A 54145-nucleotide genomic window follows, 5' to 3' on the forward strand; every position below is an offset into this window, starting at 1 on the left:
CAGGCTTTGTAAGCGCTTTATGTTTCTTTGTCCTTCGCAGTATCAACTCAATGAAGCATACTGCTTACGGAGGAGAAAACAGATACAGAGAAGGAACTTGCCCAAGATCAAGTTGTTCCCCAGAGCCTGTTGCCTTTCCTGCTCTGCTATGGTGCTAAGAATATAAAGAAAGAGGGGAGGCCCTGAGAGGGCCGCTGGAGATTTAAGTTCACAAAGCAAGGGAGTGATAAACAACCTAGAAATCTGGAACCCCTTATTCACAGGAGCAGCATAGAGCTGTCCAGTGGTGTGCAAAAGGTCTCAGAGTGAGAATGGCAGGGCTGGCGGTGGAGGTCATTTCTCTGTTGAACACAGCTCCCATTTACATGGATAAGCCAACACACACACACACACACACACACACAGACACACACAGACACACACACACACACACACACACACACATACACACACTGTTCTTGATAGCCTTTCAAATCTTTCAAAGACAGCTCTGTCTTGGGCGTCTTAGCTTCTGCAGGCCAAGTCCAGTCTGGGTCAGACCTCACTTCTGCAATGAGGGGTAGTCTGCCTGTATGCTTTTCTGTGTGCTTGGAAGGCAGTGATGAGGACCTGGGTCTCCCTGCTACCTAAGAGGTCATTTTCTGCCCCAGCTTCACTTTCTCCTGTGGAGCAGGTCATCAAGGGATCTGGATAACATCATAGAAGATCAAAATGTAAGTTGCTTTAGAGAGAAGCATCTTGGCAAAGCCACTGCAGTTTTGTAGGCTAAATGGAAGGGGCAATACCCGGTCAAGGGGATGGCACTAAAAGCCTGAGACTGCATGAACTTAGTTAATATCTCTTAAATTTGGGTGAAGAGTGATGAGCAGACAGAATTATGAACTAGGCGTGGAAAAATGAATCTCCCCAAATATTTCTGTGTGCCAGAAACCCTCTGTGACTTGGCAAATGAGATGCACAAAAATGCCCAATATTAATGAAGTTCATCTGGCCTGTCTTCACCATTGACTAAGGTGTCTCTGAGGGTTTGGCTTAAAGAAGGAATCTTTGGGAGGAGAGCTTCCACTGGGGAAGGACAGGATTCCACTAGGTCAGGGGTTCAAGCCAGTTTTGTTCCTTAGGTTGTGTGACTCTGGAACAGTCAATTCACCTCTCCAGGCCTTGGCCATCACTCATTAACTTGGCCATTCAATAAACATTTGTTGACTCCTTCTGTGAGTCTGAGGGATGGGACATTTCTGACAACAAGCCCCTGCTGTGGAAGAAATCACAGCCTCAGGGAGGGGGTGGGGTACTATCAAACATAGGGACAGAGAAGTACAGGACGGTGAGAAGATATTAGACTGTGCTGGGGTCTGAACAAAGACCTCCCACTGGGACCAGAGTTAGCCCTTTGGGAGTCTTTGTGAATATTTTAAAAGTCACCCCTCTTTCTGCACTGACTGTAACCCTCAAGGCCCAGTTTAACAAGCTGAGCAGAGACAGATTGTTCATCCCTAGGTTTTCCCCTAGGAAACCAGCTGATCATTCCTGCCTGGTGAACAGACTCTAGTCATGAATGTCAAAATAAGATACAGGGGCTGGAGAGATGGCTCACTGGTTAAGAGTACTGACTGTTCTGGCAGATGACTAGGTTTGGTTCCCAGCACGTGGCTGCTAACATCCATCTGTAACTCCCTTTTCTGGCCTCCTCAGGCATTGCGTGCACATGGTACACTTACACGCAGGCAAAACACTCATACACATAAAATAAACAAAAATTTTTAAAAGATTAAGTTATAAAGGGACAACGCAAGGCCAAATGGGAGGAGCCCACCTCTGGAAGCCGGAAGGGCATGTACTAGCCTCACAGGTTTGGACAAGTGCTTCTTCCACATGAGCACCTAGGTTTCATCCAATGTGACCAGAAGGCAGACTGAGTGTATTAAGGATACAGTGGTTTGAATGTGGCCCCCAAGGATTCATTGTTGGAAACGATCCACAAATTCAGGTTAATAGTTAGAAGCTGAGGACTTTGAGGTATCATTAGGATTTGATGAAGTCTTGAGGGAGAGGCCCTGCGATGGCTTGTGTGACTTTATAAGAAGAGCAGAGCCCTGAGCTGGCAGGCTCAGCCTGTCTCACATTAGATCCCCTCTGTCATGGTAAGATGCAACATGAAACCTTCACCAGATGCCAGGCAGATGCTAGTGGCAGCTCTCTGGACTTCCCAGCACCAGCTCAATGAGCCCAACATTGTTTTATTCTTTAGAAAGTACCCAGTCTTCAGTATTTATTGATAGCAATCAAAATCAGATGAAGAGAGACAAGGTTGGGGCAATTGGTAGAGACCAATTTTTGCTCACTCATTAAACAAGAATTTACTAGGCATCATTCCAAGTCAGGTACTGTAAACAACAGGGACTCCTAGGGAACCAAACTGACAAAATTCCCTTCCCTTGAGGAGGTCTCCTTCTAGTAAGATCCTGATGAGTCTCCAGTATCCTGTTAATCTATCAGAAAAACGTGTCATTTCTGACCTACCTTCTTTCTGGCATTGCTTGAGTCTGTACAAGAGCATGTATGCGAAAGCCCTGTGGGAACTGGGACTATCTGCTTTATTCTGGTATCACTTCAATCTTCATCTGAGTGACCAACACTAGTGCCCAGGAATTTGGATCCCATTCCTGCCACCAGTACCTGCCTGACCCTTCTTGCTGGCGCTGAAAAGCCTGTGGTGGGGCCCAGTTAGGAGCCCATCACTTCACCCCCAGGCTGTGGTGCACTGTGGGCCAAGGAGCCTCTGGCGAAGTATGAGTGGATAGAAGAGAGTCACCTAAAGCCATGACTCAAATGGGTCCCAACCAGAAGCTAGATCTGGCCAGATCAGCAAGTCTGATGTAACGACAGGGGCTGAGCCTTAGGCTTGAGGAACTTTCTGCCCCTTCATGCTATGACTTCAGGCATATCCCCTTCCTGGACCTGTGTTCCTTCCTCTGTTAAGCAGGAGGTTGAGACTAGTCAATGTCAATAGCAGAGCTCTTTACCCTCTCCCCAGCCTGTAAAGCCAATCAAGGCACTGCTGTGGTAGAGAGGAGCATGACACAGGTGCTGCTTATTCCCTTTGTCCTCTGACTCTGACTCTGCTCTGGAGGCAGGGGGAATTCAGTTTGGAATGACTGCATTTGATGATATTTTCTTCAACTTCGGGTTCAGAGCAGGGGTTAGGAAACTTAACAATTCAGCGACAACTTGTTTATGCTTATGTTGAAATGATTGCTGACCCCTCTCCCCATTGAACATGAACATAATCTAGATTTTCTAATCAACTCTCATCTCCTCACCCCATCACAAGATTTCAGTGGTTCCGTATGTGTTGTGCACATACCTGTAGCAACACCATGGAAACACATAGAGTGTGAGCATTAAATTTTCCATGTGATGTGCTTTCCAAATTAGAAAATCTGTGATTTTTTTTCCTTAAAAGAAGTTCATTTTTAAAATTTTTATTTATTATTTTTATTTTATGTGTATGTTTTTGAGTGTATTGCCTGCACGTGTGCAAGTGCACCCATGTCATGCAATGCTTTAGAGGTCAGACGAGGGCATCAGAATCCCCTGGAACTGGAGTTAAGGATGCTTCTTAGCTGCCATGTGGGTGCTGGGACTTGAACCCAGGTCTTTTGCAAGAGCAATCAGTGCTCTTAACTGCTGAGCCATCTCTCCAACCCAAAGAGGTTCATCTTTTAAGAAGACATAAGCAAGACAGGGATTTATTTCTTATCAGCTCTGGTGGACCGTAGCTGAGATGATGACTCTACAATTTTCTAGACCTCAGCACTGTTATGCTCATTTCCATCTTGTGATCCAAGATGGAAGCTCCAGCTCTGGCCGTCAAGCCTGCATTCTAACCATCAGGAAGGGGGGCAGGGAGGACTCCACCATTTTCTTTTAAGTTAGGGACAGAAGTGTCACACATCATTTGGTTTCACATCCTATAATTTGGTCATACAACCACAACTAGCCATAAGGAAGACTCCCTCCTTTCCGGAAGAAAGTAAGAAAGAAAGAAGGAAGGAAGGGAGGGAGGGAGGGGGAAGGGAAGGAAAGGGAAGGCTAGGGAGAAAGGAAGGAAGAAAGAAAATGGAAAGGGAAAACAGGAAAGATTATCTTCAAAAAGGTAGACCACCTCATCCGGGCCTGGTGGGGCACGCCTTTAATCCCAGCACTCGGAAGCAGAGGCAGGCAGATCTCTGTGGGTTCAAAGCCAGCCTGGTCTACATAGTGAGTTCCAGGCCAGCTGGGGCTACAGGGAGACGCTGTTTCAAAAAGACCCCCCCCCCGGAAGGAAGGAAGGAAGGAAGGAAGGAAGGAAGAGAAAAGGAAAAAAAATCTAGTGGCACAATCTTGTGACCAGTTAAAAATTCTATTTGAGCATAAAAAAGGAATCCTGCAGAAATTCTACCACAAACGCAGGCTTGGGAAACATGCTTTCACTCCAGGTAGGAAATTGTGTGATGTGAGTAGAATCCAAGAATTTCAAGCCAAATAGCAGCCCAGAAGTTGAGATAATCCAGTTTCCTTTACATGATGAAGTTACTATGGGCTCATTTTGCAGGTAAGGCAGTTGGGCACCTGGAGAGGTCAGGTGCCTGATGTGTGGAAACCTCAGCAGCAGTAACAGAAGTTAATCTTGTGCAGATAATCTCAGTGTTGGGACTCACTGGACCCCTAGAAGGATCCTTGGCTCCTTGGTTTCATGCCTGACCCATGATGCCTGTCTGCTGTTCTACACAGTCTACCTTGTCATTATGTCACTTTTTAGGGATCCAGTGGTGTCCTCCCTGGTGATGAGCATAGCCTGAAGCTTTGGAATCAGACACCACTGCATGTGGGTCCTGCTGCTGCGTCCTATTCTGTGTCTTTTCACGTGTTTCATCCTTTGGGTAGTTTCCAAGGGGTTAAAAAGGAGATATGTCATTCTAAAGAGCACCTTCCCATCCTTCTTCCTCCCTTTCCCTTCTTCCTTTGCCCCTTCCTCCTTGCCTGCCTCTCCTCTGCTCGCTCCTCTCTGCATCCTGCCTGCTTCCTGTCCCCTTTCTCTCCTCTCCCCCCCTTTTCTTCATTCATGGAATAATCTCTGAAGGAAGCTAGAATAGGGCTTGGAAGTCAAAACCAGAGGTCGTTTCCTCCAGTTCTCCCTACATATTTCTCTCTCTCTCCCTGCTTTCTGTCCCTCCCTCCCTCCCTCCTTCCCTCCCTCTTTTCCTCCCTCCCTCCCTTCTTCCCCCCTCCCTCCCTTCTTCCCTCCCTCCCTCCTTCCCTCCCTCCTTTCCTCCCTTCTACCATTCCTTGATAATCTCTCTTTCTCTCTCTCCCTCTCTCTTTCTCTCCAATTTCTTATGATACAACATTTTTCCTTACCAAGCTTTCTGTTCCCAACACCTAGAGGACTGAGTAAATTAGTAGTTAGTACCTAACGGAGATTCTTCAGTGAGCATAATTGCCAGAAATACTTTGCGTTGACTGAACTTCTACTTCCTTTTAACATTTTTGCTTGTTTTAATCAGACAAGAACTAGAGCACATCTTGGGTTTCCCCTCTGACTCTGTCATTGCTGGACCCTGACATGGCTACAGCCCTTCTCTTTCTGACTTCCAAACTCTTTAAGCATTTACATATATTTTATGCTTACTACGGGTGCTTTCCCCCCTTGCCTTCACTACAGATTTCTGCAGGTCCCTTGAGGAGAGGGCATGCCCATCTGTGTATCAGGCATTATGGTTGAGGCTGAGAAGTGCTCAGTAGTGTGTACTGAATACTGACCACAAGCATCTGTAATGGCAGAGGAATTAACAGGTGGGGAGAAACTGATGTAACTGGAGAAATATATTCCCCACCTCCCCATTTTATAGATGAGAAGACTGAGGCCCATTTGGAGATTAACTTCCTTTGAGCAAGAGTCATTTGCTATGCTTCTTTGCATTTGTCACGTTTCCTATTTAGGGTGTAGGAAGAAAGGAGGAAGGGAGGAAGGGAGGGAGGGAGGGAGGGAGGGAGGAAAGGAGGGAGGGAAGGAGTACTTATGTGAAAAGGTCAGTGGATTTCTGGAATACTGTTCTAGTTGGCCTTCATTTGCTCTGATGAAAACTGACCAAAACCAATGTGGGGAAGAAAGGGTTTATTTGACTTACTGGCCCATGCTCAGACTACTTTCTTATACAATACAGGACCTGCCCAGGGGTGGCACCATCCATCTACAGGGGAGGGAGGGAGGGAAGGAGGGAGGGAAGGAAGGAAGGAAGGAAGGAAGGAAGGAAGGAAGGAAGGAGTGAGGGAGGGAGAAACTAACATTTATTAAACACTAAAGCAGCAGTTTCAGATCAGTGCTGTCTCACTTCATCTTGGGGACACACCGAAATGTAAATGTCATCATCGCATCCCGTGAAGGGTAGAATTGCGACTGAGCAAAGTGAAATCCCTATTCACATGGCATATAGTAAGTGGAATTTGAAACTGGTGGAGCCTCTGCCGAACCCTGAGTCAGTCAATCATTGACATGGTCAAGGGTGAGAATTTAATGCACTGTGTAGGAAGCTAGGCCAATCTAAGAGATTCCTTTTAATAATAAAGTTAAGATCATAGGAAAATTCCTCCAAGCCTTGGTTTCCTCGTTAGTAAATATAAGATGAATTCTGAGTGCAAAGCTCCTCCTAGTCCTACAGGGCCGGGTAGCAGCCTGACTCTTTCTTGAATTCTTGGGCCTCAGTGTGAGCCACTTAAAAAATGATAGATTCTTTCAAGAGGAGTGATGTCTCTTGGATTGCCAAGGTCAGGCCAAGCAAACTTATTTGGGATTTGTGATGGAGTCTCTCTTAATTGATTGAGGTGAACAGTTCAAGCTAAGTTGGAGGACTGGCTTTTTAGCCCTAAGTTGGAAGCCACTCTGATATGATTTGGGATTGTCTGGTGACAGCATCACTCTTAATCAGCTGATGAGAGGCCTTCTTCAGAATCCAGCAACTCCCCATTCCCTGGAGAAGAAGGGAGGACTGAGCAGTGGATAAATATGCTGTCTTGGTCACCTAGAAATTCTGTCAAATTTCTGGGGCTTTCCTATGTTTTACTCTGCTGACTGCCAGAGGGTTTCAGTGTGTGTGTGTGTGTGTGTGTATGTGTGTGTGTGTCTGTGTGTGTGTGTGTGTCTTCTTCTAAAGATATTTTATTGTTCTTTATTTTAAAACATTTAGGAATATAGGAAATTTTGAATTGCTTTGCACTTCAGAGGGTAGCTAACGATTATTATAATGTTAAAAAAAATCTCTTCTGGCCTCTGTGTTTTCTTTCTCTTTCTTACTCTTTTGGCAAAGATTCATTCTGGAAGTGCAGACCCACCTTGGAGTCCATCCTTTCACTCCTAGGAAGCACTGTTCTTCCCATCCACAGATTACGGAGTGCCAATCATGAAGCCCTATCTTGGCCACCACGATGTCGGCACCTCGTAAGGCAAAGCCTCTCTTTTCACTGGCTTCACATTGCAATGTGGAGAACAGATAAGCCAGAAGCCAGCACTGACTACATGCCCAGGTAATCTGATGACATCTTGAAAACATCTATAACCCCGAAAGCAGGTTATCATGATCCCAGAAATCCTGAGGTACAGATGTCAAAGCTGTCTGCCTAAAGTGAGATGGGAAATTGGATTCTGACTCATTCTGCAAACACCCAAGCTTTTATTGTGTTATATCTTTACTGATCCTGTCACTGTGAAAGGTGGGGCTCCAGTGCTGTCAGATGATGCCAGTAACTCAAGAGACTGAGTGACAGAAGAAAGAACTGGCAACAGCAGGCAGGAGGGAGATGGAGAATGTTCACCCCGACTCCATCTTGCCAGGGTCACAGCACAAAGCTTATCTGGGGTTTCTAGGGAGTCAGTTTTAGCCATAGCCAGGTGGGCACTGGAACGGTCATTCATTTTCAGTGATCAATTCTTTTGATGTGGTTTCAGTGTTGGCTACAGTGCCTGGGAGTTTCCAGGTGTTTCTGGCTCCTGCAAACCTAGAGAAAGAGTGTTCATTACCAGGGAATATGACTAGTATTGTTCTCTGATGCTTTCCCTTATTCTTCTTTTCAGGCAAGACTGACTTTATTGGTTAATTATTTAGAGTGAAGAAAAACAGAAACAATGGAAAATGGATTGCTAGTGCCAGGGGAGAATCAACCCATTTATCAGCTTCAAGACCATTGTGAGGCTTTGAAGCTTAAACTCCAGGACCCCTCACTTGAATGAGCTCCTTATTTCTAAATTCATTTCACTCTTAATTTTTAAGCCTTTTCCTAATGAAGGCCTACCATACTTTATAATCTTGGGGGTCTCACAAAACCTGGACCAGTCCTTAGTGAACTTGGGGGTCAGAGACATCTGAGGTCCTTCAGAAACCAGTGGGAGAAATGACATGAAAATAAATAATCTTGGGGCTAGAGAGATGGCTCAGTGGTTAAGACCAGTGGCTGTTCTTACAGAAGACCTAGGTTCGAATCTCAGCACCCTCATGTTCCAGGGGATCTGACACCCTCTTCTGTCTTCCACGGGCCATCCCTGCATGACACAGGTGCACTTACATACATGTAGGCATAACACTCATACACATAAAATAAATTTTTTTCCAAAAAAAGGAAAATAAATCATCTTAATACAGAGATTCAGAGCCAAGATGGAGGATTTGTGGCTTAATCCTCCCACCCCACCTCTGCCCCAATTCACAATGCAATGATATTTGGCAGTAGAGTTTTTAGAGAGTTAAAATTAAGTGAGGTTTGAAAAATGGGCCCTAATCCCACAGAAAGAAAATGAAGAAGCAGTTCTAGATGAAGTCCCGAGATGGAAGGCCACACCAGGACGTAGGGCAAAGCCAGAAATGAACTCCGACAAGAACCAATTTGCAATCATGGGCTTGTACTAGAACCTTGAGAAAATAATTATCAAATTTTAAATCACCCCATACTCTGGCAGTTTATTATTGAAGCTCAAGTAGGCTAATGCAAGAGGGATGTAGAGGGCACATGGATTTTAGGATGTCATTCCTGTTGGAGTAAACAGCCCCAGTAAAGGTAGGTGAACTTGAGGGGCTGTGAATAATAGTAGCGAGTCCTTGTAGAGTGTGAGTGCCTGAGGATCAGCAATGACAGGCAGGGGAGGGAAATAGAAAATGGTGTGGTAAGTTGGGGTGAAGAGTCTAGGCTTTATCTGGTAGATATAGGGGGCCCTGAGCTGTCAAGGGAAGTTGGAGGTAGGGAAGGGGACAGAGGACTAATGCAGTGTCCAGGTGAGAAGGGATATAGCTCTGAAATAGGCCAAGGTAGAGAGAAGGACATGATTTGGGGCTGGAATGAGAGGAGGGCAGAGAGGCAGAGGAAATAGTTACATGTGGGTTGTTTATTGGTCTCTGGGGATCAATGGTGCTTGGAATATTCTGGCTAAGTCTAAAGCAACTTGAACACGTTCATGTGTTTAATCTACTTTGAGGAAAAGTACTTGGAACAGTTGTATTTCAAAGAGATATCAGATGGAGGCACACTGCATAGCCCTGGGTCCCGGGATTGCCAACTGCACGGACTGGTTTAGTAGCCAGCCAGGTGGGAACAGGGTGGCCACAGTCAGGGGAAGATCTGCCCAAAGCTTGTTTTATCAGCATCACCTTCCATTTGAAGATGCAGATTCTGCCTCCTACTTCCTTTTGTTTGTAAGCCTGAAGCTTAGGCCTTTAAAGCCTTGAAGGTTACAATGTCTCCTCTGAGGATGTCATGGCCAAACTTGTTAACTACGTGGCTTGGAGAAAGAATATGTTTTGTTTGGTTTTGGTTGAGACAGAGTCTCACTTATGTAGCCCTGTCTGGCCTACAACTTGCTAGGTTGACTATGCTGGCCTGGAACTTTGCTTCTGAGTACCTCTGCTTCCTGAGTGCTGGAATTAAAGGCATGGACCACCAGGACCGGGGAGTAAGGAACATTTCAGTCTTGACTTTAGTTTGGGTCCTAGGTTGACTTGTTGTATTTCTTTATAATTTACTTTCTTCCTGAGCCTCAGCTTCAGCTTCTGGAAAATGAATCACTTGGATTAAATAGACCTTTAAATACTATTGTTTTATGTATTGGTATTTGACTAGTGTAAAAAAATTATAGAAATCAAGAGTTGGGGAAAGACTAAGGTCTCATTTCCAGGGATGACGTCTAGTTTAGTCCTGAAAGAACTGCCCTTGTTCACCAATTATTTCATCTCTTAGAATCATAGACTCATGGATGTCTCTGTAGGGAAGTGCATATCTGGAGAATATCCAGTCTATCTTCTTTATCCTTCACTTGAGGACTGAGAGATGTGAAGAGCACGGTCCAACATCATACAGCTAGTTAACAGCAGACCCAGAAATTGAACCCAGGACTCCTGACAAGGGCCATAAAGGACATATGGTTCAAGAATGTGTCCAAAGACACTCAGGTCAGTGGTTCCCCTGGCATCTCTCCAACATGCCTCACAGTCTGTGTCAGATGGTGTTGACTGTCGCTCCCAGACTCTGATACCCGATGGACTTCTACTGATTCTTTGGAACTGCAGATGTCAGTGCGTGGTAACATGCTCTTCTTTCTGTGCACACCTCTCAAGTTCTATTTCCTTAGCATATCACAAAGGAAGGCTTATCTGCCCATTAGCGGGGACCCTATCTTATTGACCTTTATACACCTAGCTCAGGTTCTCAGTTAGTAACCCCAGAATGGATGAATGAGATGGTTAAGTGGAGATGAATATAAATCCAGTCCTGGAGGATATAGGCTCAGACACAAAGGGCCTAGGAAGCATTGTCCCAAGAGGTGTGAGATGAGGCTTTTCCCCTCATCTGGTTATTTCTTGGAGTTAGAGGTTGTCGCCCTCACTGGACAGCTCTCCTAAACTGTGAACAGGAAATAACTCCGTATCAGGTCCAGTGGCCCACATTGAAGACATAATCCTTTGGCCTATGACTCATCAATGGATTCCAGAAGGCACAGTGTGGGTGGCCTTCCTCTATCAATCAATGGTTGGGCGTCCCTGCTTGTGATTGGAGTGCCTTCTTGCCACCCAAGCTTATAGGTCTCTCAGATGGATCCTGTATGGAGACCTCCGGCCATTGAGCCTACTCAGTTTCTAACCACCCACCAGGAGACTCAGGAAGCATCCATAAAACTTGCTTTCATGGTCACTGACACCCTCTTGAACATGGTCATTATGATTATTTAGTATTTATGAGACACCCTTCGTGCAATGGGGGCAAGGGAAAAGCAATTTGGCAGCTTCAACACAAACGGATGTTTCCATATAACCCTCCAAAGGTGCTCCCTCCCAATGAGATGAGTTCATTTGCAACCTCCTTCAGGAGCTTACACAGGCCAGGACCACAGTCCTTCCTATAGCCTGTGTAATGTTAACTTAGCACCTCCAAAGGAAATTCACTTAGCCAAAACTCAGCAAAGGAGACCCTTCCATTAATGAGCTTGTGAGTTTTATGCTTGTATTGACTCATGGTCTGAGTAATGCTGGTATGCAACGTCCTTCATTCTTTGTCACCCAGTAAAATAGACTTTTGACTTGATGCTAGTCCCTGTATCTGGTCTTAACGTTGTAGAGGTTAGTAAGACCTTTGCCCCCAGAGAATTCAGATTTTGGGGGAGGATAGACATGGGGACAAAAATTGAGACTTATGATGTGCTGAGCCAAGTTCACGGCAGCGTGGAGGCCTAGGGGCCTAGAGGAGAAAGCAGCCAGCTCACTCTGCAGGCAAGAGCAGGGTAGGAAGGTTTTGTGGGAGGGAAAGCTCATGATACCATTGAATAGATGATGAGAATTTTGGAGAGCCCGAGTGAGGACCTAAAAAACAGAGGGAGTGGCTGAGCAAAGGTACGGGAGGGTGAAATGGTGTGGACTAGTCAGAGGAGGCCTATGGACAGGCTGGCACCTGCTGAGGGCAGACAGGGGTTGTGTGCCAAAGGCCTTTGTCCACTCTCAGGAAGGGCGGCTGTGACTATTGCTTTGGGAAACACCATCACTTTCTCAGAATTCACTGTATCCTGGTGAGGTTGACACTGCCTGTGGGAACCGATCCTTTCTGGGTGTTTCTCTCTGTTATTCACATAGGATTGTCCTGTGTCCAACTTTTCCTCAGCTGCCTGCCACTGTTTCCTCACTTCAGACTCTGTCTCTGATGTTTTCCTACTATGGATTCCCCAAATGACATTCCATCAGGAACTCATCTCCATTCTTGTATACACAGGGCCCCGAAGCATCGTGGCTGTCTCTACTGTTTAAGGCAGCCACCTACTCCCTGAACCTTTACTAATTATACATTTGCTATGCTTACAAAAAGACATTTACATCTAGCCTCTCACTATCTGCCAAACCTGAAGTATACTAAGCTCCTTACTCTCCCTCCAAAGCCAATCAAGACACACCAAGTATTCATTCGTTCATTTGATGTTTATTCAATTCTTCTTCTCTTGCTGGGCTTTGGCTAACAGTTAGATGCAGAAGGTGAGTGAGACAGTCCTGAGAAGAAAGACACATTCACAGGTGACTGCCACTCTGTGCCATGCAGCGATAGAGAGCTATGGGAGCATGGAGAAGGATGGGTTGAGGGGAGGTCCCACGAAGCTTCTGATGGGAGATAGTGAAGGAAGGGGCAATTTCAGAAGCAGGAAGAAACATGAGAGAATGAACAGGCTGATCAATAGCTGCACTGTGCAGTTGAACTACAAACCCTCAGAGCAGCTGCAGAGAAAAATAGAAGACAGAAAGTGGGTTATCCAGGGCTTGTGTTCCTTGAAGAGAATTTGGACAGGTCCCAAAGGACAAGGCAGCCAACAGAGCCGTAGGCTGACATAACCAGGTTAGTGTGCAGAAAGATCATGTCTACAGGTAGAGTAGGTAGGCTGGAGAGAGCATGGGACCACAACGAGAAGGCCAAGAGGGAGGTGAAAAGGAGTTGCTTCAGGGATGGAGCGCAAGTGGCTCTGGAGAGGCCTTCCTCAGCACAGTCAGTTGCCTTCGATTATCATTTGTACCTGTGTATTAGTTACTATTTTGTTGTTGTAATAAAACACCATGACCAGGGAACTTACAGGAAGAAGATTTTATTTGAGCTTACTGTTCTAGGTTCCCAGAGGCATTAGATAGAGTCCATCATGGCGGGGCAGCATGGTGAGGTGGCTGGAGCAGGAGCAGGAGCAGAAAGCTAAGCACTCACATCTTCAAGCAGGCACAGGAGGCAGAGAGCTACTCAAAATTCAGCAAGGCTTAAGAATGCCTTAAGCCCACCCCAGTGACGTGCTTCCTCCAGCAAGGCCATACCTTCTCAGACCTCCTAAAACAGTGTAACCAACCCTATGGAGGGCATTCTCCTTCAAACCACCACAACCTGGAAATGATGTAGAGACAGAATGAGGACACTGAGTTTTTTCCTAGCTGAATGATGGGTGATTATTATAAACATTTACTGAGAACACGGCAGTGGAAGCAGGCTTAGGAAGTTAGGTAGGTGCCTTCAATTTTAGATCAGTTTTGTCTGTTTTTTGAGACAGAGTCTCAGATATCTCAGACTAGCCTTGAACTCTGTATGTAGCCAAGGATAACCTTGAACTTCTGGATCCTCCTCTGTCCACCTCCTGAATGCTAGGATTTACAGGTGTATGTCACCACACCCAATTCTATGCTGTGCTAGGGATCAAACTCAAGACTTTATTCATGCTACATAAACACTCTACCAAGTGAGTCGCACACCTAGCACTTAGATCTGGTTTGAGGTATAATACCCCAGAATGCTTTATAAACATGAACGACTGATTCTTTTTTTCATGTCACTCCTGGATAGGACCTTGAGCTCTGGGCTGAATTCATAGCCCAGGAGTGGGCACAGAGGCCCAGGACAGAACAGTGGCTCATTAAGCAATGTGGGCTGTGGGAATGAAGGCAGGACAAATATCAGGTTGTAGCTTCTCACAGGAGGCCTTTGTTATCTTTCCTGACCTGCATCTGCTAGCTGTGGCAGGACTTTTGCTATCTGCCACCTCTGCCTAGGAATGCTGGGCTGTTTGAGATATGCCACAAATCCCCTTGCACACCAGAAGGGGGCGGAACTTCTTGAACTCTGCCCACCCCATTCCCCTCCACCTCCACGTGTTTCTCATTAAAGAACTAATGGAAGGGGCTGCTGTGCTTGGTAGATTTATCATCATTCTGTCCTCCTCCAACTTAGAAAAGTTTGTGGCTTAAAGGGAAAGCAGCTTTGAAGAAGAAAACACAGTTCTCGGGAAAGAAAAAAAACAATGTATTTTAAGGCTATGTCTACATATTGTTTGCCTGATGTCTTTTCTTTTTGCTTGTCTTTAGAGGCATATATGTTCTGCTCTGTGGGGACAACAGTATCTCTTGCATGTCTCTGGAGCAGTTAAAGTGGGCTGGGTATGAGGTAGTGACCTCCGTGATCTCAATCCTGATCCACCCCTTCCTTGTCTATAGAGAATGACAGCTGCTGGGTTTTCATTTTTACTGGTTGTTAGGTAGATGGCTTGATATCCTTGTGGTAGAACCTTTTTCTTCTGGTAGATTCTGTTCATACCTGTCACAGTTTCAACCGACTCCTATTTATGGAGGGCTGTGTGTATATCAACTTATTCAGCAGGTCCTTGAGGCTCCTGTCTTGTAGGAAACTTTTGAAACTGGTCATTTTCCCTTTTTATTTCAACAATAGACTGCCTTCTGCCCTCTGATAAGCAGTTTATCATTCATGACTGAAATCAGGGACAGGTTGGTGGAGGTTCCGGAATGTTCTGGAACATTTCCTTTAGGGTCATAAGCACTGAGACATAATTTCTGATGAATCAACTCTTGTGATACAGTATCAACAAGGTAACAGAACATAAATAGCAAAAGGAAACTAAGATTAATGTGGATATGTCCCTGAGATAATCAGGGTAGGACGAAGTCAAGGGGCTCTTTGGAGGTCGAGGTCAAGAATGATAAACTAACAGTAGGTGAAAGGGGGTGCTCTGGTGTTGACTGCCTGACATGAACTTAGCCTCTGTGGGAACCAACTAACTGTGGGATTTGAAGCAATTCATCCTCTCATTGTGAATCTCAGTTCCCCCAGCTCAAGGGGTGGTGGTGGGGTAATATGAACCATGTTACTGAGAATGTGAGAGAGAACACAGGGTGTTTAGCATAGAGCCTGACATTTAGAAGAACTCAGTACATGGTGCCATAATAATAATTGATCACAGAAACTGCCTGCTCACAAGGGACAAGGATTATTCTAAGTGGCTTATCCCATGAGGTCAGTGTGATCTTAAAACTCATTTTGCAGTTGAAGAAACAGAACAAAGTTATATAGCAACTTAGCGGTTAAGCTGAGATTCAAACTTAAGCAATAGTCTGCCTTAAAAGCTTGCAGTTTTTACTATTCTACTATGTAATTATAAACATAATTATAGTTGATCTTAATATGTTTTAGTTATAACGTAAAATATTAGGGAGTTTTCAAATATGAAAGGAAAAATAAACAACGAAAGTTATCTAAAAGTTCTCGGGTACCAGGGGACAAAACACTTAGAATATTTAATTAACTCTCATGTTTGGCCTGGAAAGAATATGTTGTTACTTGTGTGCTAGGAGCAAGGAAACCAATATGGTACAGCTAATTGCAATATTGCAAAGTTTATCCTCTCGCCATATCGTGCTGCCTCCAGGAAATTCACTCGAGGCCAAGCTGTAGGGGCCCTAAGAGATCTCAGAGCCCTGTCATCAGGCATGACTAAAGCCCTGGGATGCTTATCCTGGTTTGCGTCAGGGAAGAAGGACATGAACAAGTTCACAAGACAGCGAGTCCAAAATGATAACAAATCAGACTCCCAAAGGAAGTCATGAGGGCAATAAGAAAAGTACTGCTGGTCCATGAAGCACAAAGGAAATCAGAGAACAGGGAAGATGGATGGGAGGGCCTATATTTAAAGCTGGCTCAAGGTAGGGAAGGAAGCCATCAGCTTAATTTTAGAAAGCCCCAGACGCCAAGGCTCCAAGGTAAGAGATTCGGAAACCTGGGTGAGGATTATTTATCATTTATCACTCCCTGGCCTCCAGAGAAGAAGCTAGGGCTGAGTCAGCTGGAAGGTTTCCTCAGCAGAATAGAGAAAGAGTGAGCTTTGAAGTCAGAGATGGAGAGCTGAGTGACCTATTTCAACACAGCCCAGATTTCCTCACCTATCAAAGGAGGCAATGACATCTGCCCCTCAGGTTTTATTAAAGGAGAGACCTGGGGTGGTGGTGAATGTCTTTAAACCCAGCACTGGGGAGGCAGAGGCAAGTGGATTTCTGTGAGTTTGAGGCCAGCCTGGTCTACACAGCATGTTCCAGACCAGCTACAGGGAGACTGTGTCTCTACAATGAATACCTTGAGCTGGCCCTGCACGTTAGATGACCTGTGTAGGCATGCCTGCCTTTGACATTCACTGAAGGACTCTTCAGGAGGGGTAAAATGTTTGTAAAGCTGAGCATACTATCAGCTCACTCAAATTTCCTTATGTCTAAAAGGACGTTCTCTTGTCTGCTGGGCTTGGCCCTTCCCCTACTCATTGCCTACCACACCCAGAAGATTCAAAGCAGTTGGACAGCTATGGGCCTCTACATTTGTACACTCAGATATCTTTGCTAATTATACGATGTGCTTTGAAGTTTACGTCATAGGACTTTAGCACCACTGTCTCTTTTTGCTTTAAAATGAAGATACCGTTTTTGGCCTGGGCTCTCAGGAGGCAGAGACAGATCTCTGTGAGTTGCAGGGTTGGAGGCCAGCCTAGTCTACATAGCCAAGGCCAGCAAGAGCCAACCTAGCTCAAAAAAAGCTTTCCTTATTTTTCCTTCTGATTTTTTTAAACAGGCAAGTTTTTAAAAAATATTTTATTTATTATTTTTATTTTATATGTACCAGTGTACTGCCTTCATGTATGTGAGTGCACCTGTGTCATGCAATGCCATGGAGGTCAGAAGAGAGCTTCAGATTCCCCTGGAATTGGAGTTAAGGACGGTTCGTAGCCACCATGTGGGTGTTGGGAATTGAGCCCAGGTCCTCTGTAAGAGCAGTCAATGCTCTTAACCACAGAGCCATCTCTCCAGCCCCTTTTCTTCTGATTTTTAAGACAATACAAATTAATTGTAAATTCCCTTCTTTATTTCATTCTTTCTTTTGAGACAAGCTTTTTTGGTGTCGTTTGAGCTAGCCTCAAACTCTGGGCTCTCCTACCTCCGTTTTCTCTATGCCCAGCATCAGTGGGAATAAACTTTAAAAAAAAATAGATTTATTTATTTTTATTTCATATGTGTACATGTGTGCTTATATGTATAAATGTGTACTATGTGCATACCTGGTGCCCATGGAGGCCAGAGGAGGTTGCCAGATACCCAACACTGGAGTTATAGGCAACTGTGAGCTGCCTTGTGGGTGCTGGGAACTGAACTCAGGTCGTCTAGAAGAGGACACTCAACTGCATCTCTCCAGCCCCTAACTGGAATAACTATGAATCCACTATGCTATGCAGTAGAAAGTAAAAGAATACCCTCCAGTGTCACTTCTTAGACATAGCTGTTTTTAAAATATTTTATTGTTATTTTTAAATATTTTATTTATTATTTTTATTTTATGTGTATATGTGTATTGCTTGAATGTAGGTTAGTGCACCCATGTTGTGCAATGCCCATGGAGGACAGAGGAGGCTGTCAGATCCCCTTGAACTGGAGTTATGGACAGTTGTTAGGCTGCCATGTGGGTTCTGGGATTTGAACCTGGGTCTTCTGGAAGAACAGCTAGTGTTCTTAACTACTGAGGCATCTCTCCAGCCCTCTATTTTTATTTTATGTGTGCTAGTGTATTGCCTGCATGTGTGTAAGTGCACCCAAGCAATACCTGCAGAGGTCAGAAAAGACTGTTGGATCCTGGAGTTACAGAAGGTTGTTAGCCACGACATGGGTGCTAGGATTCAAACCTGGGTCCTCTGCAAGAACAGCTAGTGCTCTTAACCACTGAGCCATCTCTCCAGCCTCAGACATAACTATTTTTATATGCATAGAATTCTAGACTTTATTATTTAATCACATATAAACATATAGTATACTCTTTAGGTAGAATACAGAAATCTATTGTGAGCTGCTTCTAGGCATAAGCAATAACATCATATATATATATATATCAATACCCATCGTCTAGATAAAGAAATAGAAGCCTCCATCATCCCACCGCATTACGCTGTGTATCTCACCCCAGTGCATCTGTCTACCCTCCTCATCAGCCTTGAATGTCTTCTGCCCTTTCAAACAACAGTTGTGATGATGGAGATTAACAACCCGAGTCCTGCTTGCCAAAGGAGTGTAATTCACACAGCTTCAGTGCCCGGGGGTTGAACTTGATGGGGACAGGGGTTCAAGTATGTCATTAGAACTCTCTCCCTATTACTCAGGTCCCTTTCCTCCATTCTGACCTCCTAAGTCTCCATGTGGTGGCAAGATGGTGCCCACCAAACCTATGCTTTCCCAGCTCACATACAGCAGAAATAAATGGTACACCTCCGCAGTAGCTCCTGCTCAAGACCTTTGATTAAATTAACCAGTGACAGGTCAATCCTGAACAAACCTAACTTTGACTATAGATTGTCATCTGGAATCTATCAACACCATTCTGACACTTAAGAGTTCTTGCCCGTATTAGACCCCAGGACTGTGCTCTCTTTTGTCTAATGTAGTCCCTGGCACTGGGCAGTACAAAGATAACTTCTGCTGACATGTACCAAGCACTGTGATGTACTGGACTCCTTAGTTCATTCAGTCGTCCTAACATATTTCTGTGAGGTGGGTATGGCATATATTTTATGCCTGAGGAAACAGGCTCGGAGAAGGGAAATGGCATGTGTGTGCTGGGACTGGGTTCCACTTCTAGGCTCACCTCACTGTCACGAAGGAAACACCTTTATCTGGTCAAGTAGCCCCACAGCCAGGCCATAAGCCTCTCCTTCAGGCATGAATTCATACCTCACCAGGCTGCTGTCAAATGTAACTTGAAAACATCTGTGGACTGAAGCAATTCGCAAGTCTAGTTCACTGAACCCACTATCGTGTCGCAAACATACCTCTGTCAAGCTCCCAAGGGAGAGGAGTGGATTGGATGCTGGCTTGGCCACTCTGAGGAAAACAGATTACGTAAGGAATGAAGGGGACAAGTTATTCTCTGAACTATTTTTATTTTTTAATTTTATTTAGTTTTTAAACCAACAAATTTGTTTACCCAATAGACTGTAGAATCTTTAAGGGAGGAACTATTTCCTAGCCATTTAAAAATATTTTATTGATTATTTTTACTTTATGTGTATGATTGTATTTCCTGCATGTCCATAAGTGCATCCATGTCATGCAATGCCTGCAGACATCAGAAGAGGTTGTCAGATCCCCTGGTACTGGAGTTATGGATGGCTGTTAGCCACTGTGTGAGCACTGGGACTTGAACCAGGGTCCTCTGCAAGAGCAGTCATCAGTGCTCTTAACCACTGAGGCATCTCTCCGGCCCACTATTTTTATTTTTATTTCTACAGATACATTTTTGAATATACATCTACAGTTGTACAGAATTGTTTTGTTATTTTTATATTTATTTGTGTATTTATTTTTTTATGTGTGTGTGGGTGTATGTCTGTCATGGTGTGGGTATGGAATTCAGACAACTTGGGGTGTGAGTTTTCTCTTTTGAACATACGGGTTTGGGGAACTGAACTCAGGTCATCGGGCTTGGTGGCAAGTGACATTACCAGCTGAGCTATCTTGCTGGCCCCAGAATTTGTTTTAAACTTTATTTATTGATATTATATGTATGCATGATTTGTGTGTGTGTGTGTGTGTGTGTGTGTGCGTGTGTGTGTGTCAGAGAACAACTTTGTAGATTCAATTCTCTCCTTCCACCATAGGTTCTGGGGACTGAACTCAAGTTATCAGACTTGTATGGCAAGTGCTGTACTTAGTAATGCCTTCTCTCCGGCCCCAGTTGTGCATATTTTTAAGAACTGTATGAAACACTTTTGAAAAAAATTTTAGTCAGGGAAAACAGTGTCAGGAGGTCCTTGTGGAGTGTAGTGGGAAGAACTAGAACACTGCTTGGGACATCTGCCTACCAGCCTGCTTCTGGAAGCTTCTGGTCCTGCTCTGTGCCTTGGAGCACCAATCAGTTTCCTTTCAGGCCTCTCTTTTCCCAATGGGTCATGGAAGAGTTTGTAAAAGACACCCCCCCTTTTTTTGAATTTTTCATAGTTTATATCCTGAGTAGGGGAGATAGAATAACTTACAAAGGCGAACACCTGGGGCCCCATTCTGCACTATGGCTCAGTGGCCCACTGGTTAACTTTCTCTCATGCCTCATGGGCCCGAGGTCTCGCCCTGGGTTGGCAAATGACCCCTCTCGAGTCCACATGGGCGAGACACCAGGGCCATTTTTTCCACGCTGCTTCTGCCAAGATTGACATTTCCCTTTTGGGGGCTGGGATGTGGCTCAGTTGGTAGGGTACCTGAATACCATGTGCAAGGCCCTGACTTCATCTCCAGCACCACATAAACTGAACATGGTGGCACACACCTGTGATTGTAGCACTCAGGAAATGGAGGTAAGTTCAGGTTCATCCTTGGTTATATGTTAAGTTTCACATTGTCACTCTTCATCAAAACAAAAACAAAAACTTCTCATCCTAAACTTAAAAAAATTATTTATTTTATATCTCTGAGTGTTTTGCCTGCATGTATGTATGTGCACCACATGTGTTCAATGCCCACAGAGGCCAGAAGATGGCATTACATCCACTGGAACTGGAGTGGTAGGTGGTGGATAGTCACCATGTAGGTCCTGAGACTCAGACTCAGGTCCTCTGCATGAGCCAGCCAGTGCTCTTAACTGCTGAGCCAAGTCCCCAGTCCTGCTAAACCTTTTCTTTCTCTCTCTCTTTCTCTCTCTCTCTCTTTCTCCTTCCTTCCTTCCTTCCTTCCTTCCTTCCTTCCTTCCTTCCTTTCTTTCTTTCTTTCTTTTTTATTGGTCTTTTTGAGACAGGGTCTCCCTGTAGCCCTAGCTGTCTCACTATGGAGACCAGGCTGGCCTCGAACTCACAGAGATCCACCTACCTCTGCCTCCCAGATTAAAGGCGTGCGCCACCGTGCCTGGTTAACCTTTATTTTTAATCTATAGAAAAGTAAATAAACATAGGTAAGGGTGGTTGGGAGGTGACAGTGACCCTAGACTAGCCAAGGTTTCAGGGAGGGAAGAAAAGAGCTTCCATTGGTTTTGGAGCCAACTCCTTGTGGTTGGAGGGAAGCTGGGGAATAGGGACCCTTGGGGGCTTTCCTGCTCCTGTAAATGAGGTTGCATGTGGTTGTTTCCCAGCCAAGCTTTGAGACTACTGTTAGGAGCTTCTTGAGTGTATGGCTGAGCTCCAGTTTAGATGTGAAGAATTTGGTCATTAGTGAGACTCTTCAAGGTACTGTAAACTGGCTTCTGGAGGGGAGTGCTTACCCCAGTGTGTAAGAGCCATTGGTGAGGAACTCAACCCAGATTGGAGGGGGAGAGGCAGACTTGCCATGTTGGCGGGGGGTGTCCGTCCTTGACCTTAGGGCCAGGGACTCTAGCCTAGGCTCTGTCTCTGGTGGGCCACCCCTCCCTCTTCCTAGCTTTTAAAATGAGAGTAGTATTGGATGTGTTTGGGGGCTTTCCAGCAGCTCAGACAAAAGGCATCTGAGGAGGTTAAACCACACTGGGGCCACTGCCCAGCCCTAAGCTCACTGTCTGTATCCTTTGGTTGTATATTTAAACTCTCTGAGCCTCAGCTCTCTCTTCTATAAAGTGCGTGTGTGTGTGGGGGGGGTTGTGCTAATAGTTCTTACTGCACAGGGTTGTGTAACAGCCTAGCATAATGCACTTAGAATAGAGCCTGGCAGGAAGGACAGCCTACAAATCTAAGTTATCATGGTGACTGTATGGTCTCAGCTCACTTTGAGCCTCACCACTGCACAGCAGACAGTGCCCTCTGGACAGGAGGGAGGGAAGAGGCTGAGGCCTTCGAGAGTCTAGAAGTATCCCAGGCATCCATCCTGTGGACTAGAAAGATGCTTTGTGCTCAGTTCTGCCTGCTAAGGACCCCACAGGACATGCCTTAGCCTGAGAGTAAACGGTCTGGGGTTAAAGTTCAAGATTAAAAAGTCTGGTGGCTAGGAAGAGGGAGGCTAAAGGAAAGGAGGGAAAGAGGTAGACTTTATGCACAGTTAGAGGAGGCTGAAGTCCAGATCAGATAGGGAAGGTAAACTTGAGGGATCTGGCTGCTGGGGCTGGAATGTGTCCCTAAGATGTCGAGTGTTAGAAGCTAGGTCTTCAATGTAGTGATTGATGTTTGATGTACAGGGACCTTTACGAGTAGGAGCCCAAATGCAAGGTGATTATGTCATTTGGGGTATCACCCTTGGGAGAGGTTAAGGTGGTTCACATGGGACCTTGATTAATTCTTAAGAGAGCTTTGTTATAAAAAGAGTGGTCCTGGCCCTGCCCCAGTCACCAAATTCCCTTCTCATATAGCCAGTGCCTCAGTGTTAGTCTTTCAGCTTCCAACACTATGAGCTACATAAACTTTTCTTCATAAACTATGCCCAACCTCAGATATTTTATTACAGCAACAGAACATGGAGTAACACTGACTAGGCTGCCCTCCTTGCTGGTTGGACAAGGGCCTGAATTCATCTCCCATCCACATTACTTCTGGGTGAGATGAAAATATAATATCCAGGCCACCTGCAGATCTGGAGAGAGTGTGAATGAAATTACAGCTTGCTCTGGGTCAGCACCAGGCAGATGCTCAGCAGCTGTGATGACCTGAATCAGAAGAAAGGAGAACAGAGCCCGTGGCAGCCTCAGCACAGACTGAAGTTGTTGTTGCCTGCCATGTTGGTGGCAGTTGTGGTGGGGGCACTGGCCAATCAGTCCATCTGAGTATGTTTGTGTGTATGTGTATGTATGTGTGTGTGTGTTTATGTGTGTGTGTATAAAAGTAGTTGCAATGGAGGTGGGGACAGAGAAAGAGGATGTTTTTTTGTTCCTTATGTTGTTTTTAAAGTTAACAATACTGGGACTCAACCCCAAGGCCTTATGCATTGTAGGCAAGAATTCTACCCCTGAGCTCCACCTGCAACCCCTGCAGGTTTTTGAGGCTTAGGGAGACCTCATTTAATGACCTGGGCAGTCTTTTTAACCTAGTGCCCTGGCTTAGGACCACACTGCTGCCTACTTGGGTGCCTGCGACAGCCTGCAGGTCTCCCATCTCGTCAGGCAGTTCTCATTTTCGTCCACATGCAGAACATCCTTCTAAGATGGAGAATGGCAGTATCGCTGCAGTGGCTCCTGCCAGTATTTTCTGATTGCGTCCATGAACCCCTCCCTCCTCCCTCCTCACCCTGCTTTGTGTCTGATGACCCTGATCCATAGCCAGTGTGTGTCCCTGGGCCCATTTGTGTCAGTGTTTCCTGCATGAGGTGAGGAGGGGAGTCTGTGCCCCTCTGCCAGTGGCCACGGCTCTGTCCGTTCATCTGCCCGTCCATTCTAGGTGTAGCTGTCTTGCTCCTCCTTCCCTGTTTCCCTGTCAGGCTCCAATGATAATGCTTACCTTCTTAGATTTTAAAATGTTCATTTTATTTGTTATTATTGGTTGTATGTGTGCAGTGTGTGTGTGTGTGTGTGTGTGTGTGTGTGTTTACTAGCGTATGTGTAGAGGCCAAAAGACAACTTTGCGGATTCAGGTCTCTTTCCACCTTTATATGGGTTCTGGGGGTTGAACTCAGGTTGTCAGGCTTTCAAGGCAACAGCGTTGATCCACTTGAGCTCTCTCACTGGCCCATGAAGCAAGTGCTGGATAAATGGAGAATGAATGAATTCTGTTGTGCAGGTAGCAGTGGCACAAGACCGTGCTTTCCTTTTTACTGTGCACACCAACACCGACTGGGAACAATAGGAGAAATATTACACACGGTCTAGGGATGAGGCCACTGAAGCTTGAAGGGACTTGCCCAGAGACCCTTTGGCCAATCCAGTATCCAGGGGCAAATGGCCCCCAAATGCTGAGACTCTCACTGGGCACCTTGTGATTCAGAGCTACTACTGTTGGCAGGAGGTTACAGAACATAGAAAGAGGGACTCGAAAGCCTCAGCTTTTACCACTTTCCCTGAAAATCTCTGAGTCACCTTTGGGAGTTTCCCAGTCCAATGCTCCTGGAGGATTAAAAGCAGAAAAATTCCCATGTGTTGTAAGTTCTGAGAGCATTTGTGTGTACAATTCCTGTTGGCTCAGACGCCCATCTGAGCAGTGAGGGAGCTGAGAGAGAAGATGAGGAAGTGTGTATCCCAAGGAGAGCAAGCCGTTCGTGTTGCATGGAGTGAAAGTGATAATAATTTATGTAAGGCTTACAGTTACTGCAAGCTTTTCTGGATATGCGAACATGTCCTGTTCCATTCAGCAGACTGCACTCTGGTGATGCCATCTGTGTCTCTGGTTCTAGTCAGTGTACACTCACTCAGCTCTGTGCCTGGCAACACCAAAGGACCCCCACAAGGTATAGAAGGACAGACTACTGAAATGAATGGGCCCAGAGCCTGCCCCCCTGCCCCCAGCTCTACAGGAAAGGAAGGGGAAGTTTGGAGAGGATAAACATCTTGACTAAGGTGACACCTGAGAATCCTATTCCTCCTGGAGGCCTCCTCTTTTAAAGACGAGGAGGCAGACTGCTCAAAAAGACCCAGGTTCATATGCCCTGTCTGCCAGCTCCCTGCTGTGTGATTTCCTATAAGTTATTCCATTTCTCTGTGCCTGAGAAACTATTGGTGAACTAGGCACAGTAATAGCAAATGTTCTATCCAGTTGTCACAACTACTATATCGAAGGCAAAGGCTCACTGACACAAAGAAAAAGCTTGGTATGTGCAGCTGCTTTGTTCTTATTTCCATTTTTATAATTTTCTTCTTATTATGAACAAAATCAGACTTTGGTATGTTTCCTTACCGAATATATGCCTGACATATAATGGACTAGCCATATATCATGTTAGACTATCAGGAGGCTAGTCTAGCATGACCTTTGATCTGACTGAATCCCTGGGACTGAGTTTTTGCAAAGGACTCAAGGAGCCTGGACTCTTGCTGAGGTGGGAAGTACAAAGCAAGATGAAGAGGAGCTGATATGACTCAACGTAGGCACGATTGCCCAGCTCGTGCAAAGCTTTGGGGTTGTCCCTAGCACGTGGGGGAATGGAAGAGGATGAAGGAAGCAGGGCCGTGATCAGGGAGTATGTTTACAGCAGGCAGTGGAGAGAAAAATGCCACCTTCCTGTCAACAAGCCCAGAACATCTCCCCGGCCTCAGCTGCACCCTGGCTGTCCGCTGGATGGAGGGGACTGTGTCTCAGATCTCGACTTTGGGATACAGTGTTGAAGAAGTGGCCTACAGGAGTGGGAATCTCATACCAGCCTGGGCTATAGCCTGGCTCTGCTGCTTATCACGAGTGGATGCCGGGCAAGGCAATGCCCTGGGCCTCATTTTTTCTTACCTGTGCAATGGGCACAATGATACCTTCTCCACAGGAAGTAGAAGAAACAAAGACATTGGAGAAGAAGGAACTTTGCCCAGTGCTGACAATAAGCCCCCATTCTTTGTCTCTCTCCCACCCCTCTTGACTTTGGAAGAAGGTCTTTGGAAACAGATAGGCCTGAGCTCGATCTCTCTATGAGCCTGGGAAAAATATTAACCATGTCTTAATTTTCTTACTTCTAAGATTACAGCAACCAGACATGTTGGCACATGCCTATAATCTCAGAACTCGAGAGGCTGAGGAAGGATTGTAAATTCAAGGCCAACCTGGGATAATATATAATCAGACTCTGTCAGAAAAGAAACTACATGTTACGTATAAAACAAGAATGACCATACTGAACATTCCCCAGGGAGCCAAAGAGACCACAGACGTGACCTAGGGGGTCTCCTGGACAAGATGCCTTCCAGGGCCCCAGCCCAGGCTATGACCGATGGGAACTGGAGTCTCTGTTCAGCCTCCTCTTCTGGGCACAGGGCTCCTCACTATTCAGTCTACAGAAGTGAGGACTCTGTAGATGGGAGCACTCCCGCTCATCCCTCAGGCCACTTAAGGACGCGGATCCCTTGGGGGCATCAAACCAAGAGGCTATGTGAGCATCATAGCTGGCTGGGGCAGGCTCTTGGCACTTCTTCCAGGCAGGGGTAAGCATGATGTTATTCAGAGAGATGCTTAGGTTTAAGCTGCTTCAAGTTTAATTGGTAGCCTTGCTTGTCTTTGAACAGCCCTTCCAGGAAAAATATCACTTCAGTTTTGGACAAGAGAAAAGCTTTCTGAAAACTTGCGTATAGCCCAAGCCCCTAGGGACACTCAGGACTTCGTTTGGAGTCAGAGGCAGTGACAAGCTGATGATGGCCAAGATGACACACATCTGTCCTGTCCAAGATGACACATATCTGTCCTGCGTCCTCCTGAGGAACAGGGTCAGTTGTTTGGGACCAGACCAGAGGAAGGTGGTGTGCGTCAGACTGATCTCCATTCAATTTCCATTTTTTTAAAGAAGGTTGTTATTTAAAGTTTTTAAATATATTTTTTACTGAATTTTTGTGGATTTCATACAGTACATCTTAATCATATTTAGCCCCCACCCCACCCCACCCCTTTTCTGTCTGTAACCCTCCATAGTCTGCCCATAGGACTTGATGCATTTTGTTATGTATGTTAAGGTCTATCAATTGAGTCAAGTTTGTGTACCCAGATATCTCTAGGTGTGAGTTCACCCACTGAAGCCTGTTCAGCCTAACTAGTGTCACTCCCTTAAAGAAGTCAACTTTCCCTCGCCCAGCAGTGATCAGCTGCTAATAGTTCTCAGATAAGTTTGTGGTCTCCTGCCCATTTTTCTAGTTCTAGGCTGGTTTTTGTCTGATTGAGTTTGCATGGGCCTTGTACATGCTGACATCATTGCTGAAAGTTCATATGAGCAAGGTCCCGGGAGCCTGTGAGACTCTATTTCCTTCTTTTGTAAATAATCTTGTATCCTAATAATCTAGTGACCTAAGCTCTGGGAGCATTCTTCTTACTGTAAAATAGAAATCAGCATGTCTACCATGAATGTGGGATGAGATTTAAATCAAGTAAACTAACAGGTCAGGTTGAACCATATGAAATGACTAGCTTTGAAAGTGAAACTAGTAGATTATTAGACATTTAATATGATTCTCTGTGCTGTTAGGCAACTGGTGTATTTGAGGAGTCTCCAACTGGGCTATGTATTCACTCGATGACCCTCAAAATTAAGTAAGCATAGGAAATAGGGCAGGCCAGTACTCTGTGAAAAAATATCTAACTTAGAGCTCTGTCGGTGTCCTGGTTAGCTTTCACTGTCAACTTGACACAGCCCGGAGTCTTCTGAGAGAAGAACCTCAGCCGAAGAATTGCCTAGATCAGATTGGCTGTGGGCATGTCTGTGGGAGATTGTCTTGATTGTTCATTAATGTAGGAGGAGGACCCAGCCCACCGTGGGAGGTGCCACCCCTAGGCAGGTGGGCCTGGGCAGTATAATGAAGGTAGCTGAGTGTAAGCCAGCCTGTGAGCCAGCTAGCGAGTAGCCTTCTTCATACGTCCTGCTGCGCTTCTTCGGCTGTGAAGTGAGTTCCTCCGTCAGAGGTAATGCTGTGTGAAGAGCAAACAGGCCTTCAAATTCCTGCCTTGCCTTGCCTTAGTGACGGACTGTGACCTGGAGTTGTGAGCTAAAATAAACCTTTCCTCCTCCTACTGTGTTTTGTCAGCGTATTTTATCAGCAACAGAAACGAAACTAGAACAGTGAGGGAGGTTAGAAATACGCTTTTTGTTTTGAGACAGATGGCCTGGAGCTTGCTATGTAGACCAGGCTGGCCTCAGACTCATATGATCTGCCCGTTTCTGCCTCAAGTGTGTACTACCCATACCCAGTGGAAATATGCATCTTAACTGCTCTGTCATGGCTGGTCCCTCAGGTGAGTTTGATGAGGCCACGCCCAGTGCTCAGGTGGCCCAGGTTGGGCACAAAGAACCATCAGCATCCAGGGAAGGGGCAGTGGACAGAAAAGTAAATGATAATTTTGCCTCTTAATGTGTCCCTTATCAGGACTTTTTTGACCCAATGCATAGATGGATAAATGAAAGAAAGAGAGAGACAGAGAGAGAGAGAGAGAGAGAGAGAGAGAGAGAGAGAGAGACTTGTGAATTTCATCTGATTGAATTAAAAGCCTAGCCCCTAATGTTTGGAACCTCTCCTTTTTGATTCCCCTATCTGCATATCTGGACCATTCTGAGGCAGGTGTTGGTTCAGGATGTATTATGCCCTCAGTAGCTGCTTCTGACATTCTAATATTGAGATACAGTCACAACTGTTTGTGTCTTTGATTCTTGAGGTAGTTTGAATGAGAAATGTCCCCCATAGGCTCAGGTGTTTGAATACTTGGTCCCCAGATGGTGGCATCCTTCAGGGAGGTTTAGGGGTGTGGTCTTGCTTGAGAAGTATGCCACTGGGGGACTGGCTTTGAGAGTCTAGAGCTTCTGTCCTACTCCACCCAGTTCATTCTCTCTGCATCCTGGGTATGGCTTGAGATGTGATCTCTCAGCTTCCTGTTCCAGCCATCTGCTATTATGGACTGACTCTCCCTTTGGAACCATAAACCAAAGTAAACTCTTCCTTAAGTTACCTTTGGCCGTGGTATTTTATCCCTGCAACAGGATGACTGATACAATTCTATAGCTTTCCTTCTCCTAGTATCTATAATTATACAAGCTGAGAGTGAGGTGCATTTGAAAACTATATAATGGGGGTGCTGCTCAAGTTGAGGCTAGGTAGAAGGAATTGGCCAGTGGAGAAATGTGAATACCAGATTTAGAAGCGTGCCGCAAGCTCTTTTGGTCTCACTTCTTCACATCTCAAATGACAAAGACATGACTAGGAAGAAGAGGGCTCCTCCTGAGGTCATGCAGTTGGTGTTGGGGCAGAGGTGAGACTTGAACTCAAGACTTTTGAGGGTTAAAGCTTTGCTTCTTTGAGAGCATGGAACCGATTTTATTTCAGCCTTGTGGCCTGACTTCACAAATTCTGGCCAGCAGGTCCTAAGTTTTCTGTGTGTACCCAAGCTAACATTTCTTAACTGCTCTTCTTGGCTGCAAATCATGCGGTGTATACAGAGCTGCTGGGTAATGTGACCCTAGTCATGCTTCTATTCACTCAACGGACGCAGACAGCTACACTGAGAAGATAGCGTAATTCCGACCCTCCTGACTGCTACAGCTTTCCTAATTCATATAATTTTACAAGCGGAGCCGTAAATGCATTTGGAGAATGTATACATGCATTTGGACAATGTATAATGGCAAGGTGCTCTAGTGGAGGCTATGTAGAAGTTTTCTGTTCCTGACTATGATGGTGTATTCGTTATTTATTTTTATTACTATAATGAGATACTTAAGACTGACTAACTTTATAGGGAATGGATATTTATTTAATTCATAGTTCATGGTTCAACATCCAAGATTTAGTGGTAGGGATGATTTGGTTTGCTTCCTGGTGAGGGTCTAACACCAGATAATGTCACAAATATGTAGGAAGATGAGAGTGCATTGTTAGAGGGACCAGAGAGAGACTAGGGTCCCACAATCCCTTCTCTGGGTATACTCCAATGTCCTAGAGACCTCAAAGCTCCACCTCATACAAGTACACACTACTTCCCAATATTGCCACTCCACAGACTGACCTTCCAATCTACGAGTCCTTAGGTACTGTGCTCAAGCCATATCCCACCCAGAGCAGATGAGAGCCTGCTATGATGTTGTGATTCCTGGCTCAAAAAAACACTTGCAATCCATGCTGTTGTTGAATCTATGCTACTTCCAGGCATCTCACTAGTCTCTACAGCTTACCCACAGAGCTAGAAGGAAGCACAGTGAGGCCAGACAGTTTATCACCACACTTGCTGAGGGGATATGGGCAAAAGCCTTGAAGCTCACGACGAGAAGGAATCCTCATACTTCCTGTGTGGCTTGCTTAGCATCCCCACTGAACATGCAGGAAGCCAGCTCAAGGCTGCCTATGTTGCCTGATTGTGGCCCCATCCCTCCTCTCCAAAACAGAGACAATATGATTTTCTCCTTCGGAGAGGCTGTTGTGGGAATGAACCGGAATGTCAGGTGCAAGTGTCCAGCACCCCGGCTCTGTCTTGCCATGCCTGAGGAATATAAACTTTTTTCCCAGGGGGAAGACTTGAGCTATATGTCAACGTACCAGGAGCTATTATCCCTCCTGCTTAGCCATGATCCCTCATCAAGCTGAATTGTGGGAAATTCTAGAAAACATGATAATATACTTTGAAACAATTTTATTTGGGCCATGTTAAGAATTCATTATGCACTTGGGCAGGGCGGATCATGAGACAAAGCTGCTGCTAGGTGAGAGATGGCCAGAGAAAGCACAGGGGTGGGGAAGGGATGGACACGTTGAGAGTTCCTCTTTGAACTCAACTGTAGAGGACTATTGAGGCAGGGCAGGGAGCAGGGAGCAGAAGGCAGAGTTTGCAGAGCGTATAGTGGTGGCTCGTGTGACTAGAGTCCGGCTCTGATTCATTTGTGTGGCTCATCAGCCGCACTCACAATGCCTGCCTCAGTGCCCTTCCTTGGCAGTGACAGCGTTGACTGACTGTTATCTACTTTACCCTTTGAAGAGGGCGATGCCTCCAGACACTGTGTGACTCTGCTGCTATGCCAACTTAAGATGCCTGTCACCCTGCCAGCAGAAGGCCATGTTACCCTTCATGCCTGGTACTCTCTAGGTATTATCTCTAATTTCCTCCCCATTCCTGAAAGACAGATAGTCTTAATTTGTATTTTATAGCTCTGAGCCATTAAATTATTAAATAACATGCCAAGGACATGTGGTTTGCAAAGCGAAAGAAGGAAGTCTTTAGCCAACTCTGCTGTGAGCGTAGAATGGCTTGCTTCCTTCCCATTCACCTTTTATAGCTGTCACTTTTCCCAGAGGAGGAGACAGTTGCAGAGAAGCAAAGATAATTTGCCTGAGATCTTGCAGCTACTCTGGGAGCTAAGTGGTAGATAACTTTAGTAGAGTGTTCATTCTATTGTGGTATGCATGGGCCAAGGGCCTGAATAGACTGACTTTATGTTGTGTAATAAATGCCTGGTCGGGTCTATCTGGCTTCAGAGCTTCCACCTGCCCAATTCTGCTTTCAGGGGGAACCAAATCAGAAATGTTCACTGAAGGCAAAGAAGAGCTGGCTGAGAAGTTTCTAGTCAGGATTTATGAGGTGAAGATGCTGCAAGCCGCCACTCCTGAGTGCGAGCTCTGTCTGTTCTGTGATGGATGGAGTCTGTTCAGTGAAGACTAGGAATGTTTGACCTTCTGTCATGGGCATTCAAGAGAAGGGTACCCGTCAGGTTTGAGATCAATGAAGAGATAAAGGCCCAACAGTGCAGGGCTGCCTGAGGTCAGATGAATGAGGACAGAGTGCATTTCTGAGATCTTTCTTTGCAAGGAAGTTGATGGAAGATGTGTCAGGCTGAGCTCCCTGCATTCCAGCCCAGATGGCTAGGTATCTGAAAACCTACGAATGTTCCACACCTAGAGGTGAGGGCCCAAAGAAGAGTCATCACAGCCCCTGGTCCATCCTGGAGACGAGGCACTATCTGCCTTCTAAATACCGTAGACATTCCTGGGAAAGGAAAGACTCCACAGGCAGCATCCTAAGCCATGGTGCCACAGGCCTGTCCTGCCATCCCGGCTGCTTTCTCCTTAAACAACAGAAACTGTAGGGACTGCTGTGAGGGGCAGCAGAGACCAATGGCGGCGGGTCTATCAGCAGTACAGTTCATTTTGTACATGTGCTCCCCAGAGTGTTACCATATGGTTGAGGGGGAGTTAGAGTCATAAAGTTAGGGGCCATTAGTGGAACAAGGTGGGTAAAGCTAATGACTGTGCAAAGTAGCATTGCTGATAAGGGCCCAAGTAAGAAGCAAGGTTTTTTTCTTTTCCAGCTTTCAACTGTGTGTTGCCTTTTTCCTTTAAGTTATCTTATCGGAGATGGCCTGGTCTGTCCTCAGTCTGCTTCCTTTACCTCTTGTTTGAGTATTCCATGTAGCCAGGGTTAGATAGTTATAATCTGGCATAAAAATTGCAGTAGTCGTGTTGTGAGCGCTTTTGCATTCCAACTCACAAGCTAAGTGATTATTGCCTCCGATCCTCAGATCAACCTTGCATAGTTTGAATGTGTAGAAAATGAGTTCTGTAGAGCACACATGATTTTCCCGGAGCCACATAACCAGCGAGCAATAGAGAAGAGATTCAAAGTCAAGTTTGTCTTATGTCAGACCTCTTCCACTTACCCACAGCATGCTACATGCCCCTTATATTGAATGAGAAACATCTCTAATTTGTATGCGGATGTTAGAATTCTACCTCTGTGGCAACAGAGAACACCTCTGCTTTCTTTTCTCCCGTGCAAATTTGAGAATTAAGAAAAAATTGCTAGGCCACGTGTGGTGGTGCATGCCTTTAATCCCAGCAAGATCTCTGTGAGTTCAAGGCCAGCCTGGTCTACCTAGAGTTCCAGGCCAGCTGGAGCTACAGAGAGACCATGTCTCAAAAAAAAACAAAAAAACAAAAAAACCAAAACCCAAACAAATAAAAGTGCTAGAAGACTTTTTTTGTTTTCTAAGTTTTCTTTTTGAAAGGTGCAACATTTCCAACTTCTTCCAGCCAGTGAGCACCCCTGCTGGTCCTTGGTTCCTGGTCCCATCATCCGCCAACTAGTTTGAAGCATAGATTGTTTTAAGGGATGTAAAGCATAAAGAAGTAGGTCCAGGTCTGAAATCCAGCTATTCTGGAGACTGATGCAGGAGGGGCATGTGTTACAAAGTTTCAGGCCAGCCTGGAAGACCCTAACTCCTGCATAAAAAGCAAAAAGATGGCTGGGGATGTAGCTTAGTGGCAGAGCAATTGCATAGAATACACAAGACCCAAGGTTCAATCCCCAGAGCCGAAAAAAAAAAAAAAAAAAAAAAAAAAAAAAAAGAAGTGGGTCCTGGGCTCTGTTTCAGTTCTGCATTTCCGAGCTGTTTTTCATGTCTTGAGTTGAATTCTCAGTATGTGTAACTGCTACTTTCTTCTCACAGTTGTTCGAAGACTGTAGCACCTGAAATTAAAGATGTGATTTTAAGATAAAGGTGGATAAAGCAGATGGATGTCGGAAGTAGCGTTGCTGATAACTGCCCAACAAATAAAAAGCTATCCACAATAAAGGGGAAAACAGAACCATCGAGTGTCCATGATGGGAGAATGGCTCAGTTAACAATGGCTCAGTTTACAATGGAAATCAACTTAATAAAACACTATGCAAACATTTCAGTTTTTCTTAGAAAAAAAAATTGCCTGTGCTAAAAAAAGAGAAAGTTCTAAAACTTTAATGCTCTCAGCTTCCCAAGAACTGAGACTGGTGTAAAATGCCCCAACACAGTAGCAATAACTTTTTGATAGGCTTGTGGCTTTTGTGTTGCATACACACACACACACACACACACACACACACACACACAGAGGCTTTGTGTTTCAATGTGTTATTCCATTTTCCACATGTTCTCTAATGATCATGTGTCATTTTGAAAATCAATAAAAAATATGCTTCCCATAATGGGACACCAAGAACTCCCCCTGCTGCCCCTAGAAAGGACTTATTGGCATGAAGAACAATGAATGGTTTTTCAAAATACTTTATTTACTTACTTAGTATTTAGAGGGTGTCAAAGAGCCATTTCAGCAGCTCTCCAGTGCTCAGTCATCTCTTTTAGTCACTATCTTTTTTTAGTGTTGTTTATTTATTTGCTTGTTTTTGAGACAGGGTCTCACTATATAACCCTGGCTGACCTGGAACTTGCTATGTAGTAATGGACACTCACCCTCTCCCTGTGTGGACAATGTAGAGGACACACAAGGCATTCTGGGAGAAGATAGTGTGACACAGCTCAATGGCCTTGGGAAGAGCTCACATTGAAATCTGTGTGATCCTGAAAATACCCAACCAGTTCTCAAGATATGAAAGTGGAAAAGGCACCCAGAAAATACATGTGTGTGAGCACACAGGAGGCCTGCAAGCTCCTATAAGTGGAGCTGTGAATATGCTCTTCAAAATAAGCCCGAAGTTGCAGGCCAAAGTCCTTGCAGGGTCTCCTTGTAGCCCCAGCTGACCTGGAGGTTGTTATATAGGCCAGACTAGCCTCAGTCTCACAGAGATCTCCCTGCCTCTGCCTTTGGAGTGCTGGGATTAAAGGTATGTGCAACTATGCCCAGTTTAGTCACCATCTTGATTTGAGTGGATTCAAAGAGAAGGTAAAACCAATACACTAAAGCCAGTCTTTAGGAACTGCAAATAGGATGTGCCAATGTAATCTTACAAAAACAAAATAAAATAATAATAAAAAACCCCAACCAACCAACCAACCAACCAAACAAACCAAAACCCATCACCCTAAACAAACAAATAATAGCAAAATACACAACGACCTCTTTAGCATGCTATAAGCAAACAGCGCAATGAAAAAGTCACTTCAAAGATGATATTCTGGCCTTGCCACCTGCTGCTGAGGGTTAGCTGTCCTGGGCATGCCAGGGTATGGCAAGTGGCCAGAGGAATTAATGTGGCCTAAAATACTATTGGGTGATCCAGGGACAAATGAATCTCATGTGCTTGGTAGTATTATAACTGATTTCCTCTCAGACAGCTGCTAGTACCCCGCTTCTGGGAGGGCAGTAGAAGAAAGATGAGGCAGCAGAATGTTCTAGAATGGCTTCCACTTATATCTTAAGAAGTGGTGGTAGAGAGCTAAGCCCTCTGTGAACAAGTGGTTCTGAGAATGGCAGACCCTGTGCTATTCTTAGGCTGTTCTTGGCATGACAGAATTAGACACTTACATTAAGACTCAGTGAAAAAGAAAGTACAGGTATTATGGTGTGCAACTCCTTTGCTCTCATGCAGAAGAAGGCACCAAGATCTTGTTAATCTCATTCAGGTAGCAAGGTAGGCTTAGAAACAAGGGCACTTCATCTTTGGGCAACAAGCAGTGGTACCTGATTCCAAAATTCCTCCCCTTAGTAACAGTATCAAAAACACCATCCGTCTATCTGTTCAGGGTCTGCTATATGCAGCCCCTGAAGAAACTTAGACATATGATTCCATCTCTTAGAGGCTGAATGGTATTCCTCTAAATCCCTGTGCTGAAGTTCTAACCTCCAGGTTCAGTATATGGCCCAGATTCAGTGTCACTGGTGTCTTGTAAGAGGGAGTGACTGGAGACAGCCACCTGCAAACCCAGGAGAGCAGCTTCCAGGGAAACCAACTCTTAATATATCCTTCCTCATGATTTCCAGACTCCAGGAGTGTGAGACAACATATTTCTGTCATTTAAGTTACCCAGCCTGTGGTAAACGGTTATACCTTATATATGGCAGCCTTAGAAATGAACACATTGTTCTTTCTGTAGCCCTGCCAGTAGACAGCAATGGTTTCCAATGACAAAGAGGAAACACAGGTTTAGAGTGGTAGAATAACTTTCCCAAGGGCCTGGTTAATAGGAAGACTTGATTAGAATCCAGTTCTCTTTGACTCTACAATTCAGGCCTTGATTTTTGCTCTTAGAAGCTAGACCACTTCTGTAAGTGTGCATGGCAAACTGCAAATACTTGTTGAGTGCAGTGACAAAACACCAACTATTTTGCTGTAGTAAATAGCAATCCCTTTATGGGAAGCTGCAGGTAGAACCTGATCCTTTACACAGACTGTCCTGGAGTGCTTTGACCTCTCATCCCAGGGATTTGCCTTTCAACTAGAGAAAAGGTTTTTTTTTGTTGTTGTTTGTTTATTTTCAATCAATAGTTGCAGGGCTCTGTGGAGCAGCCAGCTGAAACCAGGTCAGCAAATAAACATGTTTATTCCCATGTACCACAAGGATGGGGTGACCATGGGCAAAGTACAAGTCTCTGCGGGCCTTTGAATTGGAGCTTTACCCCGTTTTGGATGACCTTGCTAACTTTTGCTCTCAGGTTCTTTGTGGCATTTCAGGGATTGTCCCTATTTGTGTACAGATAATTCCGTCCCATTCAATGTTACCAATTCTTACCTACTTTCAAACTTCCTATCATCTGTCGTCTATCTCCTTAATGGTGACATCTGTTAGATGCTGGCCCAGCCAATACTTTCTCTGGGGAGCCTTCTCAGCCTAGACCAGCTTCCCTGTTACAGGCTTGGTTAGTCCCACGAGAGATACTTCACTTCCAGGCCCGCACAACTGCCCGGTACCTTGTAGGCTCTCAGTAAATACTGGTGCATAAACATTGGTGTGTCCTTTTACTGCACTGCTGTGTGCTTTTGCATCATAGCATGCACCATAACTTAAAATCACATGATTCGTTAATATCTGTCTGCCTGTCCCTGACCAAGTAACTAGACTCACCCCGTATTTTATTTTGCCTGTCATTCCGTTCTCAGCACTTGACAGTGGTATTTGAAAACCACAAGTTGAGTAAAATTAAAGTGAAGCGGATGGAGAGACCAGAGAGGTTTGGATTCATCTAGAGTGAATGATACCCAAGTGAATTTGGAGGCCTTTGGAGAGCATCCTCCAACCATTCACTGCTTGGTTCATTCAGCATGCATTCACAAGATTGTTGAATTGTCCTGGCCTTCTTGTGATCTCAGTCTAGGGGAATGGCAGGCATTAAGAATGCAGTAGTGGTAATTTAGCGTGATCAGTGCTCCAATCAAGGCAGAAGCCAGTTCCACACTGGGGCACAGTGGGCTGTGATGGAACCAGGTTCAGAGGTCAGTGAGGGTGGAGGGGAGGCAATGTAGGGGCACAAATGCTGGACCCCAGAGTAGTAGATGCTCTTCAGGAGAAAGCCGGGTGGGGGTGGAGAGGTGTTAGCAATTGCTTAGAATGTGAAAGGACACATTCTATGTGTCCTTTGGCCCTATGGCCTGCAGGGAAGGGACTAGCAGCTGGGAGGCAAGCTGGGAAGGTGGGCTGGGACTCCGAGGGCTTCCAGGCTCTCTGGAGGCCTCCCTGAAAGGAGGGGCAGAGCAGGTTGTCATTCCTATCAAGCCAAACTTTTGTTCCAGCTTGGACCCAGCTCCTTTGATCCCCAGTGAGGCTATTGTTTCTCCACCAGTGATCTCCCTGCTTTGCCGGGGAAAATGTGGGCTTTGTTCTGAGATTTTTATCCCAGTCTTGCCCTGGTGGGGACAGGCTGGGAGGGTCTCTGTGGAGGAGCCAGTCCAAGGCAGCCAAGGGACAAGGGCAGCTCCTGTCTCCTTCCCTCCGCCTTGCGTGGGTTGCACAAAGCCCTCAGAATCCTTTTGCTCAGTACAGACCAGGCTGTATTGGGGGTGGGAAAGGAATTATGGGTAGACACATTCCAGTTCTTTATTTTGGAAAATTTGCCTTTGTCAATGATGTTTCCAGCCTGATCATAATACAAAGCAAACACAAGGTGCAGTGAAAATCTGGGCTCAAGTCTTAGCTCACCCACTGATTCTGTTGCATTGGTAAATATATTTTGCCTTTTAGAGCCTTGTCCCAGGAGACAAAAGCTCATAAGAGGTGACCTTTCTGCAAAATCCTGGAAGTGGTAATATTTACCACATAGGATGTCTTTAGATTGATTGCTTCATTTATCCATCCATTCGTATAATTGTCACCTATTAAGCATCTTCTCTGTGTCAGGCCCCATGACAGGTGTTAAAGAAACATTAGAGATTTGGTTGTGACCACCCCCTGCCTCCCACCACAGTTTGCCAGGGACATAGAACTTTCAGACTAGTGTCAGTGGGAGGAGGCAGCCTCAAGCAAGGGAGGAGCAGAGCAGAGCTGACTCTCAGTGTCCCCAAACCCAGGTAGGTGGGTGGAGCTGCTCTGAACATTCTCCATGTTGTTTACCTGTATCTGGCACCTTCTGTGTGCCAGGGACATTGAAAGAGGGCATCAGGGTTAATCCTTGCCCTGTCTCATGGGGGGATACTTTTATCCTTACTTTGTAAGTGAGAAAGCTAAGTTTCAGAAAAGCCAAATAATTTGCATGAGGCCACACAGCCAGTAAATGGTGAAGTGGGCTCTATATCCAATCCCGTATGGCTTTAAATCCACATTCTTGCCCCTGTGTGATGCTGCCAGATCATTTTTTGGATAATATTTCCCTCTGATTTTTCTACATATACTAGGAATCCCTTTTATCTAGTACGCTTTACCAGGCCTGCCTGCAAACGCCATTTTACCAGGTCTGCATAGTGCCCGCCCTGTGAGGTGAAGTTTTAGGACTGAGGGTGATGGAAGCTCAGCACAGCAGGTGGATCCCGTAATGCCACACAGTGAAGATGTCAGGTGCCGACGATGCACTGCTTCCCATTGTCGGGAGACCCAGGTGGACTCCTCAGATACCCACCGATCGTCCCACCAGCTTGTTTTCCTAACCAGCGCAAGCATCTTCTCTTTGTTTCTACTGCTTCCCATTGTCGTGAGACCCAGGTGGACTCCTCAGATACCCACCGACCGTCCCACCAGCTTGTTTTCCTAACCAGCGCAAGCATCTTCTCTTTGTTTCTGACTTATAAAGCCAGCAGCCCCAGTCCCCCTCCTGAGGCCCTTCCTTCTGAAAAGGATGGTTGGCCACGCCGATTTTTCACTGGGGCTCCCACCAAGAATGTTGCGTATAATATGAAACACGTGTGCTTATTTGCCTGCGCTTCTCCACCCTGTGTCCTTCCCTGCACAGCTCGGAGCGCCTTCTGCAGGAACCCTGAGACGCAGCAGAGCCCTGCACCCCTGGAGAGCCCCCTCCCCCAACATGGCCTCCAGCCAGCAGAGCAGAGCCCTTGAAATCCTCTGCTTGCTTTCTTTTAAATATTTGCCCAGCTGTGTTTCCATTCTTATAAGAAATGAAGGAGTCCACCGGAAACTCAGGTGGGTTTGAAGGGAACCCTGAAACACAGGTAGTAATGCATCATATGTATCAGTGTAATAAATTAAAAAAAATAAATGGGGTCTGGAGAGATGGCTCAGAGGTTAAAGAACACTGGTTGCTCTTCCAGAGGACCTGGGATTGATTCCCAGCACACACATGGTAGCGACCAACTGTCTGTAACTCCAATTCTCCGGGAATCCATACATAAAAAGCTACAGGCAATCAATGGCTGCTGAGAGAGGGAGAATCAGTTTGATGAGGCCCCTGATAGGTTATCCAATCCCAAGTGGTCAGCCCTAAACACAGGTTCATAAGAGTAACACTAAATGGACTAAGTTTGTGTGTGTGTGTGTGTATAATGTATGTGTGTGTAGCTGTGTGCAACAATACTAATTGTAGAAGAGGTCATGAATTTGAATGGAAGTGTGGACATGGGAGGGGCAGGAGGAGAGGGAGAGGTCGAAATGATGTAAATGCTGTTCTGATGTATGACGTTCTCAAAAAAATTAAATTAAAAAAAAAACAGAGTGAAAGTTGAACTACTCTGTCTATAGGATTGCCTGGTCCTTGAACTCAAGGGTGTGCGAGGACTGCCTGGTGGGCTTGTGTAAGGCCCAGATTGCTGGCCCCACTCTCTGGGTATCTGATTCCTATGGGTCAGGTATGAAAAAAGCTTGGTACATGATCCATAGTAGTGTCCAATAAATGCTGTGGAATGAATGTGTTGATGATGGTGTTTGTTGCGCACCTGTCAGGAGCTGAGTGCATGGTGAGGCCGCGAAGGGAGGACAGGTACATGGTAAGCCATTCCTACGCCTGCCATGGCTAGCACTATACACTGTGCTAGACTAGTGGGTAGAACTCTGAAAATGGAGAGAAGCCTGGCTCTGTGTACGTTATTGTGAGAGGGAAAGAAAGGCATAGACTTTCTTTTCAGTTAGGATTTGATATGTAATGGGGGGGGGGCAGAGTGCAAAAGAACTCACAGTGGTGAACCTAACCTGAGTGGAGTTGGAGGTAATGGTCAAGGAGGTGACAATAAAACAGAGGCCTGAAGGGAAAAGACCAGGAAGGAAGGCCACCGCATGGTGCATTTGAGGAACTGAAATTGTCATGGCAGAGTGCACCGTCCAGGTGGCCTTGACTGGGGCATCAGAGTGAGGCCAGATTTGAACAGGTTGGGGTGGGGCAGAGGGAAAGCCTTCTGAGAGTGATGACACAGGGGAAGTGGGAGACCAGATGGCTCTTGCTGAGTGAGGTGAGAAAGTAACAGCCTAGGAGAAAGGCGAAAGGACTGACTCTCGTGGTGCAGTCTCATCTGAAGAGGGGGACATCTCGAGGCCGTGAGATCACTGTAGACGTGTGCCCTTGAGAGGGGCTTCTTGGACATATTAAGGATGGGAGGCGAAAGGAAGAAAGTTGTAGGTGAAGGACAGACCAGAGATGTTGCTGAACAAGCGGCATGGGGCTCTGTGGCCAGGTCAGGCTTGGTTGAGCTGTGCGTACAGAGACATCTGAGCTCACCAGGCTGCTGGCCCATACCCTCCCCAAGTGCCTGCAAGCCCCAACACAGCCCCAGAACTCAGCTGGTCAGGATCACTTTCCCACTTTCCAGAAAAGGAAACCAGCCCAGCCAGTCATGGGAATTACAGGAGGCTGGTCATAGTGCTGTGTGGTGTGGTTATTTGTCCTCCGTAAGTGGTGACCTTTCTCCTGCTTTAAAAGCTCTCTGCTAGCTTCCGACCCCCACCCCAGGGATTAACAGCACACTTTGCTCCCTGGCAGGCATTGTACTTTTCTCTCACCTGTTTTCATTCTTTTTTTTTTCTTTACCCTTTCCAGTGACTTAAAAACACCACCAGCACAGGAGCCGTGCTTGCTTTCTTATTCAGTCACTTACCTGTGACTGTCTACTTTGGGGCGTACTTTTCTCTCACCTGTTTTCATTCTTTTTTTTTCTTTACCCTTTCCAGTGACTTAAAAACACCACCAGCACAGGGGCCGTGCTTGCTTTCTTATTCAGTCACTTACCTGTGACTGTCTACTTTGGGGGTAGGGGAGGACTGTAAGGACCATGCTGGATATGTTTGCACACAATATCTTCTCTAGTCCCTGCCACTAACCTCCAGAGCTGGGGACACTGGGATCATTGAGATGAAGTCCCTGGCCTCAGTTCACATTGGAAGGTAGTAGAACTGGGATCTAATCCCAGATCTCTGATTTCAAATTGGCAGAATAAACAATCCAGTTGTTAGGAAAAGCTCAGAAACCAGATCCTCTACATGAGGGTCAATGTTCTGTGGAAAACCATTTCCGGAACACGATCTACTCTTTTATGGATTCCTACCTATTCACATGCTAGCTCCTTCTTGAACTTAGCCAGCTCCTCTGTGCACAGCCTGCTCATCTTCAAAGATCTTGACTGTGCTGCCCAGAACCCTTGCCTGTGCTAGCTAGCCCTCTTTCAATCTCCCATTCATTTGTGCCCAACCTCAATGCAGAATTTAACCTCCTCCTCCCCCTCCCCCTCCCCCTCCTTCCTCTGAGCTCTAAAATCTTGTTCAGCTGATGGTCAGCCTGGGCACTCCGGAAAGGAGGTGTGGCTTTAAAAAAATAATTAAAAATAATTTATGTGTATGCATACTGATATATGTAAGTGTACCCATGCATGCAATGCCCTTGGAGGCCAGAAGAGGGTCTAAGATCCCCTGGAACTGGAGTTACAGATGGTTGTTAGCTGCCATGTGGGTGCTGGGAACAGAACCCAAGTCCTCTGCAAGAGCAGCCAGTGCTGTTAACCACGATGCCATCTCTCCAGCCCTTAACACTTTCTTAGTGGATGGATTCTCAGGCATTTTGCAAAGTCGCTCTGAACTTGTAGAAACCATTCTTTAATAAATCTCTGACTCCTCAGAACTAGGCGCAGGATGACACATACAAGGATCCTGGACCTATGGTTGTTGAATATATAAATGAACAAAATGAATGAATCTTATCCTTGGATTCATTTCACTGCACATGGCCTGTAGTCCCACCTCCATATTAGCCCTGAGGATGATGATAAAGTGAAGTGACACACCAGGGGTTTCTTAACCATCCAGAGAGAAACCAGCCATTATAAAACACATGATAGCATACCACTGTGGCCTGTCCTATGAGGCTGCCATTACAAACAGCCCAGGTCTTTTGTCCAGAGTTTACAATGTGCTCTGTAAATGAGACATGGAATTGTGGCAAGTTTCTAGCTCTTGGGCAAGTTTCAAGTTTCAATCTAAAAAAGAAAAGAAAAGAAAATAATTCAATCTTTTACCAATTTAAATGGTGTGTGTGTGTGTGTGTGTGTGTGTGTGTGTGTGCGCGCGCGCATGTGTGTGTCTCCTTAGCATCAAGGCAAGGCACCAAGATCACATTCTGGCCAATGAGAAGAAAGAAGATGGTCTGGGAGGGGTGCAAAAGAAGATGATGAGCAGGTTATTACCCTCCACCTGTTCTTCCTCCTCCTCCTCCTGCTCTTCCTGCTTGTTTTTCTCCTTTTCATCTTCTTTTAAAATTAGAATGAGACACAATTTATGAATGAGATACCATGACAGATCTTGGACTGTAAAGTAAATTTGGGGGTAGGCATGTGCCGAGGAAAATCAGAAAGATAGGGGGAATTTGACTTTCCAGAGACCAGTGAGCCCCAGATTTCAGATTGCTCACTTATATGAGGTAAAAAAAATTCCAATCTTAGGCCGGGTGTGGTGGCACACACCTTTAGTCCCAGCACTTGGGAGGCAGAGGCAGGCAGATTTTTGTGAGTTCAAGGCCAGCCTGGTCTACATAGTGAGTTCAGGTCAGTTGGGGCTACAGGGAAACCCTGTCTCAAAAAGACAAAAAAAAAAAATTTATATTTGTTAATTTCTTGTTTTTAATTTTAATTTTTTTTTTTGGTTTTTTTTTTGAGACAGGGTCTCCCTTTTTTTTTTTTTTTTTTCTTTTTTTTGTAGACCAGGCTGGGCTTGAACTCAGAGATCCGCCTGCCTCTGCCTCCTGAGTACTGGGATTACAGGTGTGCACCACCACTCTGGCTTGTTTTGTATTTTATTTTGGTTTTTTGTCTTTTTTTCCCCAACATTTATTTTTATTGAATTTTGTGCACTTCATACAACACATCTTAATCATATTTAGACCCCTTCCTTTTCTATACCCACCCCCTCATAGCCTGCCCACAGGATTTCATGCATTCAGTCATATATGTTAAGGCCTACAAAGTGAAGTTTGTGTGCCCAGATGTTCCTTGGTATGAGTTCATCCACTGGAGCCCGATCAACTTATCTAGCATTTTTTTTTTGTCTCTTTGAGACAGGGTCTCCTTGTAATCACAGCTGGCCTGGAACTCACTATGTAGACCAAGCTAACCTAGATCTTATGGAGATCTGCCTGCCTCTGCCTCCTGAGTGCTGGGGTTAAAGGTGCGCACCTTATTTCTTTTTTTTTTTTTAATTTTTTTATTATTTCTTTTAGAAAATTATGTGTATGCACATGTGGCTGTGTGTGGGTATGTGCACATAAGCAAGCATAGGTGTCTTTGGAGGCCAGAAGAGGGTGTCAGATTCCCTGGAGCTAAGTGGTTGTGCGCCACCCGATTTGGGTGCTAGGAACTAAATTCAGGACCTCTGCAAGAGTAGTATATATACACGCTTTTAACTGCTGAGTCACATTTCCAGTCCTAATATTTCTCTTTTTAAAAATAAAAACCTATTTTTTGTGTGTGTGAATGAGTGTATTGCCTGCATGTATGAAAGGGAACCCATGTCATGCAATGCCTGTGGAAATTAGAGGAGGGAGTCAAATTCCCCTGGAACGGAGTTACAGATGGTTGTTAGTCACCATGTGGGTGCTGGGGATCAAACTTGGGTCCTCTGAAAGAGTGGCCAGTGCACTTAACCATGGAGTCATCTCTCCAGCCCCAGCCCTAATATTTCTTGTTTATTTATTTATTTTTAGACAGGATCTTACTACATAGCCCCGGCTGGCCTGGAACTCTTGATCGTCCTTCCTTTGCCTTCCAAGTGCTGGCATTAGAGGTTTGTACCCTCACTCCTGGCTTTAGGTCACTATTAATGATTTCTGTTTATTTATCAGAGATACAGTAAGGGAATGATGGGACTCCAAGCAAGGTGGGTTGGGGTAGTTTTAGAGATGCTTTTAGCTGCCAGAGGTGCCACCTGGCTAAGAAAGAGTCCTGTCGGGCACTCAGCAGCAACAGTCTGCTCTCAGTCACATCCAGCAGGAAGTGGGTGGCCTGGGAGACCAGACAGGTGCTGGAAGTGGGCAAGGGCAGAAGGGCTAGTCTCTCAGTTCCAAGGGCCTTAGACTAATCTCAGTTTATTGTGCTTTGGCCTTTAATGGACTGTGAAGGACCCACCCTGAGGCCATCTCCACTCTTTTTTATCTGAATATGAATTGCCCTACAAGATGGTAATCCCCTTTCAGCCTCTGTCCCACCTTCCATGTAATACTATCAGCAGATCTGGCAAGTATTTTTTTTATTTTTATTTTTTAATTTTTACTCTTAAGAGCTGCCTGAACGAACACTTTCCTCCTTTTGCCAGTGGGTGCTACTGAGTGGGGGTGTGGAGTTGGAACTAAGGGAGCCAGTTTTACACCATCAAAAAACAAAGCGCTGACGTAGTTCAGCCGTGAAGAGTACTTTACTGCCCATTCAGAGGACCTGTGTTTGGTTCCCAGCTTCCATATGCAGTTTAGAACTCCACAGTTCATACTCCAGTTCCAGGAGATCTGACTCCCTCTTCTGACCTCATGGACTCTTGCAGGCATGAGGTGGGCATGTACACTCAGGCACATACACAGATCCACATAAAATAAAATAAAAATAAATCTAATAAAGAAAAAATCAGGGGCTAGAGAGACGGCTCAGTAGTTAAGAGGCCTTGCTCTTCCAAAGGACCCTGGTTCTGTTCCCAGCACCCACGTGGTGGTTCACAACTGTCTGTAACACCAGTTCCAGGGGATCTGATACCATCTTCTGGCCTCTGTGGGTACTGCACATGTGTGATATACATATACACGCAGACAAAACACTTATACACATAAAAATAAATCTTTTTAAAAATATTTATTTTTTATGTGTATAATCTGTGTGTACATAAGTACACCCATGTCATGCAATGCCCAAGGAGGACAGAACAGTGCGCTGGATCCCCTGGAACTGGAGTTATGGACAGTTGTTAGTGGCCGTGTGGGTGCTGGGATTCAAACCCAGGTCCTCTGCAAGAACAGCCAGTGTTCTTAACTGCTGAGCCATCTCTCCAGCCCCATAAAAATAAATCTTAAAAAAAATATCATGCAAGCTGCCTGTGGCTCTGACATCTTTTAGGCGTTGTAGTACCCATGCTGGGCCCTCCTGACTGTACTACTTGCTGTGTGATATAATGTCACTGATTATTCCTTTTCCTTTCTTGCAGCCACAAGCATCTGAACTAAAATAGAATCGAATCTCCTGTTAGAGATGGAAAGTATTCCGCCCAAGCTCACACTATAGGTATAATTGTAGTAACTTAGACTCCTATTTTCCCATCTTGTCTAACAATGAAAAAAAAAATTTTTCCCCTGTACAATGCATAGATTTACCCTGAGAATAAGTAAGAGTCAGCATGTAACTGGGATAAATGGTGATTTTCCCCAATGTGTCAGATTGTGTGGGATACTGAAGCAAATTATTTTTCATTAGGAAGTTTATAAACAATAGGAATTCATCCCTCACAGCTGTGGAGCCTGGGAAGTCTAAGACGAAGGTACTGGCAGATTTGGGGTCTGGATGAAGGCTTGTTCCTCACAGATTGTATCTTCTTGCTGAGGGGACATGTATTAGAGGGAACAAACAAGCTGTCTCTCCCATTCATGAGAGTCCTGCCCTCATGACCCAATCAATTCCCACCTACCAACAGCACTGTTCTCAGAACAACCAGCCTGTATGATTTTTGGTGGTATAAAAATTACATATTCTAGGGGGACAGAAATATTCCTATTTCCAGTGGGGAGTCAGAGATGGAGGAGATTCAAGTCCAATTCTACTACTATAAGCATAAGTAAATTTATACTTACTATAACAATTTTTGAGCACTTTTTGATGAGGACACAGGAGTGCTGAGTGAACCATATGAGAAATAGAACAATACATGTTTTATCACTCAGGAAGTTGTACAGCTAGAGGGGTCCAACTTGGGTATTACAGGGCCTCAAAGATGCCAGGACCACAAGTCAGTATCTATGCAAATCTGAAATTGAGTGTGAGTGATTAACTGAGGCCTGCAGCAGAGCTGTTATCAGCAGTCTTTACTGTTTACAAATCTTTTCTCCTCTATAGTCCAAGCGAAAACCTCTTGTAAGTCTGTGAGGTTTGCCAAGAGTACCGCTATCCCTAGTCTACAGATAGAGAAGCAGATTTCAGAGAGGTGGATAAAGTGCTGAAGATCACAGAGCCAGGAAGTCATCAACTTCCCATGGCTCTAGAGTTTTCTACAATCATCCCCAACACGAATAACTGACCTTGTGATAGGTCGGGTAGATGTGGCCGTGCCTGTGTGAATACTGTGTCACGGGGGTAGAAATAAGTTAAGTGGCTTTCAGACTGCTGGCAGTGAAAATAAAGACACGGACTTTGGAATCCCCCCCCGCAGCCCTGCTCACATCCTTCCCATTCCTACATCCACTGCAGGTGATCCCAGTCCACCTCACTGCCCACGTAATCCCCAAGGCAATCATATTCCCTTTGTCTCCCCTAGAAATGGGCCTCTCTTATCCATGCTGAACTCCATGGCCTGGGATAGTGTCTGGTTCAATAAATACCTGCTAGATTAATGAATGAACCTATGAATTCCAACCAAAGGTTTATTGATGGTCAACTACCCAGTAGGCTTTTGGGAGCAGGTGAGAAAGACCACCATCACCGTAGTAACAAAAATCCTCTTTCTGGTCTCACTGTCACTATTGTTCTATGTTCCTGTAGGGCCCAGGGTGACATCCTAGGTGGGATTCTTACCTGAGTCATTCCAGGAAGCCCTGTCTTCAGCCCTAGTAAGGTTTAGAATAAATGTTTCTGCCCATGTGACCTAATCATAGTCTACTGATTTACTCTATTTATTTATGCATCCATTCATTCACTGATTCATTCACTCATGCAACAAACAATCCTCATATTGGGCCATGGGAACAAATACAGACAGCTCCTGCCTACATTCTTAGTAGGGTCACAGGTAATAGTGCAGCTGTGAGGACAGTGAGCTAAATGGCAATCTAAGAGTAAGTATCTGGTGCCTTGAGAGGAGAGAAGGTGAGATAGCCTTCTAATATTTATATACAAGGCTGTCATTGGCTCCATGTGCCAAGTGTTCTGTCATAGTATTTACATTTGTTAACCAACTTGCTTCTCACACCAACCTTGTGAAGAAGGTGCTGTTACTTCATGCTACGGCTGTGAAAACAGAGGCTAAGAATTGAGAGGGGACTTTCCCAAGGTCAGAGGGTCGTTGATGCTAGAGTTGAAGTTTGATTAGAGTACCTGAGCTCCTCAAACTTCCTCTGCATGCCTGCTGGGAAACCAGCTCCTCTGTTAGCAGGGTGACACTTCAGCTGCCTTTTGAAACATGAGGGACCTGGCAAACTGGCTGCTGCCAGCAGAGTGATGGTAGGAAGCACAGAGAGGGGTGTATGGTTTGGGGCTGGGAGGAGTCATTTCAAATAACAAGAAACAGCCTAGGCGTAGGCACGGAAGCTCACGGCTGTGTAAGGGCAAAGCGAAGGAAGGCAGGTACTTCTCATCCAGCTTAATGAGGAGGTCACACAGCATCTTCCTCTCGTTCCTCAGTTACTGTTTTTGTAGCTGGGACAAAATATATCACTTTTCTGTCTCTGGGATAAAATAGTCTGACCAAAAACAACTTGGGGAGAAAAGCATTCGTTTGGCTCACACGTCTAGGTCCTAATCTATCACTAGGGAAGCCAGGGCGAGCCCTCAAGCAGAAACGAAGCAGAAACCATGGAAGAATGCTACGTACCGGCTCACTCTCAGGCTCAGGATTGGTTAACTTTCTCAGTCAGTCCAGGACCACCTGCCTAGAGATGGTACTGCCCACAGTAAGCTGGGCTATCCTGTATCAATTAGTAATTAAGACAATGCCTCACAGGCCCACCTGACCTAGGGCCCCTCTTCCCACATTGTGTCAAGTTGGCAATAAAGACTAACCAGCACAAGTGGCAAGTTCAGTTTTAGCTCACTGTTTCATAAGGATTTGTATCCATTACAGTGGGGAAGGCAAAGTGGAGTTCATGGCAGCAGAACCATGTGTGGAGGTGTCTCATACAGCACAAAGGAAGCAAAGTGCTCAGACTGGAGCCAGAGGTGGGTATACCCTCCAGAGGCCCACTTCTAGTGACCTACGCCTGCCATCCCAGCCCTAGCTCCTAAAGGCTCCATGACCTTCTGAGCAGTACCACAAGCTGAAGATCAAGTTTTTAAAACATGAGCCTGTGGGGGAAATCTTAGATTCAAGACACAATATCTCATAACTCATCATCCAGGGCCATGAACCAAGTAAATTTATTATTTGAAAACTAAGTTGTCTGTTGCATTTTGTTATAACAGCTAAAAACAGTCCAAGACACTAGTCTCAGAGAGAGGGATGAGAGCTGGGACTGTTCAATGGTTACATGGCAGAACAGCCTGGGTTGGCTGCTGCTAGGGAGGGGCTTTCTCCTTCATTCCCCCTCCTTCCTATCCTTCTTCTTGATTTCCATGTATATTCACTGAACACCCACCATGGGTCTAGCTTGGAGTGATGGCAGATGCATGGTTTCTGATGAAAAAATATCTGCAGTGGAGAAGCGGAAGTGGGGCACCTTGATGAATATCCTAGTTAATCATCACAGATCGCAGACCAGTTTCAAAGTGCTCTCAGGTTGATGTACATTTCTAGGAACTCTTGGGTAGCCTGGTGTGGGAAAACAAACACAATTATTAGAGAACCCTGTTTCTGAGAAGCCATAGCTGAGTCAGTGAGAAGAAATCATGAGGTGATGTTAATATGAAGCATATAAGGCACCACAGAGTCCCAAGAAAGGAGAAAGTAGCACAAGAACCACAGACTTGATTTGACATCTGAGCCTAGCCTTTACCCCAGCCAGGGCTGCTCACATTCATGTGGCATGTACAGACTCTTTGAGGACACACATTTTTTTTAACATGTTTTTTTAAAAAATTATTTGTTTAATAACCACATAATTAGAAGAAGCATTTCATTACAACAGCATTGACGTATTCAATAACAATTTCCAGAGCAAAGATGCATCTCTTTCAAAATTGGCTGTAAATTTTTAGGTTTACAGTTGAATTAATACAGTTGTACAATATTGTACTCCATATAAATCCTTTAAGACATAAAACTGAAAGAGATTTTCACCTTTAAAAAAGATCTCCATTTAATTTTAAAACATAATGTTTCATACAGAAAAACTCATTTTTAATGCAACTAACATTTAGATGTTTGCACATGTGTTTCTAATCTCTATGTATCTGATTATCACTAGTCACAGTCGGTTACTTTCTGAGATCCTTGGCACCTGAGCATGGATATAAAGTGATCAGGTAGATTTCAATGGTAATGTTTTTCACATCTATTAATTAACATGAAGCAATTTTTTATGCTTCTTCCTCAAATATAGCTCATTTTTTAATTTATTGATTTTTTTGTGTGTATTTCATACAGAACGTCCCAAACCAATCTTATTCATCTATATACCCACATCCCAAGTGATACCCTCCCATGACTGCCACCCCCCACCCCTGACTGGAGCCCATGTACTCTGTCATCCCTGTTACCGTCCACTGTGTTGTCAGTTCCTCCAGCTGTTCTCCAGTGCTTGGAGGACATACATTTTTATACATTATCTCTGAATCCTTCATGACTCTGTGTGATCTATACAAGAAGCCTCATTTCTCTATAGAAGAAAGCAAGGCCCAGAGAAGTGAAGTAACTTACTTAAGGTCACATACAGCTGGTACAACTTGGGGCAAACCCAACTTTTAGGGCCCATGTTCTTTCCAAGAGAGTTTACTGCCTCTAAAAATAACACGAGGCATGAGGGAGTGATAAATTCCATGCACCTATGCACCATCTACTCTTAGCTTCTTCATTGGACCAAGGCCTGGAAAGTCTTTTGTTGCATTCTGTCCCACTGGCTCAGGCTTACTGGTGATCTTTGGGCTTTGGATTAATCCTGAAGGAAGATTTAGTGACATGGGTTGCCTGCTTAATCCTCTGAACTGCTTGTTGTCCTGACTCTATCTTAGTCTCAATGACTGCAGTGGAGCCCTGAGCCACATTTTGGGGTCTTTGAAATGTGAATGGCGGCAGTCACTCTGAAGCCTCCTCTGCAGATGTATTGATGTTTAGGGCTTAGGTAGGACACGGGACAAAGCTACTGGTCCCAGGCAGTGAGGTGTGCAAACGTAGGTGATGAGTTTGAAGGCCTTGCAAGAAAAGGGAAGGAAGACCTTGACTGACAGCTTGTGCGGTGCTGAGGGCTTATTACTCCTGGTTTGCACATAGTGGTTCGTAGATGTCAGGCAAGGTCACAAGGTTAGTCATTAGTTCAACAGAACTCTAATTTACATCTTAGACTCCAGGGCAGTCAGTATGTTAGTGGGGGAGAGGGACACCCAAGGCCATAGAATCCCTAGAGGGGTGCTGGAGTTGGGAGGTCTGAGCTTGACTCGTGGTTATGTTTGCTGGCTGTGTTCAGATCAGATGAGGCAGCAGGGAGAGAGGGGCTCCTTTCCTCACACAGGGCTCTGAAAGCAGCTCTCTCAGAGTCCCGCAGCTCTCACTCCTTCCAGAGGCGCCAGGCCGTTGCTGGCACTGGAGGGCAGAGGCCATCCCTCAGAGAAAGGCCTCTTTCTCTCAGGAAACTGAGCTTTCAGAGCTGTGGCCTCCCTGGCCCCAGCCATCTAACAGGACTGTACCAATAAATCAATGCGTTCACAGCCAGGGAGCACTTCTGTACAGCTCCATTTAGAAGAGTTATAAGCTCCCTCAATACATTTTATTGAACGCATTATTGTTTTGGCAAAAATTGAGGATAGCAAATGCTTTATCATTTAAAGAAATAGTGACAGCTCTTTTCTTTTCTTTTCTTTTTCAAACTCTTCACCCTTCTTGAAGAGCAGGTCCTTTCCCATATTCACACGCTTTGGCAAAAGACAGGTCCTAGGGCTGCTTCCCCTTTGCTAGTTTGTGCTTTGGAGGGAGTGGGAACCCTAAATTGTAGGATACTGGAGGCCACAGGAAGGCTGTCAGCAGAGAAGGAGGAGACTGCCTCTCCAAGTGGGGATGACATCAGTCTCTTGAGCATGGCTGTCCTTGTCAAGGGCCCTGGCACATGCGCTGAATCTCCAGACCTCTCTAGGTCTTGAGTTACAGAGTCTCATTCCTGACTCTAATCCTGGGTCTGGCACTTGCTGGCTGTGTGACATTCCTCAGGAATTTAAGCTTGACCTTCCTTGAAGTTGGTCCAGTTTGCTGAGAAGTATGCCACTGTGCTGGGTGAAGTAGTCATCGAATCAAAAAAACATGGCATTTGGGGCTGGAGAGGTGGCTTTGCCATTAAGAGCGCTTGCTGCTCTTGTAGAGGACCTGGGCCCAAGGTTCAGTTCCCAGCACCCACATGACAGCTTACGAATGGCTGTAACTCCAGTTCCAGGGGATCTGATGACCTTGTCTGGCCTCCACAGGCATCAAGTATGTATATGGGACACATACATACATACATGCAGGCAAATACTCATACACATAAAATAAAAATAATATATTTTTAAAAGAAACCATGGCATTTGCTAATAAAGTACCTGTTTTATCAGAACAGCAGTGGTAGTGGTGGTACTGGGGATTCTGTTGGGAGGTGGTAGTGATGGTGTGGTGGTCACGATAGTGGTTGTGGTGATGGTGGTGGTTGTTGTGCGTAGTGTAGTGGTAGTGTTAGGTGTAGTAGTAGTGCTGATGGTGGTGGTGGTGATGGCGTGGTGGTAGTATTAGTGGTAGTGGTTGTGGTGAGGTGCTGGCACTGGTGGCGGTTGGGTGGTGGTGGTGGTGGTACTAATATATACCTCAGCAATGATAACACGGTATTTATTTATTTATATTTTATTTCTTATTTTTATTTTATGTGTATGCGTGTATTGCCTGCATGTAGGTAAGTGTACCTCTGTCATGCAATGGCTGAGGAGGTCAGAAGAGGCTGTCAGATCCCCTGGAACTGGAGTTACAGACAGTTGTTAGCTGCCATGTGGGTGCTGGGATTTGAACCCGGGTCTTCTGCAAGAACAGTCAGTGTTCTTAACCCCTGAGCCATCTCTCCAGCCCCAATAACACAATATTTATATTACAGTACATACAACTGTGGTGTAAACGAGAGAACCAAATCCTCATGGATATTAAGGCTTTGTCTTTTGTCATTTCTATTGACTTTCTCTTTTGGCACCTTTGGCATGTTTAAAGGCAATTCAGAGATAAACGTGGTAGGCAACTGTTTCTCCTCAAAAATGGAGAAAACATCCTCTCCCTGAGAGCAGTGGTACAGTAATTATATAAGAGAGCATACTGAGAGTTGCTCAGGGTTTGGTGATGAGCGATTAGCTACATCAAAGGCACCACCTGTAAAAGAAAAGGTTGCTGACTTGGCCTTCATTACAGTTAAGACCTACCTTGTGAAAGATGCTATTAAGATGACCAAAAGACCAGTTACAGAGCAGGAGAAAATATTTGCAAAACACATGTCTAATAAAGGATTATATCTAAAGTATACAAAGAACTTGTGAACCCAATGATAAGAAAACAATTTAATCTAAACAGATACCTTATCAAATAAGATATACAAAAGAAAAATAATTATGTGGAAAGAGGATAAACATAACTTGTCACCAGAGAGTTACTAGTTAGAAAAACAATGAACTATCACCCTACAACTATTAGAATGGCCCAGTCCAAAACACTGACATTAGCTGCCGATGAGAATGTGGAGCAAGAGCTTTCGCCTATAGCTTCTGGATAAAAACTGTGCTTCTAATATACAGCCATGAAGAAAAGTATGGCAGTTTTTACAAAACTGCTATGAAGGGGCTAGAGAAATGGCTCAGAGTACTGGTTGCTCTTGAAGAGAACCTGGGTTCCCAGCACTCACATGACAGCTCACAACCATCTGTAACTCTAGTTCCAAGGTATCCAACACCAAGCATGCATGAGATGTATATGTATATATATGCAGGCAAAGCACACACACACACACACACACACACAAAACTTTAAAAACTATTATAAATATACTCTCACCACGTGGTTGAACAACTGTATTAGGTATTCCTCAACTGGCTTAAGAACTAATGTCTAAATAAAACTGCACAATAGTGATTTTAGCAGCTTTATTTTCACGGTTGCTATAAACCAAGGGAAAACCCGTACAAAATGCCCTCCAATAAGCGAATGAATAGACAAATTGTGACACAGATGCACAATGGTGTATTATTTCATGATTAAAAGAAGAAGGAGCTATCAGGTTATGGAAGGATAAGGGCTAAATCAAAATGTAAGCTGCTAAATTAAGGAAAGGAGCCTAAAATGACCACACACTGTATGATTCCACCTACGTGTCATTCTGGAAAAAGGAAAGCTGTAGTTACACAGATGAGTAGCTGCCAAGGGTTCTAGAGAGAACAGAATAGGTGAAGCACAGGGGATTTTTGGAGGACTAAAATTATTGTGCATGGTTGTGGTGTGTACACGGTAGTGTGTATTTATCAAAACAAATAGGACTTTATAGTACTGAGCTAGCTTAAGGTATCAAATTGAAAAATTCATTTAAAGACCAAGGAATTCCAGAATAGAATATATAATGTGATAAAACTAATCTTATTAAAATGTTTGTAAAAATCACAGTG

At 45.1% G+C, this 54145-nt stretch overlaps 1 long non-coding RNA gene across 1 annotated transcript; it reads left to right on the forward strand.

Moving 5' to 3' along the window:
• The first annotated feature begins 28012 nt into the window (after positions 1–28012).
• LOC115070350 lies at positions 28013–48732 on the forward strand. The gene is made up of 3 exons (XR_003849515.1): positions 28013–28132; positions 45624–45700; positions 48465–48732. It is a non-coding gene; the product is annotated as an uncharacterized LOC115070350 (long non-coding RNA).
• Positions 48733–54145: the final 5413 nt, after the last annotated feature.

Source organism: Nannospalax galili, unplaced genomic scaffold, assembly GCF_000622305.1.
Source record: "Nannospalax galili isolate Female #2095 unplaced genomic scaffold, S.galili_v1.0 scaffold356, whole genome shotgun sequence".
Classification (NCBI taxonomy): domain Eukaryota; kingdom Metazoa; phylum Chordata; class Mammalia; order Rodentia; family Spalacidae; genus Nannospalax; species Nannospalax galili.